Genomic DNA, 72089 nt, shown 5'->3' on the forward strand with positions numbered 1-72089 from the left:
AAGCATTAAGGACCTTTTCCCTAGTGATAGTAGGGGGTTTATATTAGATGGTATTTTCTGAGGGAAGGTTGGGGGGAGAGAGGAATAAAGCTGGAGTTGAATTTATCGGCCAGTAGATTTGCCATATCTTCTCACTCAGTATCAGTGGCTTCATTTACAATGAGTTCTGCACACAATTGTGTATTGCCTTTGAGGTTGTGGGCATAGCTAAATAATCCCTCCAGCTTTAAGGAGGGCAAGTCCGGTTAGACCAGGGGAATATTTGAGACTGCTCATCCAATTATCTGGGTGTACCTTGTAGATGTCATGGGTGCTGCTCTGTCTGACATACAGTAGACATTTATTCTATAGGCGAGGGATACATTGAGATATGAATCTATCATGCCAGCATGTTTTATTTATCTGTTGATGAAGGTTTAGTCCCATTAACTGGGTATTTGAGGTATCATTTGTTTGGTGAAGGAATAAAAGATCATAGAGTGTTGCATATATATTATGAGGCTCTAAAAGTTGTACATAGATCTCTGAAGAGGAGTCTAAGAGACTGAGTAAAGAGAGAAAGCTGCCAGTTTGTCCTGATAAACAAAATCTGAGGCCACTTTTTACTTATCAATCTCTGAGGTCTCGCAAATTGAGTGATTTTTAGACAAATACATGCTTAAAGGTTCATTATACTCAGTAATGGGTCTGATGACATACACATAAAGGAAATTAAATGAGCAAGATAGAAGGCGTTCTGAACTGCTGTGGAGACATTATGGTCAAATGATAAGAAATTATCTAACTAACTAAATCCCTTACTTAGAGTGCTTACATCCCTTACAACGGTATATGATTGTAGGGGTGTGCCACCTAAATGGTATGTGAAAATATTTTGTTCACCAAAATGAACTATGCACTACACATTTAATTCTAGACCATTATGTCTGCAACAATTATTAACATGGAGCAATGGAGAGTCAGTGGAATATCCAACAGCTTCAAACTTACAGTCATCTGGAATCTTAGATAACCACAGACCAGGAATGTCAGACTGAAGGTTTGAGAAATAAATGCCAAGTAGGATAGGGCCAAACATTAATCCCTGAAGTACACCATAGGTAACTTTTTTGCTTTCATAAGTGGCACTGCAACTCTAAATGCATAGGTTCTGTCAGACAACCAGTTAGCTGTCAACTGTACCAACATGGGGAAATGTGTTAAAGGCCTTGGCCTGGTCCAGATATGCTGCACAGACTACATATCAGCTATCATCAGTCTTAGGTTCATAGGTTCATAGGTGTGTACTAGGCTAATGGCCCTGGAGCCTTTACAAGCCTAGCCCATAGGATTACCCTGGCATCGTGCCACCTGGCCTTGGGTACTTTTTCAAAGAAATTAAGTAAATTAAAGAGAGGCAGGACTTTCCTTTGACAAAACCAAATGCATGAGAGTTTAGGATTCAATGTCCACATTAATTGCATCCAAGTTAATATGCTCTATAGCTTTATATACGTAGCTAGTGAGACTAGTAGGTCTATAGTTATCAGGGTCCCTGGTTGTAATGGCATTAGAAGGGCTGTTTTCAGAAATGTAACCAGTGGACAGACTTAGATTAAAGTGGTTAAGGAGTAGGTTCATATCCACCATATTTGGCAAGGATAACCAGACAAACTGGAATATTATCAGGACCCATGAATGATATAATCTTAGTTTCAGAGATGTCTAATAACTTGTTCCATAGTAATTTAAAAGGGTGGAATCTGTGCAATAGCTATAAATGGAGGAGGAGGAGTAAAATGTGCACAAAATCTGTCTGCTAGTATATTAGTTATTTCCTTTGGGAGAGTGTATAGACTAACTTGGACATTGTGTACTGGTACTTAACTTCCTTATGCGGTTAAAGATTCATAGTTACTTTTAACTTTCCTGGTTACTATAAGTTCATACTTGGATTTCAGCTTCTTAATAGCTCTTTACTAGTTTAACTGTGTTCTTAAGGCAAGTGGAAGAATGCTAATGCATTAAACATTTGTTCTTATTATAGTTAAGCATAAATGCACTGCATGTCATTATGATACCAGTGTTCTCCTCTGGAATAAATTAGCTTTTACCAGAAAGCGGAGAGGCTCAAAATGTGGAATTAATGAAGGTGGATGTTCCCTGGAGCTCTTAGCAAAATTTCAACCTTTCATTAAAACTCCAATTTTAGACCACTCTTCAAAACAAGTGCACAGTGTGCCTAATTGGTGTAAAGGCACAAATAAAACTAAACATATGTAAATGGATTGCCAGAGAAAGTACATCAACATGCTTAATCATTTTCTCTCACTGCTGCCTGTTCGTGTTACTATGTACCATTCTGAGACAATTCCCCGATTATATTTCGCCCATAACAAATGCTATGGTGTGTCCATTTTTCTGTTTTACTGCATAGGATCAGAGGCTCATGAAAAATGTAGTTCACTTTTCTGGATTATGGTGAAACAAATCACTGTTGTTTATAAGTCTGTGATGTTTGAATTTACAAAGATCATGCAAAAAGCTGTTAAATGGTCAAAAGCATTGCACATTTTTTCAGTTGTGTCCATTCTGAGTAGCAGAGCTCCTGAAATTCTGTAGCAGTGATATACCCCCTCAAAGCTGTGCAGTAAAAATGAGCTCAGTGTTCCTCACAAGTTAGCCATTCTGCACAAAAAGCAGGATTAAGAACAGAGGTATTTTTGCTAGTATGAAATAAACACCTATATACTAACATTTTGTCCTTGTTCTCCAAATGAACTGTAAAACATTCACTATCTTTATGATGCCAGCGCGTGCACAGTGAAGAAAAAAAAATAACAAATGTCACTTGTAATCTTTTCTGACAGTACTGCTAATGTTGCCACTTGAGATACATATAAGTAAAGTTAAGGAGTCACGTATGAATGGTGTGGAAACTAGCAGGGGTTATGAGCATGAATAAACATTGGTACTCAGTTCTTCCCCACAACAGTAGTGCCTGGATGTTCTGCAACATTACTGTATAAGAGGCAAAAGATCAGTGCTCTGAAAGTTAAGCCAGTGGCAATGGATATAGGGTATATCAATCCCTTTGTGTGCTTCGGAATAAGAGGAATATTAACGGCTGCATCCACAAGCATAAGTATTTAAGAAAATAGAATGATGTGAGCAGATTAGGCTTTACTGTAGAACAGTGCCAATTTGCTTTATGTATCAGAATGGCCTCATGGCAAGGTTATCACAGTGTAATCTCAGAAGTCTACCATGTTGTGGAAACATCGTTATCAGCATGTAATCTTAAATTATCATCCCAGCAAAAATAAATGACAATGCAGTGTTTTTTTTTTAGTTGACCAAATTGTACTGCTAACATATTGCATTCAGACTTAACCAGGCCACACTGCAACATCCTCAATTTCATCCCATGGGTGGGACACTTGCACAACGTTTTGCCACTGGGCATTTTGAGATATCTAAACTAGCCTTTCATGCACACTCAAACACATGCCTATAATTACTGATGGATTATAGGCACAGCATTATTTGCTGTGTGCCAGACTTCTCTCACAGATGTCAGGCACTGATCCCAGATCTGCAGACCATTAAAGGAGTGACAGCCATAGTCAGTTTGGCATGAGCACCTAGCTAACTCAAGTCTGATGGAACCACAATATTTTCTGGGAGCTGGCCATGAAAAATTATTCTGAACCAGCTGCAGAGACCTCCCCTGGAGTGTGTGTATTTTTTTTCCCATCAAGCAGCCTCATAACAGCATGCAATCTTCAGCAGGTGTCAATGCAGCTATGGCTGTAAAACATTTCAGTTCAAAACACAAGCAGAAACATTCAGGGAAAAAAACATATAACCTTTTTCAGTCCTTTTCAAATGAGAAATATCATTTTGTTTTGAGAAATTCCTCTCTGGCAGCAGTTATATATTGTTTCAATGGGATCACAGAACTTACAGGAAGGTAGAGGTACTGATCATGATTGGGGCTACACTTCAAGGGGAGCATAACTATTTCCATTGTGGCCGCCCCATCTTGTCACCTTAAAAAGCTCTGCAGTACAGACACCTCAAATCCTTGACCTACCATCAGAAGTCATCAGTGTTAAATGAGGCACACTGAAGAACTGACACACAAAGGAGATGCTTTACGGAATGACATTGCAGAAGTGAATATAAATACAAACTTTCAGCAATAAAGCTGCTGGTTTCCATCCAGATCTAAGTATGTCAGCCAGCAAGTTTCATTAACTGTTTAACATACTGAGGACCAAACATCATGAGGACACATACACACCTTGTGCCTATGGTTTCCACTGCCTAACAGGTGAGACATACAAGTACAAAGTTTATGTATTCCAAGTACAATTGTAACTGTGGTCCTTCTTGCATCACTGTTGCAGCTATCATTAGGTAAATGCAACTCGCAAGCAGTACAAATTGGATCCTTCTGTGGTTGCTAATGTGTAATATGTAATATAGGTAGTACAGACTGCAGATAACAGTTGTAGTAAAATAGGTAGGTTAGGTACTCCAAACAGTATATAACTGCCTCAAAATCTTTCTAACTATTGGATAAGCTTCAAATCTGCCACAAGCAGAATACTTTCTCTACCTCTCACAGGACTTGTCCTATGCTTCTGTCTTGCACACTTGAAATCCATCTATGATTTTGATTCTAAAACATCCTTGAGAAGTGTACTTAAGGTGACCACCACTCTTTCCCTGGAAACATACTTAGCTTGGGTCTTGAACAATCCATCTAGTATCTTGAGTTGAGTCCTCTCCCTTCCCCTTCAAGTTACTTAGAGCTCTTAGGATTGTCTTGACTTTCTTAACTGAGTTTAAAATCTCACCATCTTCTTTTTAACCCAAAACTGTATATATTAAATGGTTGTATTTCCTCTTCTTACAGATTTGCAGAAAGGTACAGACTATACATAATATTTGTTGACCTCTTCTGATCTACCTTCTTATATGCTGTTGTGAATGCAGAGCCTCTCAAACTACAAGTACTCTAGATACAGTCCTACCATCCATTTGTAAAAGAGAAAACTAACCATTTGTTTTCTACTTGTAATGCTTCTTTCACCCCAGAATCCCACTGGCCCTTCACTCTTCTTTGTCACATTTGTTTATTTTCTAATCCACTGACATAACAGCAGCAATTGTATCTATCAAGAAAAAGTGCAGCCATGGCTCTCAACCTCTTAGCACAAAAAATCTGGACAACGCCAAAAATAATGGGGGGACTCAGCAACAAAAATAAGGACACATTTTAAATATTGCTGTTATAAACTTGGAAAGTTGCTAAAATAAAAGTTCTGGTGCTACCATACATTTTCTGAAGGACAGGAAGTCTGAAACTCAAATGTCTATCATTATTTAGTGAATTCATTCTTCACTGATTTGCCACAAAAATCCAGAAAAACACCAATTTTATGAGGAACAGACCAAAAATATGAGACACAAATCTGAGCATGCTGTGAAAATCTGGACAGTTGAAAGGTATGAGTGCAATACTTATCTGGCTAGGATGTAATTGGAATGAAGCAGATACACTCAGATCTCAATGGCATGGTAGCTGTCAAGGACTGGTGAGCCCTTTATCAAACTAAATAAGCAACTCAGGAGTCTTACCAAGTCCATCAAAGCAAAACTAGAGGTAAATATAGCTCTGTAAGTACAGGACAATCACAAGGCCTTCTTCAGCTATGTCCACAACATGAAAGGTAATACACAACATAATGCTGAACAAATTGTAAACTAAACCACCTAGGTAGAAGCCAGAGGATAAAACATACATACTGGCCAATAAACTTAGCTCTAATTTCACCCCACTGTCCCCTGCTTAACACCAAAGAGATACCTTGACCGTAACTCCCCTGGCTTTTACTAGTGAACAGGTTCTCAATGCAGTCTCCAAAGGAAGGAATACATCCACGAGCTCTGATAATATTCGAGATTGCCTCCTGAATATCTTGAAACATGACCTATCAGGCCCTCTAAAAAATCGTTGCTCAACCTAATCTTCCAAACTGGCTTCATGCCTAGCAAATGGAGGAATGCAACAATTATTCCTCTGAAGAAGGGCGGGCCCTTCTGCAGACACGAGTAATTACAGACCATTACGTCTGACTAGTCTGTCATGTAAACCAATGGAAAAAATGATCATTGATATTATAAATGAAGACATAGGAAATCTTCAGATGCTGCATCTAGAGCTGGATGAAGGTCAAATGGGGCCCTAGGCAGAGTAATGGATCAAAGGCCACACACAGCAGTCACCCCACTGCAGCCATTCCAGTGTCCCATTACTTGGCTATTTCTCCTCACTTACCATAAGCACTGTTCAAACCTGTCAGCATGCATACTGTTTTCTTATTTACTTCTACAATTATTACAGGTATTTGGATTTAATTTAAAACCTTTATTTCAAACTTTATAACACAAATGCTGATAGATATTTGCTAAACAAAACACCACAGTCTCATAATGAAAACAGACTTAGCATTAACAGTAAATTTCTCTTCCCATGAAACTCACATTCACTGAAATGGCATTGAAACCCACAGTTGAAGAAAATGTATATGGCCATTGGGGGATTAAGTTTACCTTTGGACTGTTTTCAAACAATAGGCCGCTTGCACACATTTTTAGGAAAATGCATACATATATGTGTTCTTTAATCACCTTCCTAATTGTATTAACTTATATTCTTTGCATAATACAGCAACATTTATGAGAGTATTTTAAATTTGTAGTTTTGAATATTTTTCCAGTAAGCAATGAAACAAAACGTATGTACCAATAACAAGAACACTGCCCATTTTATAACATTTCAAAAGCCACTCAGACTTCTATCATTACAATCCACCAATATTAGTCAATATGCATAATCTCTGCAGAAGTGAACATCATCTGAATAATTCCACATTAAAGAGATCTGTAACTAATTAAGAGATTGCTGCTAGCTAACAACTTTATATTTCAGTTTCATCTAGAAATTCATTACCTGCTGTCCTTGAAGAATAAATTGCCTGTGTTACATTACCAAAAAAAAAAAAAAAAAAAAAAGATAAGATGTTAAGATTGCAATAGAGAATAGATGGGAAACACATAACAGGTTAATAGTTACTAGGAATCGCATCCAATGGAGGACACACTCACAACTGCAGCACTCCACCCACACACACCTTAAAGTATAATACAGTACTAGCAATCCATCTACATGGTGAGGGAGTAGAATCCGCAGCCTTCTGTATCAAAGGCAAGTATGCTACCTGTTGTGCCACTAACACTGTCTTCAATTTCTATAGCACAGTAAGGACCATTTGTTAAACAAAACCATTGCACATTGAAAACAGAGTTAGCATGAGCAGCAGTAAAAAATGAGCAGCAGTAAACTTCTCCTCCCTTGAAGCACACAATTACTTGAAAATGCATTGAAGCTCACAATTCTTTGCAAATGCACTGAAACCCATATGGTTTAAGTACTTTGGTGTAGAGGATTGAGGGTCTTCTCTGCTGTAAGCAAGGTAATGGTTTGAGCTTGAGTAAATTAACTAACCTGCCTAACTAGGGCATTTCACACATGCACAAACACACAGTTTCATGGTTGTGGAGGACAGAAGCAGCTTCAGCTCCTTACCAAGATTCGTTCATGCTTTATTCCATGGCAGAAGGCAGGAAGACTGTCTTGTGTGGGTAGTATGTGGACGTGGAAAAGAAGCAAGCAAGCAAGGAGGCAAACAACACCAGATGTGTGCATTGACACATGCAAGCATGTAAATCTGTGTTGCACGCAGATGGTGTTCTTAAAGAAGAATGCCCTTAAAGAAGACATAATTTTAATTTTAATGAAAAAGTAAATGTGGCAGTCCCACTGGTTAGTGGGCCCCTCCCAGCCAGTGGGCCCTAGGTGACTGCCTAGGCCATGTAGTGCTGGATCCAGCTCTGACCGGATCGCACACAGTTTGTTTACAACAATGGCAGATCATGCCTGCTCAACCCAGTGAATGTTTTCATTAACTTCACCAAAGTTATGATGATAGCAAAACTGTACACACTGCCTGTCTTGCACTGGCCAAGGTATTTGACAGTTCGAGCATTGTCAACAAACACACAAAACTTGGAGTAAGTCCCTGTGACACCCATTGGAGAGCCAACTGACTCACAGATAGGACAGAGGAAGTCAGGATAGTGGACTCTACCTGCACAAAAAGGCCAGTCTAAAGTGGAGTACCTCAGAGACTGCAGCTGTTGGCTGCTCCTTTTTGGGATCTACTTTTCAAAAGTCAAAACTAATACTAAAGGCCTCTGGTTGACCAAGTTTGCCAGTGACTGTAAACTTGACATCATTAGAGAATCCCTCAAGATTACCAATATCCTTCAACAGGGCTTACTGCAAACTAATAACTGGTGCCAGAGTCATGGTCTAAAAGTGAATGCCAAAAGTGTATAATAGTTATCTTTTGGAAATTTGATCATTCCTGGGAATTGCCACATAGACAATAAACCCCCAAGTGTAGATCCAGTGGTTAGGGACTTTGCAACATATGTAGATATTGGCTTAGCCTTTGACCATAGTGTCTGTGTTGTAAGGGATTTATTCTATTGCGCACAACTCATAAGCAAGGATATGAAATCCAGGTCCAAAGATGTTATTATCCCACTCTACTCTGCCCTCATTATACCAATAATTGAGCACAATGTTCCCTTTGGTATGTACCTTCCGAGGCATAGACCAAAAAAAATCCCCACAGAGGTTCCCTACAAAAAGAATAAAAGGTGTAAACCACATGTAATGCACAGACTACCTCAGAACCTTATTTTTAAATTCAGTCTCCTACAGACTGCTGATCTATACATGGCTTACAAGGCCGCATTTGATTAAGTATGGAGTGACTTGCTGCGCATCTGCAAATCTAACAGCATCAAAAATACAGGATCCAAGGACCTAAACCTCATTTGTAATATAAACAGAGCATGTTGCAGGGACAGGTATGTGTTTCAGAGAGTACCCATATTCTGGAATAGGCCTGCCATCCATGTAAGTCAGTGATGGTCCCTCACTGTATTCAAATACAACCTGGACCAATGTATGAGGAATCAGAAATCAGTGCCTATGTCTTTATTGGACAGATGAAACATATAAATAAATACTCTGCCAACTAAAAGCAGTTATATGCCTGAGTAACTTATGTCATTTACAAATAGAAAACAGCTAAACTTAAAAACGTCTCTTAGGGCTGTTAGCTTAGTAATCACCCATGAAACTATAAAGTATTCCCTGAGTGAATTACCTGACTTTGTCAAGATTCCATATTATTGAATCTGTTTGTTGACACTCAAAATATTGAATTCCCACTTCATCAAAGCAGCAGAACAATGAAGATCTTCCCATGGTAAGTAACCACTTCACCAAAAAGAAACAAAACCCAAACCGCACCATCCCTAACCCACCCAAGTGGGGGCTGTGCCCCTCCACACCCCCCTTAACTAAATATACCAATTCTGAGATTGCATTACAGTTGGGGAAAAAGGCAAAGTTCACCATCTCGCACAACAGGTTACTTACCCTGGAAAGATCTTTGTTGTTCTACTGTTTCAATGAAGTGGGAGTTCAATATTTTGAGCGTCGACAAACTGAGATTCGAAAATATGGGCTTTCAACAAACTCAGGTACACCCTACCATAGAAGTAATTGTGAAATTGAATAAGAATCATTACAGCTTTGTTTCTTATGTGAACATTGAAAGTAAGGACTGAAGACAATTAAAATATATTCAGCCCTTTTTGCCAGGCTAGAAAATGAAGTATGAAATGGCAAAACAGTTACATGACGAATTTTATTTCTTTTTATAAAATTTGTTAATTCCATACTACTAAAACATCTTCCACTACCAGGCATGATCATTTCTGGAAGGCAGCACATGCCAGAATTTTCTGTTAGCTTTTCAGCAGCTGCATGTGAAGTAGCTGAGGTTTTGACACTTATCTATCCCACTTTCAGAAAACATCGAGGAAAACCAGAGATATTTTTAAGGAAAAGGCCCTCACAGTCCATATGTATTTTAGAGCATGGCTTTTCAGTTCCCAATAGTATACATGTGAATGGTGATTTACTGCTTCCTTGACATTCATCACACATATATATGTATGTACATCTATCTATATATTTATCTATATCTATATCTATATATATATATATATATATATCACACACACACACACACACACACACACACACACACACACACACACACACACACACACACACACACACACACACACACACACACACACACACACACACAAAAACCCAGACAACCAAAATGTCCTGGAAGCCCCCAAAAGACTGCACTATGGATTCTGAAGCCTCTATACAAACACCAAGAAAGAAATCCAAAAACATAACATGGTCATTACCTTCACACAGGATAACCAGGCAATGAGGAAAATTATACAGGACAACTGGAACATTATTGCAAGCAAGAAACAAATCAGCAAAATACTAGAACCTGTCCCAAGCTTTGTTTTTTTTAAAAACTGAAAATTATCAGAGACTACTTTGAACCAAACAGAAGCAAGCAAGTCAAATGATAGAGGCACTCAGGAATGCGGTGCTAGAACTGCATCTTTTGCAAATACATGACTGGGCAGACCATTTCTGCTGTGCCAACACAGGTAAATTCCACAGCAAGAAGAAGTCTGAATGTAATACTAAAATGGTTGCATATGGTGCTAAATGTCCCAAATGCCCTGCATTTTACACAAGAAAGATAGTGAAAAAGTTTGAGATCTGCATTTCCTAACATCTGTCAGATATCATGTTAACAAGACAGAGCTTGATGGAAACAAAAATGCACTTTTGGAAAAAATAGGCAGATCCACTTAAATGCCTGCATTAAACCAAGTCTCAATAGCAGTTGCTCACAATCTATTTTTATTAAGGTAGCCACAACACTACTGCCACAGGATGAAAGCTTGAACAGCAGCCATGTTTACTCACTGTACCACTGCCTTCAGCTGGACCCGCTTAGTCCTCAGCAATCCCACCAAGCCAGAAACAGGATCCCCATCCACTGGTACACACCATCACACTCCCACTGATGGCCTTCACCTAGCATGGCAGTGGCACCATCCTCCCTGTCCAAACCAAGCTGTACAAGGAGGAGGAGTTGACTGAGGATTCAAGGATGATATGAGTAGCAGTAGAGCTTGACTTGCAGATATGCAGCAATCCCATCAGGGCGGGGTCCGAGATTGCTGTGTATACCAATCAGAGGTCACATCTGAGGAGTCTGTAGGAGACTGAGGGACAGGGATTTAGCCTATCTGTGTAGGATAAATGTTCCTAAGTCCCTCACAACTGATTGTGTGCTTAATGTCTTATTATCAATGTGATAATTTGTGGGGACGTCATTCTCCCCAAAAGGGATGATGATGCATTTTTGGCATTCAGTTTGAGGCCATGTTTCTGGCACCAGTCATTTGGGTGAGACCCTCTTGGAGGATGTCCACATCACTAGGGGAATTAATAACAGCACCCAGCTTGCAGTCATCTGCAAACGTGGTCAGCCATAGCCCACTAGATTTGGCCTACACCTCTGAGAAGTACATCCCAAACAGCAGAGGCCCCCAAGACCGATCCCTGGGGTACACCACTTGCTACGGGTCTACTACTTGAGGTGGCTTCCCCTATTTTGAGTAGGTGCTTTCTATCAGTTGAGCCAGTTTGCTACTCATCTGGTAACATATGGATTGATACCTATTTGAGAGAGTTTATCTATTATACCTGAGTGGGGAATAGTATTGAAGGCCTTGGCCAGGTCAAGGTAGGTGGTGTGCACTGTGTTCCCCTCGTCTATGGCCTTGGTGACTGTCTTAAAGAAGTAAAGCAAATTTAACAGGCATCGATTCAAAACATATGCATGTATTTTGGTGAAAAGTTGTATCAAAGTCTGTAAGCTATTCTGAAAACCTGTTTATCTTTATTTTAACAAACTTCTTGAAAAGCTTTTTTTCTTTTAATTTGCAGGCCCTTTTGTGTTTTGCATTTTGCCACAGGCATGACATTTTCATCACATAAACTTACGCTGAGAAGCTGTGTGCTGTTTACCAATATGTTTGCACCTCAACCAGGGCTCATAAAATCCTGGACTTGATCCTTAATGGGTAGCTTTGCATCCCATCAATTGTAACATTTTCCCTGGTTACAACAGACCACAAGTCAATCACATTCACCATAAGACTGAAGCCTGAATCATCTTCCAACACATCAGTATTCAGACTTGATGTAAAGGATAATCTGCTAAACTGAATGATGACTTGGCTAAGTTTAAAAGCCTCCTCTATCTTGAAGATCCTACTACTTATGCAGAGTCCTTTACTGATAATGTCTGAGCACATGTAAGTAGATGCACAGATATACCTGTTCCCCTCAAAAAAATGTACCACCAGATTCAAAAACAAACCACTATGGTGGATCCCAAATATAAACAGACTGTATATAAATTAAAGTCATTACATGCAAAAATAAATCTTATTCTCAAGATGAAAAAATGGTCTTACTAAACTTAAGAAACTCTGGGCCCTTGTCAAATCAATCAAAACCAGATATAAGGTAAAATTAGCTATCCAGGTGAATACCAACCACAAAGCCTTCTTTAATTACCTCAAAAACCTTAGAAATAATGTCTGACACTGTAAGAGAGCTAATAGTAAATGACATCACATACTCAGAACCAGAGGACATGGCCAGTCTAAATTCAGCTCAAACTTCACCATTGTCTCCGCCCCATTACTCTCAGATCACACAGCCATACCCAAACGCCTACAAAACACACAAGAACAAGTTCTCTAGGTACTACCAAAGGCCAAGAACGCTAAATATATAGGGCGAGATCACAGACCAGACTGCTTGCTTGTTAGCCCAAAACATGACTTGTCTGATCCCCTACAGAAGCTACTCAACATCAGTCTCAAATAAGCTTTAAGCTCTGTGGATTGTAGACTGAAACAGTCATTCATTCCCTTGCACAAAAGTGAGGCTTCAATAGATCCAGGTAGTTATGATACGCCTGTTCATTCTCATATGTAAGGCTACGGAAAAGATCATTATGGAATTGAATAATGATTTATCTAACCTACAGACTCTCAAGCCAATGCTGAATTGGATTCATTGAGGCAGGTCCTGCCAACTTAACCCAGTCGACTTCTCCAAAAATGTTACTGAAGCAATAGATGAGGGCAAAACAGTGCACACCATGTATCTGGACCTTGTGACTATGGTTGACACCATCCCACACTTAGGTATTGTAGATAAAATCCCCCTGTAAATGTTAACCTATGTAATTTCCTGGATAGCAAATTGGCACACAAATCTAACCCAGGCAGTTAGGGTGGGTGGCTCTACCTCTTAAAGGCCTTTTACTGGCAGTGTACCCCAGGGTTTAGTCCTTGAAAGATTTATCTTTGGCCTTCACTTCTCAGAGGTCAAAGTTAATTGTTAAGGAGTTATGGCTGACCAAGTCTGTGAAAGACTGAAAACTTGCTGCCATCATAAACTCCTCAGAGGACACTCAGATCCTACAAGAGGGCCTATTCCAAAGAAATAGCTTGTATCAAAACCATGGACTAAAACTAAATGCTAAAAACTGAATAATAATAATATGATTCAGCAAGCACGATGCTCCTTGTAATTTATAATTGACAAAACCCCTGAAAACTGATCCCATGTTAGAAACCTGGGAATCTAGGTTGACAATGAACTGTTCCTTTGATCAACATGTATCAATGTTGTAAGGAAGTCCTTTTTTATCACATGGCTTATATCTAAGTGTTATGCATCCAAATCCAGGGATGTAACTGTTCCTCTGTACTTGACAGTCTTTAGGCCAGTCACTGCTTATAATGTCCCTTTCTGTATGCATCTTTCCAAACACTCATCACAAATGGAATGGCAACAATGCTCTATCACTTAAAAAAAAAAACATATAGGAATGGAAACCTGAATATGCCAGAGATAACCCATGCACTAAGAGTTGTCAGGAAGGGATAAGTGTTTATAGGGAAGTACTAGGCTAACTGCCGTTGTGGGCTGTTTTAAGCCTAGCCAATTTCCCTTTTGAAGGTTAGAATCAAACCCTGTACTTTGTGTTTGGGTGTGAATACCTTAACCATTATCCCAACCACCTCAAATGAGTTATCAATGCCAAATCATCATCAAGGAGAGGGAGATGGTCCCACTGTCAATGCAGGAGTGACACGTGGGCTAGGCCACAGATGTCTGTTCCACACTTGATGTGGGACACAGGGTGTGAGCATTTTATGGAGTGAACTGTGCATTCTAGCGATGCATAGCAGAAATGTAGACACACACATTCTGGCCTTATGATAGCACATATCTGCTAGACAAGACAGAAGTTATAAGGAAGCAAAAATCTAACTTCCTACTGGTTGACAGCTGCAGTTACCATTCCCACCCTCTTGTCTGTTGACATTAGATGCTTGAAAGTCAATTGTTAAGCAAGCTGATAAGGGATGGGAAGAAAGGTAGACACTGAAAGTAAACTGTACCTGACTGGTAGAAAAGATAAACTACTCTTAGATACAAAGGCAGGAGATCAGATCCAGTTTGAGCTGGAAATAAAATACACTTCAAAGCAAAATAACCTAATTACTACACAATGTCAAAACTGAATAATCTTATGTAGAGTTATCTTTATCACTTTTCTTCACTTTCTCATTCACCTATAGATTTATTGTGCTTATGACTGAACTGGTTTCATTTTCTTATAAATATCACTGATTGTATTTCTGCCTTTCTTTTGAAGTGAGTCATCTTCCTTCTTTCACTTGTTAAACAATATATATTCCTTAACCTTTTATTTTGTTTCATTCTGTCTTTAATATTTGCTCCAAAGAAAGTGCTTGTGGTTTTATTACGACAGTTTTTGTCTTGGTTTGACTGTTTTGACTTACCTCCACATCTCTCAAACTTACTGGACGTTTTCTGCCTTATTCTGGAAGATTCACACCTCACAATGTCTAAAACTATCAGTTTTGATAGGGTTCACTCAGTAGTTAAGTTAGCTGCAAATCACACTGTTTGCAGTCACTTGCTCCCATTTCCTATTCACTTTTGGATGCAGGACCCTCTCTTCCTTTGAGAGCACTGTGACAAGGGCTACCTCATCGTACGTTTTTGTCCTAGTACTCTGAAAGTGATCAATTTTAGGTAAGCGGAAGTGATCATGGCTTTCTCCCCCCAACCAGTTGCCACCTGCTCCTCTCCTCATTCACTGGATCTACCAGACCTGTCAGCCTCAGTCCAGGCTCAACCAGACCCTAGTCTGGGGCAAGGGAATTCAAGGGTGCTGGTGTAGCATCAAGCTGCAGGACACAGAGTGCGTCCTAAGTGCTACTCCCTTGTGGCAGCGTTAGCAGCTCTGGAATCGCCACTCTTAGGAGGTAGTTGTGTGCGTAAACGCATGTGTAACCTCCCAGCTGAGCAGCTCATCAATTAAGTAGCACAGAGCTACCCAGGCCCATAAGCTGCATACTGCAGCAAGCCTTTCTGAGCTGCCTTCTTCCTCCTAGGATAGGAGAGCTGACAGCAGCTTCACAGTCCCATCCTGCCCTCCACTACCAGTGCTGTTAACTGAACACAGGCCATCTGGGATGCAGTAAGGGCTTTATGCCATTGTGCTACATGGCCACTGAAATGATTAAGGTCTTGGTTGTGGCTGCACCCTATGGTGTTCCAATTAAGAAATGTCAAATTAAACTTCAACTACACCCACTTGTCTCTCAGAGATAGTGTCATTTTATCTTTTTCCATCATTATGCGGTGGTGGTGCTGCAGAGTAAGACGTTGTCTTGTTCGATTCTCAGCTAAAGCGTCTTCTGTGTGGAGACATCCATGAATGGGCATACCTTCATTGAAGGCTGTGCATCAGAGCTGGCAACTCAGCACGTAAAAATCTACTGCCAATCATTAGCAGACTGGAATTCCGCTGTGGTGACCCCTAACCGGGAAAAGCCTAAAGATACAACAACAACAACATAAGGCTCTCTCAGCTGTAAACACTGTATGTGACTGTCACACAATTTCAAATCTAGTGGTCTTTTCCTTTTTTGTTTGCTGGTTTGTTACGTCTGTCCATCCCTTACTTAGAGGAGAGCAGCTCTTGTGTTAATTTTATTCTGCCAGGCCACATCCAAGTTAGGAATGTCATTCAATTACATCCTAGTGCTGGTTCTTTGAGTATTAATTTTATGCTACTGCCACTATCTCAAAGACATTATTCTTGTATGAAAAATACTAATGTTGTTTTTGCCTAGACTCTGGGTATTGCTGCTTATTTTCAACTATGGTTCTTTTGTCTTAATCCATTTCCTGCTCTGTGTTAATACTGTGCTTAGTTATCCTCCATTTACTGCTGATCTTCTTACGCGTTTCTCCTTAAAGCGGTTACCTCACTCCTATTATTGTGCTATTAATGGAAAGGACAGGGATTTCCTCTGTATTTTTCTTCTCCCTTTTGGCATATTTGACTCATTCTCAGTCATACCACTGTGAAGTATGTTTCCTGCACCTTAATGAGTGCTGGTTATGCATGCAGCATCTATGCAACATACCTCCAGCACTGTGACCTTTGCTCTTTCACCATGGCAACCACATTACGTTTTGAAAACTTTATTGTACAAGCTACATTCAGTAATGTGAGTATACAACTCCAGTGTATTTAAAGTAGATTAAACTGGCAATCTGAAGGAAACTGTTGCTTTAGATTTACATTTTAAGGTATTTTAATATATTTCATGTGATTAAAAAAAATGTTAAAATTAAACCGTGAATGTGAAAAAATGATGTCTTATCTTCCAAATTTGTCTTTTTAATATCTATCTCCTATAAACAATTCAGATGTGATTGCTCTGAAACCAGCAGCACAATCACAACAGATTGTAAATGCAAGTCATTTGCAAAGTACAGGCACACATTAAAATAAGTGTTTTTGTAAAAGGGGGGCCCATACCACCTACCCTTTCTTCTATATACTAACTCCACAGTTACACAACAGTGGGGAAAAAGGAGAAACTCTCCAATACAGCACACAGATGTCTCATGCAATTAGCCATCCTGTAGTGGCTAAATATTAGCGATATGACATTATGAGCAAATGTAAATCTGGTCAGTTATGTTTTGGACATCTGAACTCTATTAACTGGTCATTAGTCTTGCATAAGGAAGACTTTTAACACATTCACTTTTCTTTCACTGAGACTTGCTAAATGAAATTCAGTCAGCTACCAGCATTGCAAATCCATACCTCATCAGGTGTAATATAAGTGAATAAAATTAATGAAATTATTGAATTAAATTAATGAAGTATTTAAATCTGGCATTTAGTATCCTGGTTACTCAAGACAAATACAGAGCATCAAGCCAGTATAGCTCTGCATTCCTATAAAATGAATCTGCAGTCTTCAAAGAAATGAGAGCTATATGCTGTACATCATTTTTTCACTGATTTTAAAAAATTCAGAGCGGTTTTACCTACATCTCGTCAAGCAACAGACAGGCAATGCAGTGTTGGAAAATGTTACCATGTATCAATTTTTCATTGGACCCCTATGTATTTTAAATACATCATTATTTCCCAGGTTATTTACTCCTAAATTGAAAAAAAAATCCATTTCACATATAACTGCTTCAGTAATCCTAAGGATTGTTTCCTTTTCTTGCATTCACACTGGCAGGCATGCATCTAACCTTGTCTTCTTGTCCTTCCTGTCAGTGAAATGACCATCAGAAAGTGTTTCCTTTTCCTTTGAGATCCCATGCAACAATCTGGTTGTCTCCTGTTGTTTCCTGTTCTGAAGTTTCCTAACATCTTCTCTTATTTTCATTGTGGTGCTTACATAGAGGAGCAGATCTGTGCCAAAACAGAAAAATTACTGTGGAGTGGTTATACACCAAGCCTATACTTCTGTATTCTGCTGGCATACCTTTCAGCTGTCCAGATTTTCACAGAATGTTCAGATTTGTGCCTTATTTTTGGACCATTCCTCATAAAAATCTGTGGTTTTCTGGCAAATCAGTGAAGATTGAATTCACTAAATAATGACAGATATTTGAATTTCAGATTTCATATCCTTCAGAAAATGCATGTTAACACAAAACCTTTTATTCTAACAACTTTCTATGTTTATAAGACAATATTTAAAATGTGCCCTATTTTTCAGCCTTTGTCTCACCACTGTTCTTGGCTTTGTCCAAATTTCTTGTGCTAAGAGGTGGAGAGGTATGTCTGCTGGTTGCTACTACTACTGTGCTTTTATGCTGATCTTGCTGGTTCTGTGCTGGTTTAATTAATGCCTCATGTCTCTTTCTCCTGCTCTGATTCATCAGTTTCACTTCTACAGGTTGAAATTCCTATGAGGAATACTGTAATCCAGTTGTCATGCATTTCTCTGCAGTGCACCACCACCAACTTTCTAGCCACCTTCTTAGCTTTCCTAAATCTTACTTTGATTATACCTCCCCCCATGTCTATTGCTGCACCTGTCTCTAATGTAATTAGCTAACAGACTGTTCTTGCTCTCTTTTACAAATATGTATGAAACCACAATGAAGAGCACTGCACCTAGGACCAACCTAGCAGTTGTCCTTTAGTTGTGTTTCTTGCTCCTGACAATGTCCTTCTGAAAACAACACTGTAACCTATCATTTAACCATGCAGAAAATTGGTTTCTCAATTTTACTCGAATCCCTCAGGTCCTCCTATAAGCCACGTGTGTCACTCTGGTTCTTCTATAAGCCACATGTGTAGGAATGAGTCAAAGGCCTTAATAAAGGTAAAGGAGGGCAAATTTATCAAAACTCTTCTGTAAAATGCTCATGTGACACAACAAAAAAGTGACTCAAGACTATCTGAGTATCTTCAGGCTGTGAATCTATTTTTGTTGTCCTAGTGACTGTTGTCCTTTAGAAAAGTAACTATACTTTACCATAGGATATTTTCCTGATCTAACAGGCCCCCAGGTTTCTTGTGCTTCCTGCTCCTCTTACAATATATTGACTATGTTGGCCCTACTGTGCAATGCTCATTTTCAAAGGAGTCACAGAAATAATTCTATTCTAAGACAGTAGTTACATTTATTTTTATTTATTTTAATTTACATTTGTTTACCAGGATAATTTGCACAGCAAATGTCCATTTTCAGTGGAGTCTTGGAGAGAAAAGCTCCAACACAAGTAGAAAATAGAAAGAAAATAAACACGCAATTACATGAACATAAGATTTAAAAAGCATGCATTTAGATGGATATAGGATAAAAATGTGCACATTGTGTTTACATTTTGAATGGAAGTAATAGATTTATACAGGAGTTTGTCAGAATACAAGGTTATTCCAGTTAGTAGGAATGTCATGTTTTATACAGAGTGAACATATTAGTAGTAGAATACACATTAATGGCTTGGTGAAGAGTTGACTATTTGAGCAAGCATTTACATGATTTACAGGGAGCAGTGAGATGCAATGCGTATTCACAGTTGTAATAGCACTATAATACATAGTTTGCAACCTTAACAGAACATGCGCCTTATTGGTTAAAAAGGTGACCTTGTAGTAAAATATGGAATTTATGGTGGCTTGTTACAGTTGCAAAGATGGTTGGAAAGATGGATACATGACAGAATTGGATTGAATTTGGAAAGAAAATGTGTGTGAAAATAAAAAAGTAATACGAGAGATGAAGTAAGTACATAAGGGTACCACCTCAGTCACATCAGTAGTTACTAGTTATCTTTTAAAAGCGTCCATCAATGCATATGACAACACATTGGCCAGATACCTGCAGGTCTTACAAAACAGCTCATTTAGCCTTTTTACTTTACCCTACCCTAAAGGGAGTTGAGTATTTCTCAGTCTCCCTGCTCTGCTTTCTTTCTGTCCACTCCTGTGTATTTGCCATTCCACCTCACCTTGGAATAGCAGTGTTCCTTTATAATTCATTATAAAGACTGGAACATTCTTTTTTACTGAGTATCTCTACTTTCTCTTGTATTTTTGCTAAGACTGACCAATTGCTTCTCTCCTTTGCTTTTGTCTACTATATGTCTAGAGACGCTTCCTGATTTCTGCTTCCAGTAAAGTAGCAGTGAGCCACATCTTCACTTCACAAGTATCTTAAATGCAAACCCTGAATTTCTGCCAAGGGCAATATCACTTATTTTTGTTCACATTATGACAAAACCACTTTCAGACTTCTTCCAAATCCTTCCATAAAAACAAAAGGGGGTTGCTGAATGACTACTTGCCACACTTGAGTTACATCTTCAGGGTCAGCCAGTGGTTCTGACAAACCGGCAGATGACAACTTCAGCAATAAAACACACACACTGCTTCAGTAAAGCTTGTTTATCAAATTGATCTTGCATTCCTTGGATGCTTTAATAAAAGAATTTTAAGTTTTTCAGTACAGTATAATGAGCCAGTTCGGTAAACTTAAAACTGGACACTGCCGTTTCTTACACTGACTTTGTCTTTATGAGGCTGAATTGTATGTAAACCTTCTCCTGACTGAGACATAAACACTGATGGAAAAATGATGACCTCAAAAACAGGAACAGGAGAAAAAAAGATAGCTTTTGAACTGAAGGAAGGCACAAACATCCTCTTTTAACAAGAGAGGCATTTGTCCAACAGGACTTAATTGGAGGCAGAGGTCCACAGTCTTTGGGGCAGGCTTGCATGTTACATTTCTGAAGCCAGAGAAGAATCCTCAAACCTTGGCACCTTATACATCTATATCACTACTTAATGCAGATTAGAAAGTCTGTATTATGATATGGGCTATAATGATTCAAAGATTCCTGAGCCATTAAGAGATAATGGTTTATGAGCTTTACCAGAGGTGGTACCACTTCTGACAATATACAATACGCACTGTTTAATTTGCACATTGCAGACAGTTCAGCAATTATGGTGGCTTTAAACACAGAGAAGGCCTTCATTAAGTTGTGTAGTCCTATTTATTAGAAGAACTTAAATTAATTTGATTTGCATGTCTGCTCACAGACTCACAAGACAACTATTAAGGTACTAATGAAATAGAAAAGCTTAGGTAGTTCTCCACTATCACTTCTCTAAGGTAGTAGTAGTATGAAAGGTCCACTTTTACAAGTACTGTTTGTTTGCTCTGTCTATTGTCTCCTTACCCTAGACATTGTGAAATTTACCCAATAATCTATATTCAGGATAACTTCTCCTTTCTTGCATAGATACACCTGTCTGTACAGATATGTTTAAGCTATTTTATCCCACTGACTTTGGTTCCCTAAGTTAGGAAAAGGACTTGTAAACTTTTGGTTTTAAGCTGGGTAAATCATGTGTCCCTATTTCCCTGATTTTTATTGTACCTGTGCGTAGATGTAAAGCATGCTAAAAATTCAAACTACAAGCAAACAAATTTGACATGTTCGCAAAGTGATGAATAATAATAAAAATCATTGTATATAACGTTTCTACAGTACGGACGGCATTTTACATTAGAGTAGCTAAAACGAGTTATTATAGTACTGGCAAAAATTGGAAGTAGAAAAGATTTTAACCTTGCATACATCTAAAAGAGAAGCTACAGCTTACATCTGAGGTTCCAAGGCAGGTTAAAATAAAAGCATTTTTGAAGATTACCAACATTTAGATAATCCTCACTTATATGATCATATTTCCACCATACTCAGGAAAGCCTTCTATCTGGTTACAGTTAATTTCCAAGGGAATATCTTCAAGATCCAAAGAAATCATCCTGCCACAGTACTCTTCCCTTATCAGACCCACCAATGAATATAATGCTTCCTTTGTAAGTATATAATAAAATACCACCAAGACCACCGATCCAAGAAGTAAGCAAATTTAATGAAACACTTAGCGCCTCAGCTTACGCAGCCTTCCAAGAGTAAAAACACTGAAAAACATTGTTTGCTTAAATACAGCATATTGCACAAAACAATCAGTTAAGCATACGATTCAAATCACATACTTCCAATTACATTATTTGTTAAGTCCCTGGGAATCCAAAGTACCATACTTTAAAATCAGCAGGGTTTCTTTTTTTAAGAGTTTGTTTTTTAAAGATACACATTCACCTATACCAACTTGCAATTTCTTCAAGACACAACGCCTAAGAGAATCAGGGTTAGAGTTGTGTGCTGTCAAAAAAATGACTCCCAAGGGAACTCTCTAATTTTTTGTTGTTCATGTCCCTAATATGTTCCTGCAACTGGACCCTAAAACTCCTGTAAGTTTCCCCTATGTAAAAAGTTTACATCCACATCTCAGCACATACACTAGCCTCTCTGTGTTACAGCTGTATTTATGCCTAGCTGTAAACTTGATGCCATTAATGTAAGGAAAAGAGCTTACTACATACTGACAGATGGGACAACCATCACATGGAACAGTGCCTTTGTTTATGCTTAATCTCTGACTAATATTAACATCTGTAAACAAAATTGATTATGTACCAGAATATCAGACACATTCAAGCTCTTTTATATGCACATATATGCCACAGTACTCTTCCCTTATCAGATTCATCAATGAATACAAGGCTTCCTTGTAAGTATAAAGTGAAGCATATTGCTCAACTAAAAACACCCCAAAGTCACCTTAGCAGGAAAATTCAAGGTCTTAAACCTTTCAACTATTCCATTAAAATTAGCACAAATCTCATTGTAACATACAGACTGCTCTGAGGTTACCTGTCAATGCCTTTTGAGTCATGAAAAATCACTGTAAACCTATTGGGTCTGCAAACACTTGCATTATGGACCTAAATCAACACCAACCGACAAATATACACAACTTGATGAAAATAAAAGTTCCCAATACAATGTATTGCCAGCCTATGGAATAATTTACAACTATAGGCAAACAAAGTGATACTTTAACTACCTGCAAGAATGGCTTTGATTATTGCATAGGTAGATAAATTTATACCAAAGCTGTCATGAACAGCCCTGCAGAATATGGGACATTTAAAAGGGAGGCACAAACTTATGTGTATCTACTTCAAAGGCGTACATGGCTCGGAAACTTATGGGGTTTGTGGTTGCATGTCTAGTATTCTTTCTTTGTAGCAGAATTGATCACTGCAGTGTATGTTTGTCTAACAACAGGAGAAAGAATAACTACAATCAGAAACTGGAGGATATTAAGATGCATTGACATTACATAATCTTAAGCATTAAGAATGATGCATGTAAAATAATAGAAATAAAAAAGAGAAAATGGAACAGCAACAAAAGAAAGGAAGAAGGGAAATGGATTACATATTGATTTGAACTGCTGCCATAGCACATACCGAGGATTTTAGATGGTGAAGTCTGGAGCCACAGAAGCTTGAAGGTCTAGCAATGTCAGGTATGTCATTATGGGTGGATCCTTTGCAACTCTGCCTCAGATAGTAGTGTTTTAAATTCTGTCTGGAATTTGTGATATAAGTGCACATCCTGAATAATATATGCAGAAATTACATTGTTTTGAGGCTAATATGAAGAAATATTGATCCAGGCATTGCAAAAAATTTTACTGGATGGGGTTAGCAGATCTGAGGGACTGCTGTGAATGGACCTGAGATTCTGTTTTGTTTTGAGAGAAAACGTATTTGTAAGAAATGAAATGGTTTTCATTTTCTGAAGCTTAATGAATAGGGATCTTGGTAGATGATCTGTCCTTTCTTGCACCAGGAACCACTTAATTTTAGGTAAGAGTGAGTAATGATGTTACATATGGAGGTCCAGTTTGATGAACCAGCACACATTTGGCTAGAGGTTATTAGAAGAGAACTAAGGTTTTATTTGAGGATGGTACTATTAATGGGGAATTATTTTGTAACTGCACTAAAATTATTTCTTTTCTTACAGTATGTCTATCTTTAAGGGAGAGGAAGTGAAATACTTCTCTACTCAAAATAGTAATTTGTTAGTTGTAACTTTGGTTTGATTGATGTGGTACTAGAATTTTAGTTCTGACCAAGCCAAAGGATGAATTATTTAAACGTGGGTGGTCCCCAGTAGCTTCTGGTTATTGTCAACGATAAGCCAATTTTGAGGTACTTGGGAAAGGTTTATTCCATTCCAAAAATAATTACTTCTGTTATTAGAGAGCTCAAAATAACTTATTGTGTTTCCTAAACAAAAGACAAGTAATTTCAAGTCATTCATCAGTCAACACTGAGGGCAGTGGGAAAGATGACAGATCTGTAAATAACCGTATCATCTGAATAATTACAAGACATCTAGTCAGGTCAGTGAAGATTTTATGTTCCAAAAGTAAACAGAAGGGGGACTAAAACAGAGCCCTGCGGAACTCCTTGACTGAAAAGATGGCATCTGAAATATAGCTGCAACATATCATAAAAGGTTACGTCTGATAGTTTTCTTTAAGCCAGTGGGTGTTTTTTAACTAAGGTCTGCATATAGAAGGGTGTTGTTTAGCAATAAGTGATCAATAAACTCTAAATGTTTAATTAGATCAGTATAGTCCCATGTAAGCTTACCTTTGTTCATATTTTTAACAATTGTATCAGAGCCCAGAGTGCTGTGAATGTAGTCTGTATGGTCCAGAAGGCATGTTGGTGTGTTTCAACAGAAGTGTAAATTTCTGTGTAAAGATTTATAATAGTTTTGAGCATCTGTCCAAGTGCTACAAGGACAGACATTGGCCTAAGTTTGGCTGTCATTATAGGCTTTTGCACTTTGAGAAGTTAACTCATATTTTTTATTTCCCTATATAGTGGAAAATATAGTGGGTATTATCTTATGGCACACAGATGTTTCAGACATGATACATTGGGGCATAATATCTCATTTATACTTTTAGGTGAACATTGTCAGAAGCTGCTGGCACATTATTAGGAATTTTATCTTGAAAGGTTTCTATTTCTTCTGTTTTAATAGATTGGAATTGAAGGGGAGAATTATTGGGCTTGTTCAAATGTACTAACGAGGTTTGGAGAAGCATTGAAGTCTACAAGCAAGATGTTAGCAAAGACTGGGCCACTACTTGTGAGACTTTTTTCTTTTTTTTACACCTTTGTAAGTATTTTAGGTTTATCTAGTCAACGGGTTGACTTTTCCCTAGTAGTGTTTAGGTTTGGAGAAGAAAGCGAATTGCTGAAATCATGAGAAGGCAGCACATTGTGTTCTGATCAGTTTTTAGCAAGGATATATGAAACTATCAGTGGTTTCTGGACTAGGATGCATTTTCTACTATTACCAGTCTAAGAGAGTAAAAAGTTATTTTAATTCTTTTATTATCATTTTAGGAGATCTGGGCTTGATCAGAATGGCTATAGTGGAACATGGCTTGCATGTTTAGAAGCAGGTTAGTAAATTATCTGCTGCTTGATTGGGGTCCTGATACTCTAACTTCAATGTGGGAGTTTTATGGTTTTATGGAAATTTTCTAAAGGCTATTTTTAGAGGCTGTTAACAATTATTTTTATGAGATTGCTAAGGCTATGTAGGTGAGCAGAAAAGCAGGTTGGATTACTGGGGATGCTCCTGAAGATGAAGTCAAAACATGAGTGAGTGGTTAACGGATTTGAAATGAGGACTAGAAGAAACTAGTAGAAACAGACCATCTGAACCAGGCCTTGATCAGGAAAGAATTTATTACTCTTGTAGTACAAATAATTAGAATAAAAGTCTCAAAGAGTTCTGGTATTTGTGCATTATATAACAGCATTTAATAGTTGTAGTTTCAGATTTTGAATTTTTTCTTGCAAGGCGGGAGCAGAAGACAGGCAACAGCTAGATTAAACTGAAGTGTTTATATAAAGCAACATTAATTAGCCAGCATAGATTAAATACTCTATAATGGATGCTTGAGAACATACAAAAATCTGTTTGTTAGATTATTGGAGCATCAGATATCTCCATCCAACCCATGTTTAAGCCAGGTGTTCTACAAAGACTTACAGTCTGGGAGAAAATGGAGATCTGGATTAGAACTGTTGACTCAGAAGTCTGTCATCACTATGTCCTGTGCATTGTTGTCTGCCACTTTAGGGATTAGAGCAAGGGTGTTACAGAAATCTGAAACATTAGTGGTCCCTTTAAAAAGTTCTCAAAAGTCCTTCTCCAAAACAAAAGAAACTCGTTCTCTGCTCTGATTCACTCTGATCCTATTAAACATTTGAATCCCCTCCCCAGCCACAAAACTTATTCATTAAGCTGACACTGTACCTGAATCTAACTTGCTCAGAAGGAGATGCAACGAGAGAGAGTTAATCATCCCAGAATTTATCATCGAAGCCCAGGGTGATGTAACATGTATACAACTCCTGTTCTTCAAAGAAAGGTGAAAAGGGATAGAGAACTTTTCTCTTTTCTGACAAAGCAGGGGCAGACAATTCCAAGAGGGACTAGCAAATGGCCCTTGTCTGGTCTAACATACTCTAGCCCTGTGGGAGTACTGGAACCTGGAACTGTATCATTTCCTGTGCCACCTGAATATTAATTTCCAAACTCTTGACAGTACGCTACGGCTTGCACTGATTCTTCTCAACCGCCCAGATTTTCACATCATATTTTGGTCTATTCCTCATAAAATTTGTCATTTTCTGGCAAATCACTGGGATGATCTGAGGATTAAAGTTACTAAATAACAACATATATTTTGAGTTTCAGACTTCATATCCTTTAAAAAATGTGTATTAAGTAAAATCCTGCTATTCTATTTAGTTATTTATTTAACATTTATTTACCGGGAAAGTCCGACTTGTAACAAAGCCAGTTTTCAGCAGAGGCCTGGGGAGAAACGCTCCAGATGTATGTCTTTGAAATTCTACTAACTTTCTAAGTTTATAAGAGCAATATTTAAAATTTGTCCCTATTTTGGGCCTTTGTCCCCCTATTTGTCAAGCTCTGTCCAGATTTTTTGCACTAAGAGGTTGAGAGGTATGTTGCACTGACAGACTTGAAAAATCTATCTAGAAACTAATGGTGATTGCACAGTAACCATTTTTTTTTTTTTACTATCCTTTAAAAGCTTTCTGAAAAATAAAAGAATGTCTCCTTTTCAGGGTATTCTCAGTCAAGATGCACTTATGTTCAGGTTGAGTGACAGAAATAGTTTGAAAGGTTATGGTTTCTTTAAATGTTATTGGCTGATCAAGTTGTAGTGTCAGTGAATGGGACTTGCTTAAAACTGAAGGTTCTCTGCTGCTATAAGGGCAGCCGATATGTTCCCTGTTTGTTCGTTTGAAGGTACTTCAGCATTAGAAATTAGCTTCATTTTTTAAATTCCCATACTTGTTCTTTTTAATCTGATATCTTACTGGCCTCTCTAGTTTGTTCAGACATTTTAGATGTTTGAGACTCAGATGTTTATGTTCCTTACTTCTGCTTGACCTTTTCTATTAAAACATATCCTATTGTAAAAAAAACAAAACACCAAAAAATACTTTTAAAGATTGTGTCATCAACTTTATTGTTAAATGTCTTATACCATTCCCAAGCAGAATTATGCAATTCTGAAAGACAGCAAATGCATTCTAAGTAGACTGTTTGTCTGCTAAAAAAGACATTCAGACTTCAGTAGTAAAGTATTACATGACCAATACACACCCACTTCACTTTCAACAACTATTTTCTTAAGTTAAGAAAACCGGAATATTCACAGTCCATAAACTGCTTACACACAGAAAGCCCAGGCAAGCAGTCACTACTGCCACATCAGGGAGAAGAACATAAAGCAATCAATGTGTCAGAATTACTCTCCTTCCTCAAGAGACCCTTAATCAAACTGAAACACTGTCCAGCCAATGAAGATTTTTTTTTCTTTGTTAACTGGGTAAGCCCACTGAACACAATTGCCTTTTTCAAGGGAGACTCAGAAGTACCATCTGATTAAGTGATTGATCAGAATTGCAGATTAGGCAAATGGAGGTGGAAGGAATCAAATAACAGTTCAGAGCCTTAATCCTCTGCACTAACTGGTAGACTGTCAGTGTATACAAGTCCAAAATGTACAGTTGTGTAAGATCTTACCATAATAGTAGATGTCCTACTTCTCACTGTGTCAGTGTTTTGTCCTTCCCTCCTACTAGATTGTCTTTAGATTCTATTGCTTTTCTTCTGGTTGAGGGGTCTCTCTTACATCCTTTTCTTCTTCTTTCATTCATGGATGTACAGGATATTGCTTTCCACTGGAATTGTTGTTTTTCTTCTGTGACACTTCAGTTCTTAGGATTAGGTGCTTGAAAATCACATATGTACTTTACACCTTGCACATAGGATATACATCTGATGTATGGTGGCCAGAAGGTGTAAAGACTTTGGTATGTTGGCTACATAGCTGTCCTTAGGCATAGGCCAACTAGCAGCTGCCTAGGGGGCCACTCTAACAGAGGCACTTTTCTAGTATTTATTTGGTGTAGGAAGACCAGGATGGGGGAACCGGGGGGTGCTGTGGAGCCCTTTTGCCTAGGGCACCAGTTGACCTAAGGCCGCTCCTCATTGGCCAGACAGTCTGCTCTCCTTGGCAGGATATCTCAGTAGTGAAGAAGGACATCTAAATATAGCTAGAAGATTCATCCTGAAGGAAAGAACTTGTCTTATACAACTACTGGCAGAAAAAATTATAAACTGTTTCAGTATGTATTTTAAAGAAGCTGGGTGTTAAATAGATCAGTAGGGTGCAATGAAGTTATAAAAGAGGGGACAAAGCGGAATTGTAACCAGAAATATTTGTTTTGTTCTCAGTCCTTATTCTATAGCTTTTTATCAATGCAGGATGTAAAAAATTAAAAAGTGAATCTCTCCAAATGCTGCTTCTGTAGGTTTAAGAAATATATACTCAATTTTAGCTGTTGCTCCAGACAAGTATAAAATGACCATTTTTATATGAGCATTTGCATTTCTTAGCATGTATGAGCAGATCTACAATCCCTTTAGTTGATCAACTGTGCTAATGCTAACAGCTGTCCTGCCTGCTAAAGTTACACAGGAATGCTGTAGACAGTGGTGCGAGATTGTTATACCAGGGTTATGGAATTTGCCATTTTCCTGTTACTGTATTATTTCTGAGTAGTTACATATAATTAGTGGGTGATGCCATTCAAAAACATTATTTGCATGTACCAAGATTATGTCTCATTGCATGCACTGTTGGAGGGCAAGAATTTTTTTTTTTTTTGTCAACATTTTTCATATTGACTTTTCAGTAGATTTGCTGTTTTTAGGTAGATCCATGCACACACACACACACACACACACACACACACACACACACACACACACACACACACACACACACACACACACACACACACACACACACACACACACACACACACAGACACACACACACACAAATTGGAGGTCTTCTAGAACTGTGTCTTTCATGGCAAGACCCAGATCACCTCACAGCAACCTGTAGGCTACACAGTATAATGAGAGCCATGCTAATTTACTGGAGAAGTTGAAGTATTTAAGACCTTTAATTTCCTTGGTTAGAAATCTTTGGGGCCTTTCCAGTTGAGCAATATGCTTGGATTTGCACATACCAAAAGGGGGCACTGTATTCAATGATGGGTCTGATAAGGGATGAGTACAGTGGTAGGATAACTTTTTGGATCGTAAAGATGTTCCTTTGGAACTTAACTGGATCAGTTAGGATTTCCTGACTGTGATTGAAACAGGATGATTGAGAGAGAATTATCCATATAACAACCTAGATCTCTTATAACTGTATCTGTCAGAGGAGGAATACCATATATAACACATGAGGTGGGAACAGCCTTTCTGCCAAATGCTACCATGCTGCAGTTTAATAAAGTTGTTATACATTCTTAACACATGCACTACATATAGATACACACACATACACACACACACACACACACACACACACACACACACTCACACACACACACACACACACACACACACACACACACACACACACACACACACACACACACACACACACACACACACACACACACACACACACACACACACACACACACACACACACACACACACACACACACACAAAACACACACACACACACACACACACACACACACACACACACACACACACACACACACACACACACACACACACGCACACACACACACGAATACACAGCTCAGTACACTGATTTTTCCCCATCCGATCCATGTCCTTCAAAAAAAGAAGGAATTAAAATGCATTATGGAGGCGCTGAGAACTAGGTGATCATTAGTGCAAGAGATGGGATTTAATACTAAAGTAGGCATCAGAGTTATTTAAGTGTAATGCAAATTGCTGCGTTAAAATCCTCTGACCATTACACGAGAGACAGGTTCTGATTAAAAGTAAGCAGAAGGTTACCACTCTTTTGACAGGTCTGAAAGGTACATTGAATTATGGTGTCCAATTCAAGTTTCATAAGGGAATCAAATGAGCTTCAGTATTCACATCAGAGTATATGAGAAACTTAAATGTTTTTTGATATATTAGAAATCAGAAAATGCTATTAATCATTCAGAATGGAGGTGAAGAATGTGAAACCAACAGGTAAGACCTATGCAGCCAGTTCAGTCAAAATGGGAGACTTAACACTTGTGATCTGGGAGTAAGGCAGGGGAGGGTAGTGATGCGAAATAAAACTAAAAGGTGCCCAGAAGGTGTTAGGACAGGAATAGTGAATAGGCAAGATAACATACCAGTAATACTTACCAACATTCTGAAAGGGTGAGAAAGGAAATACACCAAATTCAAAACTAGTCCTTCTGAGTATTCATCTGAGATGGGTACTCAAAAAGGCAATCAATGGAGTCAGATGATAAGTAGAAGAAATGAAAGCATGGTCTAAAATGCTGCAGCTTTAATTTAATGCAAAACAGGCAAAATAATTCACCTGAGAAATACATACCTGCAGAAATTAGAAGACGATTTGAAGGGAAGCCGCAGTGGCAATAAAAGTAAAGGGATTTGGGGGGTAGTCAAATAGCATAACTTTAAAGGTAGCAATCTATATATAGAGCATGAAGGAAGGCGGAGGGAACAAGCATATTTATAAAGCAGCACCTACAACATTAAACTATCACCCTGTTTACAGACAGCTAATAAGACAGCAGCCAGGGTATTGCATGGGATTCTGCTGACCTCATCAATGTAAGGACATTCAGGACACTGGTAGCTCAGAGTGGAGCAACCAAATAATGCAGAATTTGTGACAGAAGCCATAAAGTGGGAGTACGGAACATAAAACTCTCAGCCTTGACAAAAGGAGATGGACAGCAGACAACAGAAACGTTTGCGTACCGTAAGAGAATGAGCGTAAGGGCAAGTTACCAGCTTTAAAAGAGGCAGAGTAATACATTCATGATTGAAATGCATGAAAACATAAGGATACAGTCCAAAGGTGCAATGTGATGTCTTGTGAGAAGAATGAGGACTGTTTTAATAAGGCAGCGGATGGCTGGGAGAAGTGTCCTTAGTAAGGTAGTGCGATCATAGACAACAAGGCTGTCCAAACCTGCATGATAAAGGCTTACAGACAAATATTAAAAGTCTTACAAGGGATGGGAAAATAAATTGCTGGTGAGTTAGGGGATACAGTATGTCAGATGAGAAGATGGCAGTTAGGCCAGCCAAGTCATCCTTGTCTGTCAATTTTTTTTTCCTTTTAGAGCCATGTAAAAAAAAAAAAAACACTGGGGAGGCAGGTGAGTCCAAGTTATAATTTAAGATGTTTTTATTGTGAAAAGGAAATTAAATACATTTTAGTAAAATAAATGGACAGAAATAACTGAATTTGTAATGACCTTCTTAATTATTTTATTTCATTTTTTTTAACAATAATACCATGCTGATCAACATGGACCATTTTCAGGTGCGGCTTGTATGCAGAAGTTAATATAAGAATCCAAAAACTACCAACAAAAGTCAGAGTTACGCTGCATGATGAGCACAAGTCTAATAGGTTGGTACTAGGCTATCTGCCCTAGGGCATTTACAAGCCTAGCCAGTGTGTTTGGCTTTCGCCACCCTTCTTAGATTAGTTGACTGTGCCTCTGTATAGTAGGTCACAGAAGATAGCCCATTTAAGGTTAGTTTACCATGCCTCTGTCTAACAGTGACACAGAAGAGATCCCAGGGGTAAATTTCCGATCTCCCATCCAAACGTTAAAGTATTCATAGGTTAGTACTAAGCTAACTGCTCTTGCGAGCCATTTTAAGCCTAGCCAATTATCCCTTGTGAGACTCAAGCCCTTCACCTTGTGCTTGTAAGGCAAACACCTTAACCATTAGGCCACCCTCCCAACGTGATGATGTTACATATTGACTGCAAGTAGTGAAGACTTGAAGAGGGTTATTATTATAATATAACATGTTCAAGGTTAGTAGTAACAATTAAATATAGAGTGCTGATAAAATAGTTGAAGAGCTGATTTAGAAGTGTAGAAGGAAGGTGTGATGGAGTGCAGTCAGTGGAAGGAGAAATGTATATTTGGGAAAGCAATGAATGTGAAGAAGAAGGGGTAAGGGTAGTGTGTTAGGAAGGTGGGTGCACTTGATGTAGGGGTATTGAAGTGGAAATGGAAGTCTGGATGTGGCTGGTGCAGGGAATAGTTTAGTATCACGTGGTACTGTAATCTTTTAGAAAGCAAATGCTTCAAATTCTAATTTGTTGGGCTCATGCCTAATTTCTTTGCAGGGTAAGAATGTTAATATGGACAATAACAAGTCTTAAACTTGGAGTGCCATTGTGGAGAACTAGTAGTTTGTCATGTCAAGTTTTTAGAGTGTGAAATGTTAAGGCTGGGTGCAACAATTCAATATTTTAGGTGGTAGATTTCTTTGTAAAAGGTTTCCAGGTATAATAGTTTAAAGGTTAGGGATGAGAGTAAAAGAGTGCATCTTTGTTTTATCTGGAGACATTTAGGTTTTTCAAAAGAGGGCAGTGGTGTTTCTTCTAAAGTGCTAAACAGAAGTATCTGTAGATACAGTCTAGAGAGTGATCAGTTTTTTTGTGGGGGGCGGGTATCTCAGGCTATGATGAGCAGGCCATATTCTAGTTAGACAAGTTATACTCTTTCACTAATTGCAGCTCTTTATTTTGAGGGTAGCATGTGTGATTTTTTTTTTATGCTCAATAACACATATTATTTTCCTATTTTAAAGGGCAAAAATTACTTTGAGATGTTCGGGTTTCATTTACATATGCCCTGTGGTTCAGAGAATTCCCTTCTAGCAGTGCAAATTTCCCAACACAGGTTGGTCAATTACCACAAAGAAAAAAAAAAAAACACTGATTCAAAGGCATAAGCAGGGGAGGAACCTTTCATTACTGGCTCATTACCAAACCTCTGAATCAAACACTGCCCTGTTAGAGTTGAGCAACTGTTCTTCCTAGCAGTCATGCATGATGTTAGCAAAGGTATCTCCATACATGAAAACGCATTCACACACCCATGCGTTCGCATGCAGCCATCAAGAATGGAGGTCCCAATAAACACTGAACCAGGATGAAAAGAGGCTCTTGACCATTGTTATAAAATATAAATCTGTTTATTTAGTGCTTTCGTCCTTAACATACATACATTCTTTAAGTCATTATGTTTTAATACTTCTCTAATTTCCCATTCACATAGTTTTTCAAAGATGTTTACCATCGGGTGTGTAGGTGGATTGAAAGTACTAGGTCGGTATATAATAATAATAAATATTATATAATATATTTAAGGAGGTAAAGGAAAAGAGGACTGAGGGGTTATTATTCTCCACTACTAGGGGTCCATAGGGACCAATTACCTTTAAATAATGAAACTAATCCAGATGAGAACAGGATGTACAAGGCATTAGTTTTAACTTACAACAGTGATTTCTTTGACATAAAAAAAGTGATATGCAAAAACTGGAAGGTTTTTGATATCGATCCAGAATACACTAAGACAGTGGATATGAACCTATTTATTGTATACAAGAAAGATGTCTGTATAAGAAACATGCTGGAGAAAGTGAACAGCCTTGAACAGGTTGGGGGAATGAGAAAATGTGGACACTGTACACAGTGCAAATTCATACTGGCAGGTGATAAACTGGAACTAGAACACTTTGGCACTATAAGACTAAATAAGAAATTTAATTGCAACACACAGAGTATTGTCTATTTAACTTTATGCCAAAAATGTACTTGTTTCTATATTGGAAAGATGAAGAACTGCCTAAAAATAGAATTTATCAACGTAATTATGACATTGGGAGGAAAAACCTGAATAACGCACTACCTGTACACATTCAAAAGTTTACTAATCATACCTTTAAATTTACCATTATTGATCAAGTGGAAGGGGGGCAGAGAGGTGGACCTGCAGTTGATTACCTTGAGTAAAAGGAGTTACAGTGGCAACTTCGAACAAATGTCACTATCCATCCTGGCCTAAATGAAAATATTTCAGTTAGCTCTGTTTTAAGATTAAAATCAGCTTTAGTTTTATGAATTTTATGTGTTTTAGTCAATGAACTTGGTATGTATTCATATAATCATATACACGGAAAGTATTTGTGTTATGTCCCTCTTAAGCAGTAATTCTTTAATTATCTAACCAATCAAATGTTAAATGGTTTGCTGGGGTATAAAAAGATGGGGCTGTACATGTCTTTGTATGTATTCTGAAGAAGTTCTTTCATTAAGGATGAAGGCGCTAAATAAATAGATTTGTATTTTATAACATTGGTCAAAAGCCTCTTTTCATCATGGTTCAGTGTTTATTGGTTCCAAGTTTGTGTTTCCCGTTGTTTTCAAGAATGGAGGTCCCCTACCTAACCCCTCTACCGTGACCACCCAGTAAAAGATAAACAAATATGCATACATTCAGACAGACAGACAAACACACACAAAATGATATCCCCCCAGCCCCATGGCTTCATTGGACTTAATTATATCACACATACCCTCATATAAGTGAGTGGTTAAATGCCATCTTGAGATGATTTTTACATCTTCCTTCCAGAGTTAAATTTTACTCAGCCAAGTAACTCTCTGAATCTCTCAGTTTAGTAAATTGAGGTCTATATATAGTCCCCAGGAGACATTGCATGGTGGCTAACTGGCATTAATTAATTGTCTGAATTGCTGTCTTATTATACAGCTTCACCCATATGACCAGTGTGTGTGTGTGTGTGTGTGTGTGTGTGTGTGTGTGTGTGTGTGTGTGTGTGTGTGTGTTAAGCTCTCCTCAAGGGGAAAACCATAGCGTGACACTGGTCTAAGGAATCAGAAATGGACTGAAAAAGATGTGTTAAAAGCCACTATTAAATGCTGACTTGGGTTTCCAGTGCCATTACATGACGGTTACAATGTCACTATCTTGACCCTGCATGAGCCAACCATACATTGATGTGTGTATAAACTGACCTGAATTTTAAGGAAAAATATTACAGCAGAAAAAATTAAATTTCCCTTATGCAAGAGGAATGCTCTCCCCTCTGAACTTTTCTGATTTGATGCTGTTCTTTTGGTCTTACTATCAGAATCAAAATGCAAACAGTACCATGAAAAGCACCATGAAACTACTTCCAGATATGTATAATAGTTCCTTTTTGTGACTGTTGATATTACATCCAATAAATGTTTTTTGAAAAAAATATCTCAATGAAAACCAAATATACGGCAATAACATTTAAAGTGAAATTAAAATTTTATAAAAAAAAAAAAAAAGACGTCTTTAGAGAAGAGTTCTATAATGATCCAGTTGACATGTCCTGGCCCAACAAAATAAATAACTATAACTATACTATAAGAATAGTGAATACTTCTAAAAAACTTGTTTGAATGTGTCCTAGAATTCAATTTGTACATCTAGTGTGGGTAAATGCAAAAGCTACAATAGAAATTTGCATATGAACAGCCAAGAAGATATTGTGTCAAGCTTCAATATACAGAAAAAAGATGAGTTACTAGTTTACATTTTTACGCTATTCTTTGCAGCCAACATACACATGTAGAGTACAGTATGGATGATATCCATGTATTGTAATTAAAAAAACAGCTACCTGGACTATGACGTTGAGTCACTGCTCCAGACGCAATCAGACTTATTTTCCTTTCACCTTCACTTCTGTAACAAAACAGGTGTTGTCGAAATTTCCTAAAGGGCATCTTTCACTCTGAAAAATAATTAAAACTCTTGAACTCAAACAATGCAATTAACTGACTTATGATCGAAAATATGAAATAAACAAGGTACACCTATGTGACTTGAGTCTGAGTCACAGTAAAAGGTGAATCACTTAACATTTCTGACATTATTTTTAATCATTTGTTAAGAACTTATGCCATTACAGTAAAATATTGTCTAATAAGACAAAAAAATCCATTTGTAGCGAATACTTAAGTACCAATGTGCTGTCTGAAATTAATACAGAATTTCAAAAATAATGAATCATTACTTCTGTTGCAAAAAAGAGCCCTATTTTTTCGTCTGACAACATAGTCATTTTTTCAAGTGTTGTATGTTCATAGGTTCATACTAAGCTAGCTGCCCTTGCGAGCCATTTTAAGCCTAGCCAATTATCCCTTGTGAGACTCAAACCCTGCACCTTGTGTTTGTAAGGCAAACACCTTAATCATTAGGCCACCCTCCCATCCCTGTGTCTGTGTCAGACAACATAATATCCAAAGGCTATTACAAAACAGTTTTGTCAGCTACTCACTACAATAACTTTTAAATGAGAGATGTGCACTGATTTAACAAATGGATCTTTGCTGTCTGTTGCTAGTTGTTTATTATCTTGAAAGGTCTCAGAGACAAAGACTATGCCCATTAAATGCCCCAGTTCCTCTGGCATTAGCTGAGGGATAGCATCTCACAGAGACAATTATATCTTTTGTAATTGCTAATACATTTTCCATTCATTTATTCATACCTGATAGCTTTATCCCTGTCAGAAATGCTGAAAAGTCACAGCCTAGCCCAGTAAGCAACAGATGTAAGGTTGCCAGTCCATACATGTGCATGTGATTTAAAGGATCGTCAATTAACCTAGAAGCATGTCTGAGATGAAAACAAGTGATAGTAGTAAGAAAACCATGTGGGCACTGAACACGTGCTGATACCATGTAGAAGGCACTCCAACTGGGAACTAAACCAGAGAACATAGCAGTGTGTTGTCGAATTAGTGTACTTAACTGTTCAATAAATTAAGTATACCAAAGCATATGATAACCATATAAAACATAGCAGGCAAACTATAAAGAATTATTAAAATGCAAATACAAAATGCAAATGAGGATATTGTGTTTGTATTCGGCAAGAATCTCTCCCTCAGAGCTGTAGTTATGATGAGTGCCTCATTCAAGTGAGGGGTCTTACTGCAATGAAAACACCTACAGTAATGGACAGTCACTCATTGGGCAGCCTTATCCTCAAAAAATGCAAATGTACCACAATTTTTGAAAAAAATATTTAGTGAGTTCTTGTAATAGAAGCATAATAGTTGTTTTGTATCTTAAGTACATGAATATTATAGGGATAGCTTAAGTAAAACAAACTGTAAAAAACAAGCTTTTATTCTGGCAGAAAAGTTAAGTCCGGTCCTTTACGAACATTGTTGGTATAGTTGGCACTACAAAATTTTATGTGTAAATAAAAATAGTTCCACATTAGTCATTTGAAGAGATGGCAACCATAAATATTAATAATAATAAACCAAAGACAGGGAAGTCTCTGAGAAGTATTATCTCCTCCAGATCTCATGGCTGAGCTTCTAGCTTGCTGTGTACCATGAAAAAGTAGGTAGCTATAAAGGTAAAGATTTCAAAATATGAAGCAACTGTAGCAAGAGCCATAGCAGAATGTATTTCAACAATGCCTGCCTGGCCTTTATTGTATTTATCATACATGACAATAGAGTGAAGAAACCACTTGGACAAGGTCCATTTAATCAGAGGTAAGCCTCAATTCCTTAAAAGCAACAAAGAGTTGAACATATTTCTGATGTGTTTTGCTAAGTTCACATAGTATGGAAGCTGCCTTCATACATTAAATACATGTAATTATAACCTTTGATCGAAACAAAAACTAGTCGATTCCACGAAGCTCGACTGCTTCCTGATAATAATGTAAACATCTATATACACACACACACACACATATATATATATATATATATATATATATATATATATATATATATATATACACACACACACACACACACACACACACACACATGCACACACACGTGTGTATATATATATATATATATATATATATATATATATATATATATATATATATATATATATATATATATATATATATATATATATATATATATATATATATATATATATATAAAAACACAGATAAATATCTCAACCGGCAGAAACATCAAGCATTATATTCCTGCAACTTCTGCACATGAAAGTTACCTGAATGGACCAATGAAATTCTTGACATGACCCTGAAAAAAAAAAAAAACAACTGCTCTCCTTTTCTGATTGGTCAATTAAAAACACCTTTACATTAACATCAGACTCATTTTCTCCAGTAATTTTAGTTGGGGGTTAGAGGCATAATTAAGGTGTACATCTGAGTAAAGATGGGCTGGGGGATCTTTGCCAGTTCACAGATAGATTGGTATCAGCACTATTACTGCTGATATGGAATAGACTGCCCATCCACATAATACAAAGCTCAACCCTGTCCATATTCAAGCACAACTTAGATCTATGGATGGGAAACAGACAATTTACCCCAGGATTTCCCCTTGTACTACTAATGGGCAGACACTGCTCCTAATTTTTTTATCCATTGCATGGGTCTCCTCAAATTATTTATGATCTCAGTTATTCTCATTGAAGGTAATATATAATTATTGACTATGGTATGGGTAAGGCCAGTCTGTAACAAATGGGACAGGCTGCTCTGAGCACAAAAAGGGACATTGGCTAGGCTTACAATGCCCCTCAAGGCAGTTATCCTAGTGCTTAAGTGAACCTATAATAGTTGATTTTAGGGCACTCCTGTATGTCTTGATAGGAAGACAACCAGTACCAGGTTTGAAACAGCTGTGGGCATGGCATACTATGGGCTGTAGGCTACATTGCTCTTCTCAGACATTGGAATAACCACTATGAATGCAACATTGTCATACTCTCAATGTATCACATACTCAAAGGTTGTTAGTTCTACCTCTCAAATACCTTACACAGACAGAGCCAACAAAGTGATCTGACAAAACAGTAAAGCCAGCTCACAGTGTTGGCTGTAAATAAAACATCCAGCATCTGTGTTCTTGGGATGAAGAGAGGGCGAAAATGTTCATAGAGACTTGTGAGATCAGCATTTTTGCATTTTTTAAACCAAGTAACCTAATCTCAACATTACTTAATCTTTGGGAGACCCAAGACATGTGGAATTTGTAAGGGTCATAGTTTAATGCACACCTCCAAAGTTTCCATTTTCATTCTTAGATGTGCTAGTGATGTTGAAATTGCCTAGGAAGCTGAGGATTGTTGTAATAAACCAAGTTTTAATTTCAGCAGCATAAAGGTACAGTTCAGGGTGCAGATTCCTGGGTCCAGTGTGAAGAGAAAAGAGCTGACTTCACCAGGGAAGTCCACCTTGAAGGATGTCAAACTCACCTGAGCCCATATCTACATCATTATACCATAACAGACTGTTTGAATTGGTTTCACAAAGTTGTTTGGATTATCTTTGAGGTCTGGCACATAATTACACACTCTGATCCAAATCTTCTCCCATCATGTACACAGAAAGGATTTATGTGCCAACATTTAAGTCTACTGCAAAAGTATACAATATATGTACCCTGATGGGATACCATACTGTGATAGTTATGTGAACTCTATACAAGTGTTAACACAATAAGGTTATTCAACAATGTTAATGCTTAAGAAACACAGGATGATGAAGACATTCACTGAATCCAATGAAGAGTTTTCTGCACTGTCTCTTCTAATTAAACGTATCCACAGAACTGATGGCAACCACTGCAGAGATTTTACATTGTTATTGTTTATATAGGAACAGAGGCAATTGCTAGGCAAGCTATCACAATGCCTATATATACCTTTAAACAGACAAATTTAAAAGTTCTCGCAGTCCGTTTCAAGCACTTAAAAATGCACACCTCCTAAATCCAGCAGGACCGTACGTGATAATCCTGATGTAAATGTGTATCTGCCTGTCCATATCTTAAATGTGGCCAAAGCAGTACTTTCTTACACCTGCGGTAGTAACTTAGTCCACAGCTCAGCAAGCTCCTGCCTGGTGCCCTGCAGAGTTCTACAGCAGCAGAGACACAAAAGAGAGACTTTGGAGTGATTAAGTGTAATTTTTCTGCATTTTCTTGCTGCCTTTAGCTAATTACATCTAAAATGCATTTTTTCTAGATATTCTGTGATTTAAAAAACTTGTTTCAGCTACATATTGTACTTATTTTACTGCCTACACTTTAACAAAGTTGTTTTTGTGTTTAAATTACCTGTTTAACTGTTGTAGGCTACATACTCATGTGATAGCCATTTCTGTGCATTTAAAGTGTTTTTTTGATTGTATCTGCTTTATTTTCTGAAGAAAATTATATACTTGTTTTCCAGCCTTTCTAAGCTAGTATAGTCCAGTTTTCAGGTTAGTGCTGAATTCAGTGCTGTGTTACAAGTTTCTGTGTTTGCCCATACCTTACTTGGATAGAGGAAGTTTCTCTGCTCACTGTGAGAGATAGAGCTTTGAGCAGCCTGTCTGTCCCTGGAGGAAGGGTTTCAGCCCAGAAATGAGTAGTTTATTGGCCATTTTGGGCTAATTTCTATCTCTTTCATTTCCCTGCTATAAAACCCGCATTTGCGAGGTGTTTTTGTGCTGGCATACAGCTCAGCAAGCTCCTGCCTGGTGCCCTGCAGAGTTCTACAGCAGCAAAGAGACAAAAGAGAGACTTTGGAGTGATTAAGTATCATTTTTTCTGCATTTTCTTGCTACCTTTAGCTAATTCCACCTAAAACACTGATTTTCTAGAATTTATGTGATTTAAAAAGCTTGTTCCAGCTACATATTGATCTTATTTTACTGTTTGCACTTTAAAAAAGTTTAAAATTACCTGAAAAAAACAAAAAAAAAATACTTGCTTTCCCACCTTTCTAAGCTAGTATAATCCAGTTTTCAGGTTAGTGCTGAATTCAGGGCTGTGTTACAAGTTTCTGTGTTTGCCCATACCTTACTTGGATAGAAGGAAGTTTCTCTGTTCACTGTGAGAGAGGGAGCTTTGAGCAGCCTATCTGTCCCTGGAGGAGTGGTTTCAGCTGAGAAATTAGTAGTTTACTGGCCATTTTGGGCTAATTTCTATCTCTTTCATTTCCCTGCTATAAAACTCGCATTTACATGGTTTTGCACACCGGGCACCGCCGGTTAGCTAGGGTATAACTATTCCCGGCTCCACATAGTCTACTCTTCAATTTTTTCCTTGGAACTAGACAAACTTTCAACTTAAGCACTCAAACCATTCACTTCTCATCCTGGCACTTGCTCAAAACTCATAGCAAGCACTAATAAACCTTAGCACTAGACCCCCATATACTGTAGTGAAGGACAAGGCTCTCTATTCGACCTTACCAGCTAATCAGTAAAACAGTTCACTGTACCTATCCAGGCATGTCCAAATGGCAGTTTCAGGTGTACTCTCTGGTCCAACTGTTGAATCTAGTTATTTTGAGGCAATGTTACAATTGCCTGATGTACACAGACAACCCTCTCCTCCTTCCACCAAACACTAATACATGCGAGAGATGCAATTACACAGCCAAACTGGAGGCTAAGCTTTCTCAACCCAAGACTGGATTAGGCAGTCAAGAGGAGAAGGGAATTACTTGCATCACACCACCAGTCTCACATAGACCTATGAAACCAGCACCAGCAAAAAACACACATAAATACACGAAAACATACTTGGAGGCTAAACAAAAATCTGCAAAAGCAACAGAGACCTCCAAAGCAGACATCCAAGCAACCTCCACTCCCCAACACAAACCATGAAACACATACTTCACAAAACCAGTGTGCCATGCAATCACAGCCCTTAAGGCAAAATAACATACCCAACATACTAGTAATAGGTGACTCTATAGTCAGGCACACTGACGTCCCACTCACTAGGCTGAACAAGGAGAAGGTTACTGTTAGCTGCCTGTCAGGTGCCAGGATCTGCCACATAACACAAGCACTCAGGTCACTCCAGAACAAGAAATAAGAACAAAACAAATGAAGGCAGGGTATGGAGTAGTGCAGGAAAACAAAAGCCAAATAAATAAAAAATACTGCACTAAGCCTACAAGGCTAGAAACATACTGTAAACTGTTTATTCAATAAAACAACAAAAATACACACAAAGTAAGCGCTTTCATGACATCCAGTCGCTTCATCAGACAACATTCAAACATCCTAAATAATCCTCTACAAAGTCAGCTGACTTAATTAATCACATCAATTAAAGTGAACAATGTATTTAAAAATGTGTGCATATATAGTACATAACATATGATATAAAACACATAGAAGCATTTGTATATATTTTAAAAACATTTAAGAACTGTGTAAAAACTGTATAAAAACTATGTGAAATCCTTCTTTATAAAAACAGCATTCTTTATTTATGCCTAAGAGGGCGTGCCTTCAGAAAAGGTTTTAATGAAGAAGTGCTGTTAAGACCTGGAGATCTTTCAGCATTTAGCAAAAGAATCCATTTCTGTTCTGCTGCTTCTGTGGTAAGAGTTGCGGGAGCTAGGTCTGACTCTAAACCGGTTACAAGTGGCATTCCCCAGGGCTCAGTCCTAGGACCCCTCCTGTTCGGCATATACTTCTCAGAGGTACAGGCAAGCACAGGAGGACTATGGCTGACCAAGTTCGCAGACGACTGCAAACTAGGGCTATAATTGACTCTCTGGCTGACACAGACATCCTTCAAAAGGGTCTCACTGAGACAGATACCTGGTGTCAAAACCATGGCCTCAAGCTAAATGCCAAAAAGTGTATAGTCATCCCCTTTGGAAAAAACAAAGTACCCACAAACTACCACATAGATGGTAGCCCCCTAAATACGGAAGATGTAATAAGGGATCTGGGGACCCAAGTAGATAGTAACCTCTCCTTTGATAAGCACATTGACAAAGTGGTTAGAAAATCCTTCTATGTGGCCCACCTAATCACAAAAGGGTTTGCATCCAGATCGAAAGAGGTCATTGGGCCCCTCTACACTTCACTCATCAGACCTATCATAGAGTACAATACCCCATTTGGGATGTACCTTACAAGACACCTGCAACAACTGGAAAGACCACATAAGTACCTCACCAAGAGGAACACTGACCTCAAGCAGATGCCCTATACAGCTCGACTGAAGAACTTCTGTACATAATCTGTTTCCTTGTGTCCTTTGTATTTGCAGAGTGCTATGAGTTTTCTGCCACATCCCAATGACAAGATGTAGGAGAAATGATGATTCTCTAAAATGCTTACAGGCATTTGTGTTCATCCTGAGATGCAGTGACTGCACGCCTAGGAATAGTTCTCGACCTTATGCACAAAAGTTCTAGAATAAGCTCCTTTAACTCCCATAACCATGAGTGGGATAAAAGTGGGCTTCAGAAAATGAATTGATAAACTGTCTTGAAAATTAGCTTCTGTTATATTTACATTAAATACTTCACTATATGATACAATATACTTTTGCCCCTGGCCATTCACAGAAACAGTACTTCCAGGCTTCACAGAGCATCTAAAATGGAAGCTCAGCTTGGGTAAAACCATTAGCTCTCTTTTTTAAGATTTGTCAGTGATGGTCAGTACTGTCAATCACCACATTCTGCTGTCATAGTTCATCTGTTGTGGTCTCCAAGAGTTAGTTCCACAGCTATCTTGCTCATAGAACTTAAGCTGCATGTTAAAATGACACTGTCACACTTGATTCTAGTCAGTGATAAGCAGTAATAGTTCTTTTTTTACCCTCTTTCTAACAAGATTATCACCTTCTTCTATTTTGTACCTGTGTTTAATTGCATATTAAAACTTGGAAAGAGACCACAGCTGTGTCTCGTGTGAGTCACACAGAAGTTAGAACAGATCACGTAATCAAGCAATAAGGCCTGGCAAGGTGTGTGTTAATGTGTAATTAATGCCTGTCCAGGGGTGTTCTGAGGTCCTACACACCTGAAACATTAATTACACATTAACACACACACTGGAGGGCATTATTGCATTTAGAGAATGGGGTCTTTGTAAAATTATTGTATTTTACTTACTTATTTATATAATTTTTATTTTTTATATATTTTTGACTTAAAATAGTTCCTCCACCTTAGGTTTCTAAGTTGCTCTGGTATATTTAAATGGTGTTAGATGAAGCTCATTACATCCAAAATATATAATTTTTAAAAAATATCTGGATGTTTGCTTTATTTTTGGTCTCTGGCTGCTAAAATGTGTGGTTTCTTGCCAGTCATTGGGGATTGAAATCAATAAATGATATACATTTGACTTTCAGACTTTAGTTTCTTCAGAAAAGTCATGTTAACACAAATCCTGTTATTTAACTTACTTTGTCATTTTTATAAGTACGACATTGAAAATATATTCTTATTTTTGAGTCTTTGTTCCCCCGTATATTTCAGGCTTTATCCAGATGTCTTAAGCTTGAGAGGTATGCAAACCTCTTATCTGCTGCTGCCAGTGGTCCATCATCTGTCTCTCCCTCTCTCTGTCTCTTTCTCTCTCTCTCTCTCTCTCTCTCACACACACACACACACACACACACACACACTTGGACTTCAGAAAGATGCTAATGTAAGTCATATTACTGAAGAACCTTGTGTTTTTTTAAGAGGAATATGTTTCTGTTTTGAGCCTTTGTTCCCCATTATTTTGTTTTTTTCCAGTTAACTTGATCTAAGAGGTGAGATGTACGTAAACCTCCTTAATGCTGCTGTTGCTCAATTGCTCTCACTCTTCACCCTCTCTCTCTCACTCACACACACCTTGCTTTCATGTAGACAAGCATGTATTCACACACATAGACAGAAACAAACACACAAACAGAAACATATGCACACAGAAACATAAATATACACACACTTTTTTTTAGTTATACTTAGTATTTACACTTGCTAAACAGCAAAAGCGCTGCTTAGTGACTGTAAAACAATGGCTCGATTGATCTCACTTTTATTCACATGCACATATAGAATCACACACAGACATAAATACACACACACACACACACACACACACACACACACACACACACACACACACACACACACACACACACCACTTTTATTTTTAGTTTTCTTTTTTAAAAAATGTATTTTATTTATTTATTTTATTTATTCCAGTTTGGTGACTGGGGAGGTCCACTGGACTCGAGAGTCCATTTTCAGTGGAGGCCCGGGGAGAAAAGCTCCAGATAACAAGTTACAAATAATGTTTACATTGTTAAGCTGCGAAGGTTCGCATAACAAGTACATAACATATAGAATGTTTTACATTCCTAAGTTATTTATCAAGTTGAAATAACAAAAGAATGATTCTTTTACATTGCATACAGTATATAGTTGTGAAAAAAGTTTTATAGCAGGAAGGGAGGTAGCTAGAGAAGGAATCCAATACTAAGTAGTTAAGAAGATTACAAGTAGTTATGAAGGAGATGAAGAGAGACATAAGAGTGAGCGGCTGGGAGGAGATTGGTTATAACTTATAGTAAGAATATAAGAGAGAGGTTTGAAGGGAAAGGAGGTTAGCCAGGAGAGAAGGAAGGGGGGGGGGTTGGGAGGTATGGTGTGAGGAGTGCAGTTACATTTTCTGTGAAGAAGCAGGTAGGAGTGTAATAGTCTTTTGAAGGTGTTTAGGTTGTCACGAGCTCTCAGAGTGGAGGGCAGGGCATTCCATTTTTTAGCTAGGGTGAAGGAGAGTAGAAGCTGACCAGCAGGATGCTTTTGTTTGTAGATGGAGATGAGGTTTTGGTGAGTGGATCTAAGCGGTGTTGGAGGGCTGTAAGGTTGGAGGATATTAGATAAGGCAGGGCAGCTGGTGGGTTGATATAGTAACTTGTGGGCTGAGACTAACTGGAGGAAGTCTAGTTGATTGGGGAGTTCTAGCCAGTTTATAGTTAGTAGGGAGGAGCAGTGGTGGGAGGAGGCTTTTGCCTTAGTGACAAATCTGGAGATTTTGTTGTAGCATACTTCTAGTCTGGAGGTAAGGGTGGAAGATAGATTAGTAAGTAGAAGAGCACCATAAAGAAGGGATGGGAGAAGGTAAGTTGTGGCTAGGGTCAGTCTAGTAGAGGGAGAGAGGAAGTGATTATTCCTGCAGAGTAGGCCAAGTTTTATGTGGCTTTCTTGATGTTGAGCTGGATATGGGTATTGAATTTTAGGTTTTCGTCAATGGTGACTCCCAAGAGTTTGGTGGAGGGAACAATATCAATGACAGAGTTGTTGAGGCTGGTAATTTGGAATGAGTTTTTGTCAATGTGGGTGGATTTTGAGGGGGAAAATAGGAGGATTTTAGTTTTGTTGGCGTTCAGTGAGAGGTGGTTTTGGTGAATCCATTTTTCAGTGGTTGAGAAGGAAGATTGAGTTAGAGTCTTGAGTTCAGTTTGGTTGGAGGCATAGCAGATGAGAGTGGAGTCATCTGCATATTGGACAATTTTGGTGAAGGGAATGGCTTTGTGGAAATCATTAATAAAGATGTTGAATAGCAGAGGGCCAAGAATGGAACCTTGGGGAACTCCTGTGGGTGTTGGAAGGAATGTGGAAGAGGATTTGCCCCATTTCACAGCTTGGGACCTGTTAGAAAGATAACTGGAGAACCAGGAAAGAGTTTTAGGTGAGATGTTAAGGTTAGATAGATGGTTAAGTGGATGGGTGTGTGAGATGGTATCAAAGGCTTTAGAAAGGTCTAATAGAACAGATGAAACTAAGTTACCTGAATCTCAGGCCGAATTGATAGAGTGTAAAAAGGAGAGAAGGGCTGTGTTGGTATTGTATCCTGGGCGGAAGCCATGTTGGGTAGGAGAGAGCAGTTGATGTTCGGTTAGGAATGGCAAGAGCTGTATGTGAATACATTTTTTGAGAAGTTTGAAGATGGGAGAGAGGATGGCTATGTGGCGGAAGTTGGAGAAGTTACAGTTTTTGCCACCTTTGTGGAGAGGGAGAATAAAAGCAAAACCCCATAGTTTTGGCACATATGACTCAAGAAGTGATCTACTGATCAGGATGCTGATAGGAAGAGCAATGCTGTCAGAGGCAATTTTTAAGAAGAAGGAGGGAATGTTGTCAGGAGCATTGGTGCAAGGTTTAAGTTTGTAGAGAAATTTCTTTATGAGGTTGGTGGATACTGGTTTAAGTTCGAAAATATGGGGAGTGGGAGGAGGTGGGGTAGAAGCTTGGGAGGAGGTTGGTGGGGGGATGTTATTTGGGAAGGCTTTGGTTAGCTCAGCAATGGAGGAAGTGAAGAAGGTATTGAACAGTTCAGCAATATCCAGGTCAGATTTGCTGGTATCGGGACAAGGGATTTTTGTGGTACCAGGCTTGAGGAGGATGTTTATAGAGTTCCAAAATTATTTGGGCTTTTTTGCATGTTTTATTTGTAGGTGGTTGTAGTAGGATTTCTTATCTTCAATTACTAGTTTTTTGGCTATGTTTCGGAGCTGTTTGTATTTTAGTAGCAGTTCTGGCTGTTTGTGGTGGAGATAGATTTTCCAAGATTTGTCTCTTTGTTGCATAATTTTCTTGGTAGATTTTGTAAGCCAGGATGCTGTTTTGGCTTTAACCCGTTTGGTTCATGTTGGAGCGAGGGAGTTTAGGATAGAAAGGAATGTAGAGTTGAAGAAGTCTATGGCTTCGTCAAGAGGCAGTGTTTTTAGAGGGTTCCAGTTGATGAGTTTAAGGGAGGCAGAGAAGGTGGAGGGATTAAAGTTAGTTAGGTTACGGGTATGTAGGAGGTGGTGAGAGGTTGGGGAAGTGGTGGTGGCTCTGAGGGTGAATGCTGGGAGGTGGTCTCCTAATGGGTCGGGAGTGACACCAGATGTAGTGATTCTGTTTGGGTGGGACACTAGTATCCAGTCTAAGATTGAGCCGGGGCAGTTGGTTTTGTTGGGTCTGGTGATGGTGTGAATAACCTGAGTAAAGTTGAATAGGTTAATTGATAAGGTGGGATTAGGGTCTATGATTTTTTGCCAGTCTATATTTACGTCTCCCAATGTGTACGTTTCTTGTTTTATATTTGTGCAGGTCCAGGAGAGGAAGTCTTCTAAGGTATTGGTGTTATTGCCAGGGGGGATATAGAGGGAGATGATGCAGATAATTTTATGGCTGTTTAATTTTAGCATGCCAATTACTAGTTCAGCATTATGAAAGGATGGAATAAGATTTGGGAAAGGTGTGATAGATAGATAATTAGAGTAAATTAGTGCTCCTCCACCACCTCTTTTGTTTAGGCGGTCAGATTGGAGGCATTGAAATCCTGGGGGGAGGAATTCCGAGTCAGTTAAGTGTGGTTTTAGCCAGGTTACACTCGCTAAACAGCAGAAAGCTGCTTAGTGAGCATAAAATAATGGCAGCAGTTAGTTTTATTTCAGTCTAAGTTCCATGGCAGCTTGATATGCTGCCATGAAGTGGCAGGCTCATTTTTCAGCAGGCGTTACTTGCACATTAATAGCCTGCAGGAGAATGTTCATTCTCCAATCAGGGTGCTGATATACAGTTTGCCCATTCTGTAAGGTTAATTGTCTGTAAACTGAGGAGATGGAGCTAGGAACTAAACCTTTTATTTAAGGGGTAAAATAAAACATTTAAAAGCTTTACTGGAAAAGCTCACCCAGATTCTGCCACAACTTGCTGTGAGGGAAAGGTTAGTTTGCTTTCTTGTATTTTGCATTACTTTATTGCCTTCTTCCATTTTATATACCGTGATTTGTTTTCTTTGCACTGTTTTATTTGTATTCTGTGTTTAACTGCATATTAAAAAGTGACCACAGCTGTATTTCTTGTGTATCACACAGACATTTTTACATTTTTCCCACCCTCCCACACTGTTGCTGTTGTATTCTTAAGCACAACTCTCTTTCTAGTTGCCTGCCCTTATGTTAATTTGACCACATATTTCCTTCCCTCTTCCCTTTCAATAGTTGTTGTGAGTAAGCACAAAATTATCATTTTGTGAAATCACCCCCCCCCCTTCAACTATTGAAATGTATTGGACATCCCACTGTAATCCATAGAACTAGAGTACAAAAGTGCCCACCCCCTTTCAATCTATCTTTCCTTTTTAAAATTAGTGGCTCTCCACTTAGACAGCTAAACTTAAGTTACCCCCTTTTTCATATCTAACTGCTTAGTGCACACTGCAGTGCTTAGAATATTAAATCATTTTCCATCTTACCTTTAAAATCTGCAACATCTACCACAAAACCATCGACTACTGGAAAGCCCACATTCTGCCTCTCAGTAATCTTGGGATTAGTGTTTCTGTTTTCTCCTTGTGAAAGAAGGAGCACAAGGACATTATTTTCTGGAGACTGCTGATCACGAGAAAGCCTAATACCTGCTGCATAGGTGACAGCTTGGAATTTGTGCTTACGTTCTACTCCTAGTGAGAGATGAAGCAAAGTGCATTGCTTCCTGACTGCTTCTGTTTGGGTAGTAAGTGTCTGTGCTTGATGTTCCTAATTGGTCCGGTTGCTATTCAAGGCATCTACCAGGAAAAGGCTACAGCAAGTTTACAGACCCTTGCATCATCTGGGATAAGACTGTGGATCACCAAACAGGCAGTGGCCTGCTTCTCATTTTGGGATTGGTGCTAATGTTTTTCTTCTCAAGAGAGAAGACACAAAAGAGCATTGTATCCCAGCAAAGTGAAGCTGTGATGAGACCAGCAGTAGGAGTAGCCAGGCAGTAGCACATGACTCCCCTCTTTTCATCATTCTTGACAAGCTAATTCTTTGTTTTTAGTAAGTACTGATTGACTTGTTTCTAACTTCAGAATATCTGCCTAAATACTTCATCCTTAAATTTTCAGGTTCTACGTATTAGTTTCCCCTCAAGTGCTTGGCAGCGCCCTGTATAGCGACAGACACCTTGAGTGACATTTTTCCTGTGAAAGCACAAATGAAATTTCACCAGTATCTAGTTGCACACAGGACAAATTTGCAGTGACAAGCACTCTCCCCAGAGTTACAAACCAGATACTCCTGACATTGCTTTATATTCTCACTCCAACTCACTAACAGGACCCAGGAAGTTAGAATTGGGGAGTTCACCTCTAGAAAGAGACCAGTCACAAGTGGACTCCCTCAGGGATCCATCCTTAAACAGCTCCATTTTGGCATTTACTTCTCTGAGTCAAGGCCAATGTCAATAGTCTCTGGCTAACTAAATTTGGAGATGATTGCAAATTAGGAGCTGTCATTGAATCCCACGCTGACACAAATGTTCTCCAGGAAGAGCTGACACAGAGAAACAACTGCTATCAGATCCATGGACTAAAGCTAAACTGTAAATAAATGCATACTAGTATCCCTCAGGAAGTCTCTCTATTTTAAAACTGTTTTACATAACTATCCCCCCAGCACAGCTATACCTTTGTTCACCTTTTTTCTCTGCTACTTAGTAACAGTATATGTCTCTTACCTTTCCTATGCCTATAGAACTCAGTCTCTCTCCATAACTGATTGCCTCTCTGCCTCTCTCAGCTGTGACCCACTCCGTTCACCCTACGGGCTCACTCTGCTCCCCTACCCTACCCCCAATTCCCACCCACCCCCAGGGGTCCTACACTTATACTTCCCTAACCACACCTTCTCTCTCTTCCAACCAATCCCATACTTCACCCCATACCACATACTTTAGCCACACCCCACCTTCTAACAATCACTCATTATAAGCCACTCCTTAGGGTACCTCTAGCATATCCTCCTACTCTTAACTTGTATATCTTAGTGCCCCCCTCTTCTCTTCTTGTATCCTTTTATCTTCGTCTCCTCCACATCTCACTCCCTAATTTATCCCTTTGCTCAAGTTCTTATTTTATTATTTCTTCGAAGATGCCTCTCCCTAATCTAGCCAAGCTAACACTCACAATTATACTCTTAACTACCCTCTTCTCAGCCTACCTTCTTACCTCCTTTGAAAAACTGCACAATTTCCACCTTAACCATTCCCACAAACTACAATTTACACACATATGCCTCAATAGACATTCTAACATAACTTCCACTCCCAGTTACCTACTACCTAAATACCACAGATTCTCCCACATTAAACATAACCTACCCTCAGAAAAAAAAATTGAAAATTCAAACTTACCTTAGAAACAATTCAGTAACAAAACTAAATAATCCCTCCTTAAAAGATGGCGACATCCACCCCAACCCTGGGCCTACCAACCCTACAATCCAAACAACTCACCCTAAACTCAATAGCTCTCTCCTAATAGGGCATCTGAATATCCAAAGCATCAATAATAAAGTATATCACCTTCATGCCCTCCTAGATATTCACTCTTTTGATATCCTCTGCCTCACTGAGACTTGGTTGAAACCAGAAACTAAAGACAATGAAATTATTCCCCAAGGCTATAATATAGTGAGACTAGACTGAACAAAATGTAAAGGTGGTGGAGTAGCAATTCTATTTAAAAATGGACTTCACATCTCTACCCTACCATCCAATCCAACCCAGGATAGCAACGCAGAGGTCCTCATTACTAAGCTCCAAATCAACGCTAACAAATCTTTATACATTATCTGCATTTACATACCACCCGGAAATAATATAATTACACTAGAGGCTTTTCTTAGCTGGGTATCTTCTACTTACCCCCAAGAAACAATAATACTAGGCGACTTTAATATTGACTGGAAAAGTGTTAATGCTGAAAATCCTACCTCTCATATCAACCTCCATGGCTTTACCCAAACCATAACCTCTACAACAAGAATTAACAAACCTAATAGAAAAGAGAGTACCTTAGACTGGATACTCATAAATAAAGTGAAACAAACTTACAAAGTAGGAACCCTGACAGATGATGTAAGTGATCATTCTTTCACCTACATCACAAGAGAAAAGAAAAACTTTCCAAACCCCCCCCCCACCTTTAGGACAGCACACTCTACCAAACAATTTAATGCAGAATTATTTCAAACTGAGCTCAAAGCATGCAACTGGAACCCTTTAAAATCCCTTCCACTTGAAGAGGCTGTGAAGTATTTTAACACTACTTTCATATCTATCCTTGATAAGCATGCTCCTAAACAGTCCATCAGAATGACGTCTAACCCAGCCCCATGGCTCTCGAATGAAACTAGAAATCAAATTCTACTTAGGAACAAAGTCTGGGCCAAATGGAGATCTAATAGAAATAGCTCTGATCATCTCCATTTTAGGCAGCCCAGAAATAGTACAAAAAAGGCAATACTTACAGACAAAAAAAACTACTACTGTAAACTTCAACAAACTCATCAAAATAATCCTCAAAAGTTCTGGTCATGCATAAATAAGCTCCTTTCCCCAGGTAACTCCCGAACACCCACCCCACTTGATGCAGATCCAAGTACTCCCCATCAAACTGCCAATACCTTTAACTCTTTCTTCAATGAGACTATACAATCTCTAGCTAGTCAACTTATTTCTGAAAACTCCAGCCTTCCCCTTCAACTTACCACACTCTTCCTCTAAATTCAAACTACAACCTATCTCTACTTCTCTCATCTACAAATTTATTTATAAACTTAAGCCATGTACTCCATCTGCTGACCAACTTCCTTCCCAATATCTCCAAAAATAAGCAAAAGTAACTGCCTACCCTATATCTATCCTTATAAATAGGACAATCCAAGAAGGAGCCATCCCAGATATTTGGAAAATCTCCCACATTATCCCCTTACATAAAGGTGGGAACTCTAATGATTACTCTAACTATCGGCCAATTGCTCTCTTATCACCCTTAGCAAAAATTATGGAAAAATGCATTCACTAAAAACTTTTACATCATCTCTCTCTACATAACTTAATAGCAAACTGTCAACATGGCTTTAGGCCATCACATATTACCACTACTGCCCTCCTGTCCTTCACAGATACCATCAATAGAAACCGTAACAAAAACATCCTCTCATCTGCACTCTTCATCGACCTCTCTAAAGCTTTCGACATGGTTAACCATACCCTCCTAATCAATATTCTTGAATCTCTTTCCTTTGATTCTCTGGCCATTAAATGGTTTAGATCATACCTCAGCAACAGGCAACAGGCAGTTCTCTGGGAAAATCAAATTTCATCCTTTTTACCTGTCACCATCGGGGTCCCTCAGGGCTCCATTCTTGGACCACTTCTTTTCTCATTATTTATTAATGATCTTCATGTAGCAATTCCTCAAGCCACCTGTATTCAATATGCAGATGACTCCACACTAATATGCTCAGCAACCTCTCCATCTGAACTATATTCTCTTACTCAAAATGTTTTCAACACTATAGAAACATGGTTTACCAAACGTTGCCTCCTTCTTAATGCCAAAAAAACAAAACTCCTTTTCTTTACACCCACTACTAGGTCCACCCCCTTAGACTTCTCAATCTCTTCAAATAATGGCACTGTCATTTTCCCTGACTCTACCACCAAACTTTTAGGAATAACCATTGACAATAATCTCTCATTTGATCACCATATAAACAACACAATTAAAATAGTCAACAGAAAAATAGGCTCCTTATATAGAATAAAACCTTTTTTAACCTCAACAGCCAGAGCCAAGATCGCTCACTCCCATCTAATCTCAACCCTTCTGTATGCCTCACCTATATTTACCAACCTTAAGAAAACTAACCTCAACAAATTAGCAACTTCCTACAATAATATTGCCAGATTTGCTACTGGCAATCCCTTCAGAACCCACCGCTGTTCTAATCTTAGGCAACTAGACTGCCTGGAATTCCAAAACCATCTGATAATCCCCCAACTCACAATTGCCCACAAGATATTTTACCAACCCAATAATACCCCTATACTCTCAAAACTCTTAATCCCATATAATAATCTGAACTCCCTACGTTCTTCTAGCAAACTCCTTGCTAGCTTAACAAAGTCTAATAATACAGCTGGTGACTCTCTGTTTACCAACACAGTAGGAAAAAACTGTGACCTGTTACGCAATGAACTAACTCTAATTACATCCCTGCCACTCTTTAAACAAAAACTTAAAAACACCTCCAAATGCACTGGCTATACCCTTGTAGTAACCCTGACTAACAACCCTCTTCACCCCTGTTTTTTTCTTCTCTTCTAACGAAACTTCCAAACATTTAAATGCTTAGTCTTGTAATTAAGACTGACACTATTTAAACTCTAATCAACTTATTGTTTAAATCCTTCAACCTGATGTGAACTATTGTACATAACACTTACTGTATTATATCTGTTTTTAGCATTCTTAAGCAATATTATGTTCACTGTTACTTTTCTTAAGAGTTTTGATCTCTGAAATGTAATTAACTTCCTGTTTTATTTGGTTTATTAATCCTTTATTTATCATGTAACAATATTTTTATACTTTTGTATATCTGTGTGGAGCTTTTCTCCCCGGGCCTCTACTGAAAATGGATATATATCAATTGGATCCTTGATTTGGCACATATGTTTCTAATGGACACAGGCAACCTGTAAATGGTTCATCTCCCCAGGCCCCTGCTTGTAAATGTTTCATCTCCCAAGCCCCTGCTTACACTTATCAAGGGTATCAGAACTTGTCAGAAATTTGGGATGCGTGGCTATGGTTAAAAAGACCCTTGTGGTCATTCGCCTAATAAACACCTATGAACCTATAAGATGCAGTCCTGTTGTAGTCCAGCATAAAATAAGCAGATGGCAAGAAGGTATTCTTTTCAGCCCATACAAGCTCTAATGTCTCCTCCTAGCTTCAGATTAAATTTAAATAACAGACTTAGTAGCTGAACCAGGTTCTCCACCTTAAAGTTACCAAAACCAAGGTTATGCAATCTGGGTGGCAAGCAGGAACCTTAAAGAATAGGAAAATATGAAAGGGGCCTTGAAGAACCCTAGGAAACTGATTGGGTGCCATCTCCTTCTCATCATTGCCAAAAGGCTGTTTCTTTCTGCTGTAGAGCTTTATAGTTTTACCTTTGTTCACTTGCCTTTATGCAGGGGCTTTTCAGGCTAGTGAGTTGTTAAAAGCCTTATCTTGGGAGGACATGATGATTCATAGTCACTGTTATTGATTTGGGTGGGAAAATCCAAAACAGACCAGGCCAGCAAAGGACACCAAGTCCATTTGGATAGCTTTAGACTTTTAGTTATTTGCACAGTCCTTTGTTTCACCTTTTTATATAAAGATCACCTCTACAGGTAAGCAGGCAGGCCCCTTTGTTCACCTCATCAACTAGCAGACAGTTCAAACTAGTGGACACTAACTCAGTTTTAGTTAAGGGTCTTTCTTATCAAGCCATAGACCCTTGTGAGTATTTTCCCACTATTTTAGGATAGGGTGGGCATCAAATCTAGCTTTCGAAGGTCATTCCACCAAGGTGCTGAAAAGAATGGAAAGGTGGTTGTCTGATACCTTTTTATCCTATATTAGACAATACTGCCATGATTTTGTGTTGCATGGAAAAAGCTTGCTTGGATCTTGGGACATTCCTTTATCAAAAGAGCAGCCCTTTAACTTTTGGCCCACCTTGTGGGACACATCTGTTGGAGCATAGCAACTGGACAGTTCACTGGTTTCATTGATCAGTCATGCCTGGTTCCAATTTTGGGAGTTTTGGCACCAGTTGGTAGCACTTAGAATGTTACCCAAAATACTGGTTATTCACTTGGGGGGGAGGGGGGATTTGATCTTAGCTCTCAAAAGAATCCTTTTGACCAGATTCCTTTCATATCTTCACAGGTTTTGTTCCCTGTAACCTGATTAGTTTTGTTTTGGTCTTCAAGTTCTGCCATGTCTGCAGTGGAGAGGAGCTAGAAAGAACAGCCCAACTGAAATGTCCAGATGCTTCATTAATGGCAGTCTCTTGTGTGGCCAGCCAAACTGGATTTCAAGTGATCAATCACAATGATCTGGACAAACAGCACCACCTTTTTAGCCATGATAGAGTGCACCTAAACAGCCTAGCTTTGGACTTGTTTAATTTACGCATGGCATTACATTGGCTGTCAAAAGATTCTTTGAAGGGGATGCTGAACATTCTGTCTTATGAAGGATTCAAGTTACCCTGGGTGAGAGGCCATCTTGCAGGTCCACCCCCCCCCCCCGGGTTGTGTTTCTGCAGCCTCTTAATTCTGGGCAGGTTAGTTGCAGTCTTGGCCATGGCAAACTGTGATTTGGCTGGGAAGCAAGCCATAAGGGCTTTATAGGCAGGTCTGAGGCAGCTTAGGTTATGCACCTGGACCTTAAACTTTAGCTGGAATGAGCTTGGTTATGCCAGTCAGTATAAGTATATGGTTTTCATATCTGTGTTATGTTCTGGTTGGCATGTTATTTTATTGTGGCATCAGTTTGTTGCCTGTTTATTCAATAAAAGTCACAATGTCATATTTGGTGTCTTTATTGACTTAGTGCAGAGGACAATGAAGGATTACCTCTAAGCCCCATTTTCTTTGCAACAATGTGGCAGGGTAAGGGCTCCTCCACACTATTTATATAGGACTCACTTGTGTGGCATCACACTTCCTAGTCACTTTCTCAGAGGTTCACACTCACCCTCATGTATTTCAATTTTCTAAGGATAGCCACCTTGAGGCTTTCCCATAACAATGTGTTTCAGTGGCCTCTTCATTCTGGGCAGGTTGGTTGCAGTATTATGTCTTATGTGATTGGGCTGGGAGGCAAGCCACACACACACACACACACACACACACACACACACACACACATATATATATATATATATATATATATATATATATATATATATATATGCATATATGCATACACGTACATATATCAGTTTATATATGGATGCTGAATAATAATTTATTCAAGAGAATAACCAAGTGGTTAAGGAGATTGAATGCACTCTACCAAGTGTCCCTTACATCAAATTCAAGATGATTAATAGCATATTTATTCTAAGTGGGTAAGGGTTAGAGCTTGTGCAAGTGTTTATAGGGTTAACACAAGGGTTACTGTGGGTTAAAGATTTTTTCATGTGCTTGTGTGAGGCTTTGCTTGGTAGGGTTAGGTTAAGGGTTAGGTAAGGAGATAGATTTAATTATTTCAGCAAGTGTTTTGTCTATCCACTCTCATACATGGGTTAATGCTTATTAACATCAGGTTAGGGGATACATGTAGTGTGGTGTACATGTGTGTGAGTGTCCTATGTAGTGTTATTTTATGGAAAGGGGATTTTTGTAAATTAATGTTTAATGTTTAGGTTACAGACAAGCTCAGGATTAGGGTTAGTATACATTGGTAAGGTGAGATGATGGAAAAGCACCTCTGTTGACCTTATTCATTTGTGCTAACCCAACCTTTTCTGTAACAGTTCAGACAAATTTGATCTAAAGTGATCATTAGGGTTGAGGTTTAGTGACATTCCTTTCATTCTCCTTCTTCTTTCAGCACTGCTTTCTTTTTACAACTTCATGGACCTGTGCATTTTACTGCCAGCATTTCTAATGTATCTTATTTGCACACTTGGCTTGACATGCATCCCTTCTAATGCTTTCAGATATGCTGTATTGAGATGCTGCTGTTTTTCTCGCTTCACGCTTCTCCTTCCTGAGGTGTTAGAGCCATGAGAATGTCCTAGTCTCCTGTGCTGGTGTTTCTGTCAGCTTTTAGGTGTTCAGCCTAGTCTGCGTGGACATTAGAGCTTCATTTGACCACTGCTTGCAGCTGATTGTGACTCCAGAAACTCACAGAGTTCTATTTCTTAACAAGGTAAGCCCACTGCAATCAAGCTTCCCTTTTAGGAGACTACCTGGGAGCACAGTCTGGTCAAGTGACTTGGCTCACAATCATTAAGTTTGCAAGTGGAAACCGAGGAAAGAATGACATTTGTTAACAACTGTCAATGTACATAAAACTCAATGTGCAGTCTGAGGAGGGGCCATTACTGTGTAAGCATTCTCTCTCCAATTTTGGACAATATCAGCAGGAAGATACAACTCAGAATTATTTTGATTCTTGCAATGGTAGGTGAACTGCTGATCTTCTTACTCTGCTCCTGAAGGTCCAGTCTAGGTATAATGAATACTAACCAATCCTTTTCTTACTCTGTTGCCGCCAGCTCTACTCTCACAAGCTGATTACCTGAATACCAGGTTTGTTGAGCTTCAGGCATAAAAGAGTACTTTGCATGTACCTGCAACAAATCTCAACTGCTACCTCACAACATACTTTGTCAGCCTTTTAAAATCTTTTGAAGATTTACCTCCATCCCTGTCAGTCGTCCTAAGTATTCGTCTGATATATTTGAAGCTAACACCCTGAACAGAACCAGACCCAGGACTAACTTGTAAGGTACTTCACTTTTAGTCCTGACATTTTTTCACCACAAACTTCTGTCTTGCCATTTAACACTGCAGTGATTTAATTCCTTAGGCTGTATTCAATTCCCTTACTATCCTGTGTGGAACAGAGATGGAAATCTTGCTGAATTCTAGGTAAACCACATGTACTGGGTCCCTTTCCTAGTTCTCCTGTAATCTACTCAGAAAACCAATAGTGAGTTACAAACAGAACAAACTACAGACAAGGTCATCAAACAGAAAATGAATGCTGTACCTGATCTAGGTATCTAATCAGGTACTCCAACAGCTTTATCAACTCCTGTTTTTTTTTTGCTTATTACACAAAGACAATCTTAACATCAAATTCATCCTCTGTATTTGGTTCTGTGGGATACAGGAATAAAACCCAGAACGACAGAGAAAGAAATTATAGCAGTACTTTGCTTAGTATATAAACCACCTTTTTTGGATGGAGTCACTTTTTTTTCTTAATTGAAGGTTGCTGCATACCTATTTCACATATGTATATGCGTGTAATTGTTTAAGCACTGGCGTGTCAGCTTTCAGATATAACCAGGAAGTACAACAGAAGTAAAGAACAAAATGAATAAGATTTTACAACAGAACTGTCAACAAAAGAAATAAAGAATTAAGTCTAAGGTTAAATATAGAAGCATAAGAACTTGAATGCCTGTCTAGAATCAGTCCCGCAACCACATAAATGATCACATGCCAGGATAAGTACACAGTTGTCAAAGCAAAGTGACAGGTATAGAAAAGTGAATAGCAAGAGAAAGCAGAGAAAGGACAACAGAATTGTAACATACACAGGACTGCTAAACATGCTATACATTTAAACCTTGTTTTTACAACAGGTACCATAACAAACTTGGCAAGTTCATGCAGTGAAAAATAATGACTGGTATGGAATCAGTAGCAACAGGACAGTCAAAGAAAGGTGCAGCAAAACAGAAGGTGAGATAAGTGTATTCTGGGGGAGGTAAATAAAACTATGTTACTGCAGATCAAGAAGGTTGTAAAGAGCCCCTGCAGGATTTACAGTAAGATGGAGGCTTAAATGAAAATAAAATTAGATAGGCTACCCAGAGTGGTAATGTTTACTCAGGTATTACGAGATGTTGGAGCTGATTAAAAAAACATTTAGTCCCAAACATTAAACAGTGACCTGTGGAGGCGGAGAAAAGTTTGGCTGGATGCCATCAATGTGCTCAGCAAAGCTCAGGAAGGTAATAAGGTTTTGAGAACTAGCACATTCTAGGAAGGCAAAAGTAAGATGGTGCAATCATTTAATCATTTTGTGGGACAAGGAAGAATAAGACAGAGTTTGACTAGTGCAACTCACAGCAAAGTTATTAGGCTAGCTTTACACAAAGGTAAGGAATTTCTCAAGGCTACATTTTTGACGTACTTTTATAGGTTGGAAAATAAATAACAAGACACTACTGTCTTTGATGATTAACTCCTGCTTTCATGGGAAGCCTAGAAGATTAATTTTTGGTCACTGCATTCTGAGCATTTGACAAAATCATTTGGCAAGCTCACTATACAAACAATTGTCCATATATATATATATATATATATATATATATATATATATATATATATATATATACACACACAGTGTTACCTTAAACTGAGAGTAACTGTGTATCATAAATATATATATCTTAAACTGAATGTACTTGGTATCTTCAACATTTACTTTTATAAGTTCATAATATACATTTATCTTCTCTTTTACTTTATTTAGTTCTGTTTAGTGGAGCTTTTCTCCCTGGGTCTCCACTGAGAAAGGACATGTGTCCAGTCGGACTTTCCCGGTAAACAAATGTGAAAATAAATAAATAAAATAAATAAAAAAGCAGAGTTGTTCATTACAAGCTTCTCTTTACTGTTATAACATGCACAGTCAGTCTTATACTGGGTTTTACAACATACAATAAGCAAGAAAATGCATTTTTTATTTTTTTTTAAACTTGCAATGCAACAGAAACAATGTTGCAGAGATACTATCTGCAGCAGTTAGACTTGGCTAGTAGAGAACTTTACTATAAGGCCAGCTGAGTGTCATCCTGCTTAATTTCAGAAGACTGTCTGCATCATTAAGTGTACAAAAATTGTTTATGACCTCTCTAGCTGACCTAGGCAGAGTAAAGCCATAGTAGCATCTCTAATGTCCAACGTGTATGTTCTAAGCTGGTACTTTTCAATATCTTGTAAATAATGTGGTTTTGCAACTGTTAATACAAAAATGAACTAGAAATTGCTCAGCAGGTCCTGGAGAAATACCTGGAGGTGACATTAGTGTTTAATGAGCTAAGTTGGAGAATACAAGATCAGTGCTGCATGTATTAAGAATGTGCAAGAAAATTAAGCAAAGAATCTAAACTGACAGTTTCATACAAGAATCACAAAATACGAAAATAAAATATTGGCTCTTATTTGGGACTTTGAAGACCCCCCCCCTCCCCACATCATCTTCTGTGTAATTCCTGCCACTGGACGGACAAGGAACCTCTGAACAGTTGGTACTGAGCATACTTTAAAAGCCATTTTATTTTCATGTAGGAAAAGCTTAGCCTGGCAATTTTATGGCCATATTATATTTATAACTTAAATAGAAATCAGATGTATATATGTTAGAAAAATATGTATTAACATATGTGTGCAATGCTTATTTTAATAAGGGAAGATTAACACGTTTTTATTCTATATGCAGTATTAGTTCTATTTGAAACTGAAAAACATGCTTTTCTGAAATTGTGCTTTCTGACACTGCAAGCAGCACTCTGACCTAGTTTGCTAGCACAGCAAAATACATGTTTATGCTTTGGAAATATACTGGAAAGCAGGTGATTTTCTGCTAGGTCAGGAAATTAAATGGAGAATAATAATAATTTCTGTAGATTCATTCATTATGGACAATAAGCTCTGTTCATGTTGATGAAAAAGTGCACAAGCTGCAAGATAGTTAGATACTATAAACAATGAACTGCTTCAGAAATCTGTACTTGCATTGTGCTTGAATTAGCCATAGTACCTAGACTTGTAACATCACATAGCAAGAAAGTTATAATTGACCGGTGGTCGTCAAGGCCATCCTGTTTACTGAAAAATATTTTTTAAACTTTGAAGAGTCAGCTAGAAATGTGAGAAACATCTGTAAAGTAACAGAATTGTGAACTGGTGATTTACTACATCAGTCATAGTGGGCAATGTCTTGAAAGAAAGGTATAATAACTGTGACACTTCCTGATTTAGGCAGACAAACTCTGTAACTGCATTTTTTGTCTCCTTGCGCAAGAATAAAGATACCTGAACTGAACCTTATGCTTTTGGTCTTTTGAAGTATTTTTCTCTGAAAATATTTTGATCCTTCGGACCGGAAACCCTCGTTTAGCCTGGGATCAGATGGGCCAGGTGGCATGAAACTGCGCAGGGAAGATACCACATCAGATCTTCTTCATTGAAAGACCTCCGACTGAATTGTCGTGCAAAAGAGGCCAGCCACTTTTCTGATCTACGACTGAAGGCGGGTTCTGTTTGAACAGTGAGTGACCAGTCGCTGAGGCTCAGGTAAGATGAATCTACTTTTTTCTGTTTTAGATCAGGGACTTGATTGTATTTGTTCTGTGAGAATTTTTAAAAAAAATTCAGGGACAGAAATATTGCTATCTTGTCATAGATCAGGGAAACAGAATAAGTAGGCAAGTAGTCTGAAGAGACTGTAAACACTTGGAGGTACTACATTAAAAACAAAAGGGTTACGTAACATTTAAAAGGTTAGAACAAAATGGGTAATACGTGCACAAAAACGAAAAGACCCCAAAGCCCACCGTTAACCGAAGACGCAAAATATATGCAATCACAGCGCGCCGACAATGTTAGATATTATACTAAATGGGTTAATAAATATGAATTTGATGGGAAACTAGAAAGATCCTCACTTATCAAACTTATTAGACAGCTAAAAACCGATTCTAAAGGTCGGGTTAAAAAACAGCGTAAATTAGGAGTTCCTCAGGCACACAGGTGGATTGAGGAAGCAAACCAAAGAGAACAAAAGAATAAAAATTCAAAAGCAATGTTTCTAGACAAAGAGGATAATAACTTGGTTATAGCATCGACCCCTCCACCCTCTCCGGTTCTGGTTCCCTTACCAGCTCCCTTACTGGAATATGAATCAAAAGAACAAACTGACCCACCTCCACGATATCCAGTTGTTCCTATAAAACCACTACAATTTGTTACAGATCCTATCGAGACTAGGTCTCGAACATGTAATTTAAAAGAGGATATTGAATTATATCAAATGAATGGAAATTCACGGGCTATGAGTGAAGAAGAGATATGCCCACTCTATCTTGTTTGTTTTTGCACATTTATTCTATTTACAGCTAGTGGGTAACTGAAATGAATCCTAACAGGTTTCAAATTAATTGCGCGCCATGACCGGATTATGCCAGTGCCCAGTATTTCCATTGTTGTGCAAAGACATGCCTGTAGAGAAAGACTGTAAGCGTACTGACTGTCATGTTATATGTTAACACTTTTGCCTTTTGTTTGGAGTCGTCGTGCTGCAAAGTCACTCTCAATGCTGCTCTGACTGCTGATGCGACAGGTTGGGTTACCCAGCTTCTATGATTTATCAGTCATCATCAGTCCTGCATAGCCCACTAGGTTCTTCTGTAGGACCCTCGTCTACAGGACCCGATCACAAAAAATGACTCTCAACAACACCATGATGGCTGGAAAGCTTGCGCCATAGCTGCTCACGCTGCCACTGCAGCATGCGCCCAGGAGGTACATGGGGTGCGTGCCACGGTACTAACTATGATGAATAGTCGATGAATAGTAAGCGTTGAGCCATGTTGTTAACTTGCGCCACTGGCGTCATATCATATCCCCCCATCTTACATCTTGGAAAGGAAAAATCTCTTGTGGTCGGAGCCTAAAACTAATGGTAAAAAAACTCAGTTTTTAGTCTGCAAAGGCTGCCTCTGCTCTGCGAGTCCAGTGTAGTGTTGTTTCTTATATTATTGCTGCCATTGAGATTTTTTAAAACCAATGAGCCGTTTCTAAGGCGTTTTCTAATTCGGGTTCGAGGTATGCAAAAGCCAAAATTTTCCCAAGAAGGACATCATTTCCTTTTCTTTAGATCTGGTCTGTCTGCAAAATAGCTGTTTTTTTGTTTTTAGTTCTTCATCTAATGTCTTCTGGGATATATCCACATCCAGGTATTTAACCTGTTCTTTTCCAAAGTTGCAATTTATGTTTTTTATTCACTGCCCTTTGCTCAGCTAAAATTTCAATAATGCTATTGTGTCTTCCCTTGCTGGGTGGGAATCATTTAACTTGCAAATCTTGCACCATCCGCCATTTTTTTTTTATAGAGGGTATTACATGAGTGTAGGTGAATCTTCCGCCAGTACCAGTTTCCCTTAGTAAAGTAATGCCATTATGATAGGTTTGATTCCCTGTTCGCATCCTTGCTCTCAATTGGATATTGTCTTCTTGGTCTCTAAAGGCTGATTTGGTATAACTACTGGCCCTGCTGTGCTGAATAAGTCCTACATCTGTGATTTCCCTGTTGACCAAAGACGGTCTGTAAGACCTATTAATCAGTTCTCCTAGGCACTAGTTGGGATGTGCCTGTATTTAGCATCCCTTGCGGGCCATCAAGGGCAACAAACAGTCATGCCAGTCTGACCTAAAATTTGTCTAACTACTCTTTCTACCTCTTCCCCATTTAAGTGGTAACTCAATCCTCATACAAATTAAATCTTGTAAAAATTTCTAAAGTTAATTTTTGGATGGAAATTCCTTCTGTAGCTTCGGGATGTCTTCCATGGTCTAGTTATGTCTAGTTGAGAAGAGGCCTGGCCCCTATCCCCCTCCTGGGTTTTTGGGGTCTACACTTCTACGTTTTCCTCACTCTCCTCATCTAATAAATTTCCGCTTTTGTGGACATATAAGTGTTTGGCGTGTTGGGATCTAGTCCCGATAGGTTCTCTCTACAAATGGTTTAATTAATATCTGTGTTGTCTCTGGGTGGCGTGGGGGGTCAGCCATTCCCTCCGCTTCATATTCTAGTAAAGGCATCGGGGGACGTGTAGGGGAGGACCGATGACTATACCCATGTTGCAAAATCACTCTCATTATCTGCTCTCATTGCATATATTATATTTTGCATCTTCTCGTGACCCTTCAGTGCATTCATAGTGCATCATTTCAAATGTAAAAAAGAAAAAGAGAAGAGAGAGAGAGAAAAACAAAAAGAACTGTTACGGTAACCTTTCTCTTGTACCCACGTGGTATCTCTATTCCCGTATTCACAGTAGTGCTAGAATTGACTGTTTAACTGCTTTTGCTTTTTTCTGATCTATGACTCAAGATACAATACTTCCGACTTACCTCTCCCTGCTATCACAAACCTTATAGCACAGTTATGTTTGATAGGCCAGTTTTTCGCTTTTGATCAGACAAGAACACAGCGACTTTAGACACGACAATTCACCAGTCGGAGAGGTTCCTTCTTCCAGCTTTCCAGTACCACCCTATATATCTGACCTGTAGCTTTACCAAGGGGAATTCCGGCCGATTATGGACAGATGTTAAAATAAATTTATTAGGGAGTCAGACTGTAAAAATCATTGTTTATTCAAACACAATGTCAATTAATAACAAACAATAATGCAGGAGATCTCAGATATCTTAAATCATAGAAGTACCAAATCCTCGGGCAGGACAAGAAGGGCAGGACCCAACTCTCTTAGTATACAGACCATGGACACCGGAAGACATCCGGAAAGCCACAGAGGGAATTCCCCATCCAAAAGTTAATTTTAGAAAGTTCTTAGAAGACTTACAGGGGATGAGATTAAGTTATCACTTAAATGGAGAGGAAGTAGAAAAAGTCATCAGACAAATAGTAGGTCCAGATTGGCACATGATCAGTGGCAACTGGATTACCCATGATGCTGCACTTAGGCCCCTCCCACATAGCAGCGCAGAACTAGATAACAGAGTGAAAGGTTTGACAGACCGAATTTCTGAAAAATGGAAGCCTAGGGCAGACTGGGCTTGCATTAATCAATGCATCCGACAAGAAAGTGAAACTGTTGATAGATATTTTTCCAGATTATTGGAATGTTTTAACAATCACTGTGGAATGCAGGTACCTGAAGATCAGACACAAGATTCCCCATATGAGCAGCAGTTAAAGAATGCATTTTTGAAAGGCAGTATTGCACCCATAAGTAGTTTCATTACTAAACATATGGTAGACCATCGTACAAGCAGATTATAATCACTGCTTGAATATGCTAGACATGCCAAAAGGCATTTTAATAACAAAAAGAAAAAGAAAGGCAAAGTATTTGCTGTGGAAGATGGAGAAGTTTATTTAGTACAGTCCGGACAAAAGGGCAAAAAGAATGCCCAAGGAAACAAACAATCTGATCAGCGATCAGAGGACTTTGAAGGGAGAAAGAAAAGAGGTGAATGTTTCAAATGCAGGAAAAAGGGACACTTGGCAAGGGATTGCAGGAAAAATAAGAAGGCAGCAGTGGAAGACAAAAATGATGAGGGTGAGGACTGACTATATGAAAGTCAAGAATCACTAGATAGGAATAATAGAGAAAGGACAAATGAGAATGTGATAGAAGGAGCAGAGAATGTGGTAATAGAGGAAGTGCAGGAAGCTACCGATAGTGAAGAAAATGAAATATTAGATCTAGCCTTACTGAGCTTAGAGCTCTATTTAGCTGACACAAAACCAGAAGTGACACTCCTGGTAGAAGGGAGGAAGTCAAATTTTGTGCGATTCAGGGCATCACGAACCCTGGTACACCCCTCCAAACTACCAGAAAATTCAGAATCACATGACTTTATACTAGTAAAAGCAGCTAATGGACAGCTGTATCGGGAGCCTCTCTCCCATAACATTACAATAACAGATCCTGTTTCAGGATTAACCCAGAAAAGCAAAATTGTTGTTTCTGCAAAATGCCCAGTGAACCTTTTGGGCAGAGATCTTATGCAACTATTAGGCATAGCAGTAGTTCCAACCATGCAGGGTATGGAAGCACAGCGACAAACTAATACTTTTGCAGTGCAAACGGAAGATGAGACATATCACTGGTACAGCCAGGACTTAGTTATGACTGGCCCTGGAGCAGTGACTGAAGAGTTAATGAATGTAGCTATCAGTGAGTTCCCCTCCCTTTGCATTGACATACAACACCTGTTGCACTGTACTCTGTATTATTGTAATACACCAGGACCTGACAAAGAATATGAACAAGAATTGTTTAAAAATCATGCAAACGGATTAGTACTGTGTAATTTGTACTGGGACATGAAAGGGTACAGTGTAGTTAGCTGTTCATTACCTCAGGAGTTCTTTTCACTTTACAAATCAAATCTAATACCGCATGTAAGTTTAACTAAAGAAGAAGATTTAAAATGGGTAGACCTAGGAGAATAAGTTACAAAATGGGAAAAACAGACATAATCAGAACTGTCAGAACAGGAATACAAAAACAGAAACTGAATTGAATAACACAAACACATCCAGCTGTACACTTGCAATCCAGCAAAGACAGCTGAGAAGCCCTCTTATTAGAAGAGGAAGAAAAAGCTTTGTTAGATATACCAGAAACTCTCTGGTCAACAGGAAAATCAGATGTAGGACTTATTTGCACAGCAGGACCAGTTATTATCACACAAAAGTCAGCATTTAGACCACAGAAGAGACAGTACCCCTTGAGAAAAGATGCAGAGGCAGGTATTAAACCTATCATAGCAGCTTTGCTTAAGAAGGGAATACTGGTAGAATCTCCCGATTCGCCATGTAACACACCCTTATTCCCAGTTAGAAAAGCAAATGGAGAATGGTGTATGGTCCAAGATTTACAAGCTGTAAATGACGCAGTAATATCAAGAGCAACTACGGTGCCAGATCCACATACCTTGTTGAATGATTTAAAACCTCAACAGAAGTATTTTTCTGTGGTAGATATCAGCAATGTGTTCTTTTCGATACTAATACACCCTGACATCCAATATTGGTTTGCATTTACATTTCAGGGGAAGCGGTATACATATACGCGACTACCACAGGGCTATAGTGAAAGCCCAATGATATTCTCACAAGAGATGGCAAGTAATTTAGCGGGATTTATCCCACCAAGAGGTAGTCAAATTTTACTTTATGTTGATGACATCCTGCTGGCCGCCCCTACCCAGCAAGATTGTAAGGAAGATACTATAGCATTATTAAAATTCCTAGAAGTTGAAGGACACAAAGTAAGCAAAAATAAGTTGCAGCTTTGGAAAAAACAAGTAAAATACCTTGGATATGTAATATCCAAAGATGGCAGAACATTAGATGAGGACAGAAACGTAGTGATCTTACAAGCATCAAAACCCACAACCAAGAAGGAAATGATGTCCTTCCTGGGTACGACTAATTTTTGTCGAAGCTGGATCCCAAACTATGCTTTGGAATCTGCACCTTTAACTGACCTGATTTTTAAAAAGCCTATGGCAGCACAAGATTTAATACAGTGGACACCAGTGGCAGAATTAACCTTCTGCAAACTGAAACAATTGATAGCATCATCATTAGTTTTAGGATTACCAAATTATCACAAATGTTTTTTCCAAACTGTAGATTGCAAGCAAGGTTATATGACATCAGTATTGACTCAACAGCATGGGGACAAACAATACCCCATTGCTTATTATTCATCACAACTGGACCCAGTGGTGCGGTCTCTACCCCACTGTGTACAAGCAGTAGTTGCAGCTGCAATGGCAGTGCAGGCTTCAGCCTCAGTAGTGTTATTCCACCCTCTCACATTGAGAGTGCCTCATGCAGTCACAATTATTTTACTGCAAGAAAAGTTAGCATATCTTTCCCCTGCTAGGCATCTTTCTTGTATGACTATATTGCTGAGCCAACCTCACATGACAATTGAACGATGTACTACTTTGAATCCGTCTACCTTGCTCCCAACTCCTGTGGATGGCACACCCCATAACTGCCTGCAGGTAATTGAGCAAAAGACACTGCCTAGAAAAGACCTCATGGATGTTCCCTTGGATAATGCCGAGGTGACATATTATGTGGATGGCTCATGCAAAAGGAGTCCTACAGGACAGAACCTAACAGGTTATGCAGTAGTTTCTGATACTGAGATAGTAGAAGAGAAACCTTTGCCACATAACTTATCTGCACAAGCAGCAGAGTTGATTGCCTTGACACGGGCATGTACCTTAGCAAAGGGTAAAATCATAAACATTTTTACAGACAGCCAGTATGCTTTTTCTACTGTACATGTTTTTGCACAACAGTGGAAGAATCGAGGAATGGTGACATCTACTGGCAAACCGATTAACCATGCACAGTTTATTTTAGATTTGTTAGATTCTATTCAGTTGCCTCAGAAAGTAGCTATTTGTAAATGCATAGCTCATACAAAACAACAAGATAGGATTTCAAAAGGCAATGTGAGGGCTGACACAGCTGCAAAGCAAGCAGCCTCAGAAGCATTTCTTTTGAACAAGGAATTACAACCTTCTGAGATTTTAGACTCAGAAATGTTGAAAACAATGCAGACACTTACTACACAAGCTGAAAAACAAAAATGGAAAAGACGAGGAGCAATTCTCAAGGAAGGGCTGTACATCTCCAAAGAGGGAAAACCAATATTACCGTCTAATTTATTTAGATATGCAGCTTTGTTGAGCCATGGGCAGAGCCATGTCTCAACAGGGGGGATGGTACAGTTAGTGAATCGGGTATTCGCTATGTACAGGTTTACAAACTACACTAAAAAATTTTGCCTGTCATGTCACACTTGTAATAAACATCATGCACAAGGAGCATTAAAGCCCAAGCAAGGGAGTTTCCCTACAACACCGTATCCATTTCATACTATCTGTATGGATTTCATAGAATTGAGCAAATGTGAAAACAAAAAGTACTGCCTTGTCATTGTGGATGTGTTCTCCAAATGGGTAGAGGCCTTTCCGACTAGTAAACCAGATGCAGCCACTGTTGCAAAGACCCTAGTTAAAGAAATTATTCCTAGATTTGGCATACGGAAAGGATTTACAGTGACAATGGTACACATTTTGTTAACCAAACTATACAACAGTTAAGCCAGTATTTTGGGATTTCTTTAAAACATCATTGTGCATATCACCCTCAATTTGCAGGGTTAGTAGAGAGGTACAATGGAGTTTTAAAGAATAAGCTTAAAACACTTATGGTAGATACACAGAAGAACTGGGTGTACTGTTTGCCTCTGGCACTGTTGAGCATGAGAACTGTTCTGAATGCAAAAGGACTGACACCTTTCGAAAAAATTTTCGGAAGAGCTTATTATATACCTCAGTGGAAACCTCTCATGCCTGCAGACCAGGAAGCAGATTGGACACTTGCAGAGTACATGAGGAGTATGCTGAATAACAAGCATCTTTTACAGTTTAATTTTGTTTCAGATAAAGACCAAACTAAACCATTTGAAGTAGCAGTAGCCCCAGGCACTTGGATCTGGGTGAAGACAATCAAAAAGAAGAATTGGACGACACCAAAGTGGGAAGGTCCATATCAAGTACTGCTCCGCACGCCCACAGCAGTCAAGATTATGGAACGTTCATCTTGGATTCATTTGACACACTGTAAACTAGTCAAAAACTTTGAACTTGATAAAACTCTTGCTAACACACAGTAGCAGTAAAATGACAAGACCTAGAGACAATATAAATACTGAACGACTTCAGCAGTATATTCAGCAGTGTTGCATAATCATCTTAATAACTGCATTAGTGACAATGTTCTTTTTGCTGTGGCTTTCGCTGTGGCCTTTCTTTTCTTCAGCCACACCAGCCAGACTGAACAAACATGATTCAACACCCATAGACTGGCATCCGAACTTTAACACTTATCAAGCAATCAAATATGTGTATGCTGAGACTTTTAATATTTCAAATTGTTGGATTTGCACAGCTATACCAACAACATATGGGGGATTATTGATGGCTGCTGTCTCCCTGGGGGTCAATGAGACCTGGGAAAACTTGATTTTTGAGACTACACCTGTGAAATCTAGAGACAAATTTGCATTATTTCTACCTGTTACACAAACAGGAATTGTATGCTTTTTTAAGAATGACACAATTTGAGTAGGTTGGAGTAAATGTAATGTGACTGTTTCTTATAAATGTTATATTAAACCTAAAAATGCTAAAAATACAGAAACAATTTGTGATGCAGATTATGACTCATACTTTGAGTCCTTGCATAAAACTGTCAGTGATATGCAACATAATTCTGTTCTTTTAAAGCAACTGTCTATTATAGATAAGAAAATGTTTCATGCAGGGAAGGTGTATATCAATACTAAGGTAGAAAACTGTTATTTCATATGTGGAAAAAAGGCATACAAATGGTTGCCTGAGAATTGGTCCAGCAGTTGTTTTTTGGGTTACCTGGTCCCGGCCATATGACACACTACAGTTTTGCCTCATGGGAGAATTCTAAACGTCAGAGATGTCACAAAGAAACCTGAAAATCCAATTAAGAAACCTGAGAATCCAGTGGGACAGATCGTAGCAGGCTGGAGAAACCATAACTCCATGAAAGACAAAAGTAAACTAGCACACATGGACTTGAGTGACACTATCATATCCTGGGTTGGCATAGCCCCTGCATATGGTGCAGTTAAGTCAATTTGGGAACTGAGAAAGCTATCCAAACTTCTCGAGGTCATGAGCAATGCAACTTTTTCTGCTCTTGAATTAATGACTGATGAACTGAATGCAATGAGAACTGTGGTGCTTTAAAACCACATGGCTCTTGACTTCACCCTAGCGGCGAGAGGTGGTATGTGCGCTTTAATCAAAGACGAGTGTTGTTTGTTTATTCCTGACAATAAACACGAGATCAACGATCATTTGGAAGTGATTCAGCAAGTGTCAGACATGACCAGGCCAGGCCCGAACCCACTGACAGACTTTTTCCAGAATTTGTTTGTGGGGTGGGGTTCCATCCTAATGAACATCCTGATTGCCATTTGTGTGGGATTACTTTTGTTAGGAGCATGTATTTGCTGTGGAATTTCCTGCATGAAAAAATTAATCAAAGATTTTATAGACATGTCAGTTTCTGAGACTTTGTATCAAAGTACTGAAATTGAAGAACTGTTGAAAAAGGAAACACTTTCATAAGTTTAAACTGAATGACTATCTTAGCTGCAAATCCTCAAAGGAAGAGGTTAGGAGATGAAACAAACTGTTTATGCTTTTGAAATAGAATAAAAAGTATTAACAGGGGGGAAATGTTGGAAAAATATGTATTAACATGTGTGCAATGCTTACTTTAATAAGAGAAGATTAACACGTTTTTATTCTATATGCAGTATTAGTTCTATTTGAAACTGAAAAACATGCTTTTCTGAAATTGTGCTTTCTGACACTGCAAGATGAACTCTGACCTAGTTTGCTAG

Source organism: Protopterus annectens, chromosome 7.part0 (assembly GCF_019279795.1).
Source record: "Protopterus annectens isolate FY-2018-M chromosome 7.part0, PAN1.0, whole genome shotgun sequence".
NCBI classification, from domain to species: domain Eukaryota; kingdom Metazoa; phylum Chordata; order Ceratodontiformes; family Protopteridae; genus Protopterus; species Protopterus annectens.